Here is a 68,601-nt window from a genome sequence, read left to right as displayed (position 1 = left end):
CCCACCGAGCTTGAAAGGTGAAGTTGACCATTTAAATTAATTCATGATGTGGTTCAGCAAAGGAACCTAAAGTAATTCATTAAATCGTGACAAAATTATATCTAGTTAAAAAAAAAAATCAAGACATTTAATTGAGGAAAAAATGTAATTCTATATTCAATCAATTATTTGTTTATTTCAATTTTTAAGAAATTAATGGCACATTTAAATAATTATCTCATGAACTCCTTTATGAAAGAATTTAAATATTTGAGTTTACATTTTTGGAAAATACTTATAAACATAAACAATTACAGTCATAACTTTTTAATGATTGCAGCAAAATGCAAGAAGCTTGAAGCTGGAATTAAACCCAAGACCCAGACCCAATCGCAGCGCCGCCTGATCTCAGAGGGACGATGACAAGCAGCTAATTAAGATGCGTAGTAAACAGACGACCATGTGCCAAACAAGCTGTCAGCAGAGCCGTACTGACAAGCCCAGGACGGAGGCCCCTGGCACCAGGACCCATGCCTGGCAGAAAGTGGCGCCCCGCGGCGGACGGCGGGACCTCCGGCATCATCTCACTGATCCACAGCCAAAAGAAACATCAACAACAGACAGAAAGTGAGGCGCAGCGGCGCGCCGAGTCGACCCTCCGCTCTTCCTGTGCATCACTCACCAACACTAATGTGCTTCAGCTTCCTCCCTTTCCTAAACGCCGTCTCAAGGACACTTCCATCCACTTCCTCCTCTGCCCTTCCCCTCCCACTCACTCGTTTTCCTCTGCTCTAATCCTCCGGCTCACTGTCTGGAGTGGGAGGAAAGTGGAAACCAGCGACGGTGAAGTGTGTCACAAACAGAACAATGTGTGAGGGGCTCCTTTGTTGGGAAGCCTGGGTAGAAACTATTATCACTGGCCAACGCCATAGAAAGTGCCACTGCAGTGCTGCTGGACTGGATCGCTGGATTTGTCAGAAATCCACTTTGGCTTCAGTTTCAAAGGTCAATAAACACCGAGGTCCCAGATGAGGGATTTGTTCATGCATGAGGTGAAAACAAGGGCCTCCGCTGGGCAGATCGCTCAGCGTTCAGGTTCACTTTCACTTCCTCACAGATTTACACAATAAAGGCTCAGAAACAGCAGGTTAACATCATTTAGCTTAAGGTGACATTTCTAAACTATTATTATTACTTAAGATCAACAGTATAAAAGCTGTAGATAAATCAAAAGAGTGGCAGAGAAGACAACAGAAACCTCACATCATTCGCTCCAAATCGCCGACCCGGTTTAGAATCAGTGGGATTAAAATAATTAAATATAACATCAAGAATAATAACCATCAAATATATTTATCAATGTTCTAGTTGTTATTAATCAAAGGCAGCTCTAACCAGGTGGGGTGTTAGTCTAGATTTAAATGAACTCAGTGTTTCGGCTGTTTTGCAGTTTTCTGGAAGTTTGTTCCAGATTTGAGGTGCATAGAAGCTGAATGCCGCTTCCCTATGTTTGGTTCTGGTTCTGCTCTATATCCAGAACCAGAAGACCTGAGAGGTCTGGAATGTTGACAACATTGTTAAAGTAATTTGGTGCTAAGCCATTCAGTGAATTATAATGTAGATATTAAATAGGAGAGGCCCAAGCCTGAGCCTTGGGGTTCCCCACATGTGATTGATGTCTGCTCCAATGAGAGGTTACCTATTGACACAAAGAAGTCTGTCCTTTTGGTCAGACTGGAACCAGTCAAATACAATTTGTGATTTATAACATCAAAAGTTTCTTTGAAATCTCACCCTGGTCTCATGAACCAAACATTGTACTGTCTTTTTTGCTGAATTTATGGCTCTCACAAATTTACAAACTGCAAGATAACCAGAACCCATATGACAAACCTACCTGGGGATGAAACTAAAAGCACAGAAGCATAATCTGTTTAATTAGTTATTAGGGTTGTGAGCATGATTAAAACAGGCCATCTCTAGATTATAACCTGTGCAGGCATGAATGTCCACACCCACTGACTCAGCGGACACCAGAGGGAAAACCAGGAAGCTGCTCAATAAGGCAACACTGACCGGATTAAAGCTCTTTTGGTTTACAGTGATTCCCATCAGATTCCAGGTTGTATAAGTTCCAAAAAACAAGGTAAAAGTTGATTTTTCCAGCAGCAAGGTGCCGTGGCGCCTCCTGTAACAGGACCAGAACTTTTCCTCACTTATCTTTTCTCTCTAGTTAACATATGTGGGAAACATGATATGAATATTTCTGGTTTAGATGATTTATATGAAAGATGAAACTGACCAGAACAAGACAGACAACAGGAAAAAGTGAAGATTGAACGCTCGCTGCCCACTTCCTGCCTACAAACCTGAACACTTTCCCCTCCAAAGCTGGAGTCGACTGGCTTTACCCAAATGATCCTTCCAGAAATGAGCTGAAAATATGTGCAAAGGGAATATGGAGGAGCAGAAACTGAAATCTAGCTCATACTTCCTAATAAACTTTCATAACTACTATCTTATTCTCCAAAACACTCGCCGTAGCCGTGATGAAAGCAGAAGTAGATGAGAGTGGCCGGGCCGGCTTGTCTGGTTGCTGCTATGTGGCATTAAGCAAAACAAACATGTCCGCCTGCAGTTTCCTCTCATTTCTGTGACACAACGTCCTCAGAAAGTAAACACACTGGATCCAAATGTTCAGAATCCAGAAGCTGCTGTGAAACTGTTTGTTTGGAAAAGAACAGCAGGTTAACAAAATAAACCAGTCAGTTTTTAATCATTAGTTCAGCAGATCTATCAGTCCTGAATAAGGTCACCCTGTTACCATGTTCTTACAGCATCTAAAACATGATATCTGTCCAAATGTTGGATTTCCAGACCAAGATATAATAATACATATGGGGTAAAAGCAGAACTGTAATCATTACTAAAAAAATGCATTTCATATTTACCCAAAAGTATTTTAAAGCATTTAGAGCACCCGCAGCTCAACATCAAGAAGAACTATAGTGGATGAGATTTAACCAATGCTCAACATTTGTTACATGTTTCAAACAGAAATGCCTTATGTTGCACGAGAAACCACCAGCACCCGCTCCCAGTTCCCCATTTAGGTTTCTGCAGGGGTACACAAACTATTCTCCAAAGCACTAATCCGTCCAAATGTTTCCATTTGGATCAACAAAATGTCCGTCTCCAAGCTTCACCTTCTTCACATCACAGCTCAGCTTTCAGTCAGAGGTCCAGACCAGAATAAAGAACAAAGCATGACTGAGGATTTTATGGATTCAAAAACTGCCAAAATATTAATCCTGAGTCATAATGATTCATCCAAATGATTCCTAAAAATGTGGAATGTTTTATTTCTCATCTTTTTTTGCACTCGGAAAAAAGAGTTTTTTTTTTCATACTTCAAACTAGAGACAAAAAGTGATGTTTGAATTATTTTGCATTTAAGCAATAAAATGTTTTCTTATTAAAAAAACGAACTGAAATGTTTTTTTACTAGAATTTATTCAATTACAAAACTAAGTTTAAAATAGCCCTAATTAATGAAACTGAAACCATAGAAAAATGAAACATGCTGGACTTTAAGATTATTAGTAACACAAAGAATTTGCAGTTCAGAAATCACGTTGATTCAGGAAGTCTAATAGCCGAGTCCTTAATTAGCTTAGCATTTAACTCGGACGCAGAGATACCATTAGAGCGCCATAAAACCAACACAGTTTGGAACTCTGTTTTTTTCAGATGATCGGCTGAAAAAAACAGAGTTCCAAACTTTTCCAGAATCAAATTCCAGATATTTCTAGAAGTTTTTGAGACATTTTGTTCAAATGTCCAGAATGATTTGAGCACAGATGATCCGTTGGGGTGTCATTATATCTGTAACTCATGTAGCTGAGCATTGAGCTAAAACACTAATTCACTGCCTTAATGGGAACGCTCGGATCAACTGTTCTTAAAAATCTGTAACACCTTCATGGATTGGTTTATTTCTGTGTAACGTAGATCTAGGTTCTTGGAAAGTCACAGAACAGAGCTTATGATCTGTTTTAATTGACTTTTCCAAAACTTAATGGAAGAGTAAATGTTTTTAGCGTGTGAATCAGTCCACTTGCTAAAATGTGTAATGTGTGGATTACAAAGTAATCCACACATTACACATTAGAGTGCATTCATTTCTGAGCAGTGAGTTAAGACAAAATCTCGAGTTTTTATCAAAGATAAAGGAAGTAATCTCAGCGTCGATCCATGTAGGTAAAGAAATGAGGAATCTGGTTTTCCAGCCCTGGATAATCAGATTTTCTACATTTTTATACGTCTTTGGAGCCTAGTAGTTTTATATATGCCTCTCAGGTTGGGTAACACACTGCTTCACTTCACTTCCTTGAAAAAGCAAAGACTCACTTTTTGCAGATTTTTCCAGAGACAAATGATAGAGAGACAGCCACCATTTTCCCACCAAGAACTGTTTTAATGCAAAGCAGAAACATCCAAACTACATGCAGAGCAACAGAAGGACCTTCTTCATTTCTCTGTGGTCTCACCTACCAGTTCATACCAACTATTTCCATTATAGCCAAAGAACTACACCAAATAAAGCAGAAAATGTTGAGCATCAGAAACAGTTTGGAATCCAACTGGAAATGAAAGAATTACACAGTTATTCCCATTTAGTCTCTCTAGACCAGGGGTGGACAACTCCAGGTCATCCAGGCCGGTGTCTCCTGCAACTTTTAGATGTTTCTCTACTTCAACACACCCGAGTCAAATAATGAGGTCGTTAGCAGCACTCTGGAGAACCTGACTGCACTGAGGAGGAGATTCAGCTGTTGGATTCAGGTGTGTTGGACCAGGGAGACATTAAGAGTTGCAGGACACCGGCCCTCCAGAACCAGGATTACCCACCCCTGCTCTAAACTCCATTTTAAAAACTGTTGTGAGTTGATGTGTTAATAGACTAGAAGTCATGGGACTTAGGGGGAAAATATTGACATCAGACAGCTGTTCACTGTACAGTTGGTAATATAAATGCAACTGCTGGTAATTAAGCGGAGTACCAAAGAGTTATAACCTTGAACACCCCTGCATCTAATTAAGACGTCAAAGTGTGAGACTTCTGCATCAATCTCAATGTGTCCTTGCATCCAGCTGAGGGTGTAGCCACACGTGTGATTTGCTTAGTGATGCGGTTCCAGATGAATGGATTATTCATACTGGGCTGCAGCAGCAGAGCAGCACTGGCAAAATGAATGACTCAAATCATGCCTGACTTGCAAAACGAATCATAAAAGTACAAATCAAGGCGCTCAGGTGAATAAGAGATACAGCCCTTATGGACTAGTGCGGCTAATTATCTTTCATTTTGAATACAGTCAAATACCAGAAATGCTAGATGCTACCTGTACCCATCATACTAAATATGTGCTTTTACTGATAAACTCAGGAAATAATCTTAACTCCTGAGTTTGGTTTGCAATAAAAAAATAATTTAGGCTCATTTATAGAGAGTACATATTCTACTCATCATATGTTAATATAAACAACATGTTTAATTCTAAAAACTATTTCTAATTTTGAGTCTGAGGCTTTTCAGCAACACTGGGCAGCTAAGTAATGGAAATGAGTAATACTAGTATTGATAAGTAGGACTGGGACTTAAATGCATTCATTTTGATTAATTGACTACATAGATTTTAACAAGTTAAAAATCTTAATTAAATTTTTTTTTCCACAAATCCTGAGCCAGATCCTTTGTGTTGTGTTTCTGGTACGCCTGTTAATCTGACGCACAAGCAACATTCGCAAAAAACAGCAAGGAATAACAAGTAAGTGCATTTTAGAAGTTGTATATACTGTGCATATATTTTGACTGCACAAACTTGAATCAAATAATTACTTGAAACTACAACACAATGTATACATAATTACTTATTTATACAAGTACATACCCGAACACAACATTTTTTATTGTGATCCATCAGATAAAAGATTCTAGCAGAGTACAGTCAAAGGATCTTAATTGATTGAAAATATGTGTTGAAATTAAATTGGTAAAACTGATTTCACATTGTGATAAAGGGAACTAGCAGCACATGGGATACAGTGCTGTAAATACAGAGGAATAAATACAGAGTTGTACTTAGAGCACTGTGATGGTTGTTGGAAAACATTTCGACTAAATTTCAAAGTCCTTTTTGAACAATAAACAGCATCACTACAATAATCAACACATCTAGACTGAATGCCTGGTGGATCTAATTAGCATCATACCTAAAATGACACTAATGGTAGATGTAATGTCCACATTTATAATCTCTAATTAATTTAATTTGCAGTAAAAGTAATAATTTTTGTGCAATTTGATATAAATCCAGGTTTTAAGTGGATATACGGTGAGGTATCTGACCTAAAAACAAAGCCCCACGTGAAGGAGCAAAAGCAACAATAAGCACCCTCAACTTTCGTGTAAACTGGGCGCAACGCGATCCCCCATCTGGCTCACACTTCGTTTAACAACAAAGCCACTGCCTACGTGTTTTCCTGCTGAAGGGGGTGGGGGACGGCTGAGTGATGGAGGCTGCTGATGGCTGATGTTGACCCCACCAATTTATTTAAAAAGCAATCCATCCCGGCTGGACAGAGCAAACCATCTCCAATAACCAGAGCTTCCCTGTTCACACTGTACTGTTGGGGGTGGAAGATGGAGGGGGGGCATTACAGTGAGCAGGAGTGGGAGGGAGGAAGAGGAGAAGGAAGAGGGGGGGTGGACACCGATGAAGTTGTATTATGAGATGGTAACGTGGTAAATCAACTTTTTTTTTCCTCGACAAAGAAGCGGGAGCACGTGCAGGACGTTGCCTTGGCAACTGGTAGTAATCGACCTGCGGAGTTTTTTGTTTTTTTTTTTAACGTTAAAAGCCGCCGTTTCTGGCAACAACACGGGGCTGGAGCGAGCAAACAATGCCTGAAAACAGCATCTGCGTCCCTATGGCTACCCGAGCCAGATGGCTGGAAGACAATAAACTCCGAACCTCACGCCGTGAACTTAACTTTAGCTCCGGACACGGTGGACAACCGTGGAGCAACTCAACGATTAATGCGAATATTAATACAATGTTTCCACACAATGACGGTTTAAGTTAATAACGTTTCAGGAAACGAGGGTGTTGAGTAAATATTCATGTTTCTAGATAGTTTCCCCTCACTTCTCCGCGCAGGTTTTAACCAAAACGTTGCTCTTTTAACGTAACCTGGAGCAAATAACAACAAACATGACCTCTAATAGTTACTTCTTTTGGTAGGTGTCAGTAAATACAACAGACATGAAAACAATGCTAGGAGTAAATGAGGTAAACTTCTTTAAAACATTTTCCAACTTCAAGGAGCTGAGAGCAGCACCTGAAGCTGCCTCCTGTTAGCTAACAGGATTGCCGTTAACGGCTGAGAAGTTCAGAGAAGCCTCCATAAGCTGGTTAACCGAACCCGGCCGGGCTCAAACGCGACCGACCGATCACGTAAGCAGAAAGTGCTGACACAAACAGCTCCTCATTTCCGGATTAAAGGACATCCGTGTGGACGCAAGCCGCCGCGAACGAACCCTTACCTCTATTTCAAAGTCTGGAAGCCGGAACGCCGTCCTGAACAGCGAGCAGAAGTGGGCTATGGCGGGGACTTCCCACCAGGACTGGACCTCTTCCACAGAAACGGGACATCCCTGGGACATTTTGGGATCACTCAAAGTGTGTAACGATCCTTCCTCACATAGGAAAGTAGCTTCTTCACTGACTCAGAACTCCTCCGGAACATTACAAACAAGAAGAAAGTTGTCGCTCCCTTCCTGTTGGAGCGGTTGCCATTGCGACCAGCGGAGCGCTACGATCTGCTTCAATCAGTGTCTCAACGGAGCCGAACAGATGGAATGGACCGTACCATTCCGGCTACAACAGGGGGGGGGGATCAACGACTCAACACCGGTTAATAAACTACTTCTGAAGATATGAAGACACCAAACTGGCGGAAGAGTTTTTAGTTAAGCAGTAACAAACAGAATAAAACATATTTACATTTAGATTTGCTTTTTAAAATAATATTAACTGCGAAACTATGACCGGACCCCACCAATTAGATGGTGTGCTCCTCGTTTAAAGGGAAAGATAGTAAAACACAGAATGACGAAGAAACTGAAAAAGTTACGCAATGCCTGACTGGTGATTCATTCTAGTTTTTTTTTCGGATTTGGTTTCGTCTGAACTATTATTAAACTTGTTAACGTACAATTCAATAAACGTCACTCTTTTATGGTCTAACGCTGATTTTCTGTTAATTGTTGTTTACTAATTTCTAGTGAATTTCGTTTTGTACAGAATAAGACTCAATAACTTCGGGTACAGCGATATTTTGTGAACAGCAGTGTTGAGTGAAAGTTAAGCTACGCAGGGGCTCCCCCTACTGTTGTTATTAAGTATTGCACTATAGATAGATAGATAGATAGATAGATAGATAGATAGATAGATAGATAGATAGATAGATAGATAGATAGATAGATAGATAGATAGATAGATAGATAGATAGATAGATAGATAGATAGATAGATAGATAGATAGATAGATAGAGGAAGGGATCAGCATCACTGTGGCTCCAAGCATCCAAATAAATAGTACAGTAAAACTAACTGTTATTATGTTTTATTAAGAATATTAAATTGATTTAATTTTCATGTGCAATTACTAAAAAAAACAGAAGGTTAGTTTTACATTAAACGGTGTAAACAGTTCTTGAATGGCAACTCTTGTAAAGATGTGATTGTATTTACCACTCTAACTCTTTGGATGAAGTGTTTTAAACTACTCTAATCTATTCTGTTGTTTGTTTTTAATATTATTATGGATCTTTATAACAAATCGGTGGAAATCTGCAATAGGTTTTCTAACAATAGTATCTTTATATTCTACTTTGGGAAAATCTTGATGAGTGCAGACACACTGCTGAATCTTTTCACTATTATTTTTTAAATTTCCTATTACATTTTTTAAGCTATTTTTGTATTTATTTGAATTTTTTAAATAATGTTGCAGGTTTGCCTGTTGGCATTCAGGTTGGCCAGCAGGTGGCAGTAGCTAGCCATGTCCGTGTTGTTCGGCCATCTTTGTTGCTTCAGATTCTGCGGTGACAAGTTTAACGGACCTAAAAGGCAAAATTAATTAATTTCTGGGGAAACACCTTCGTTTTAGTTTTTGGCTGAAATTTTTTATAAAATATAGTTAAATTTGTACTTTGGTATGCTATTTATTTGCCACAAAGTTCTAATGTTTAGTATATTTTGATCCAAGTACAGAATAAGGTGAAGTCATTGACTCGTGTTTCCATTTAATATAGCAGGATAAAAATTACTCTTACTACATACATTTGCGTTGAGGTATTTCCTCTATTAAAAACTTTCATGAAACAGTAGAAGTCACAAAGGTAAGAGTGTACTGTAAATATAGTTCAATTAACTAAAATTAAATCATTTAATTTAGGTTTACGATTGTAAATAGATTGTAAATCGTAAACCAAACAAGACCTTTAAAAAGTATACTCTTATGAGATTGAAATGTTTTGATTTAGTCCAAAGAAGTATTAAACTAACATAATACTAGTTTATTATACTAATAATAAACTAGTATTATGTTTATTATAATACTAGTAATATAATAATGATAAATGATCATTTATGATAAATGAGGTAAATGATCTGTAGTGAATTTGCAATAAATGTCAGATATACTTATTAAAATGAACTTTGACAATGAACACATGTTCTTTATTAATTAAACTCCCTGCAACTGTCCAGGTTCCAATTAACCTATCAGAGGACTCCAAACCCATGACATCATCATCTAGACTTTCCCTGTTATTTAAAGTGACAGTAATAAAGAAATCCCTGACAAATTCTTTCTCACATTATTGTAAAATGTATCAAAAAGAAACAATTTTGGTAATTTTTAAAAATCTTTATTGATTCCCAGGGTTACAAAACACTCACAATACCATAATGCTAATTTCAATACTTAGGAAAAGAGAAGTAGACCTGTGCATTAAAATAAATAAAACAACTGTTACAACGGATTATAATGTTATAAAACACAAAACAGAAAATAATAATAATAATAATAATAATAATAATAATAATAATAATAATAATAATAATAATAATAATAAATACTAAGAGATACAAGGAAATAAATAAAATACACAAACTAAGAACATCAAAATAAAATTGGATCCTCTGAGTTTAATTTCCAACTTTGCCACCATAAACTAAATTGTTTGGCTGATATTTTTTCCATTTTATGTCAAATGTTGCATCCATCCAGTCATGTAGGGTTGATCTGTCCTGATAACCAATAACTTTCTGATTCTGACCAAAAACAAGAGAAGTTTGGTCCAATTTAACTTCAGACACAGAGAGAAAAATGAAGATGTATAAGCTTCTGGTTTCATCTGTGTATTTTTATATTTGGGTAAACTTTAGTACTTTGAACTTTTGTCCCCTAATAACAATAAAATAGGAGCGCACGTTTGGTCCCAATTGGAAGTCTGTGAACATTGTGGCATTCAGTGGGTCTGTGTGGATATTATGTAATGGCAGGAGATTTGCACAGTGAGATCATTAGTGATGGAAAACCTCCTTTGTTTGAGCTCAGCTTGTGTAGCTACATTTAAAGATGAAACACACAGAGATCCAATTATTGACATCAGACTCTGCATGTCTGTAGACCACAGGTTATGTTGGGATGTGTTAGTTTAGAGCCAGTAGCTGTGACACACACACACACACACACACACACACACGCGCACACACACACACACACACACACACACACACACACACACACACACGCACACACGCACACACACACACACGCGCACGCACACACACACACACAGAGAGAGAGAGAGAGAGAGAGAGGGAGAGAGAAAGAGAGAGGGAGAGAGAGAGAGAGAAAGAGGGAGAGAGTGAAGGGGAGAGAGAAATAGGTGGAGAGGGAGAGGGAGAGAGAGAGGGAGAGGAAGAGTGGGAGAGAGAGAGAGAGAGAGAGGGAGAGAGGAAGAGTGGGAGAGAGAGAGAGAGAGAGAGAGAGGGAGAGAGAGAGAGAGGGGGGGAGAGAGAGAGAGATAGAGAGAGGAAGAGTGGGAGAGAGAGAGAGAGAGAGAGGAAGAGAGAGAGAGAGAGTGAGAGAGAGAGGGAGAGAGGGAGAGGAGGAGAGAGAGGGAGAGAGAGGGAGAGAGGAAGAGGGGGAGAGAGTGAGAGAGGGAGAGAGAGAAGGGGGGAGAGAGAGAGAGGGAGGGACTTCGGCTGCAGGACAATGCTGGTGTTTGTGCAGTGGCCCCTGAGTGGCGGCTGCTTTCTCACATCGCTCTCGCTTGACTACCAGTTGCTGAGCTGAAAGCAAAGCGGACATCTTCATCCTGATGAAGTGACGGAGGAAAGGTAAGATTTTCCCCTGAACGTTGTCTCTCTGCTGTGCATTTAGGATTCTCTGTGCAGATTTTTGTGGGAGCTGGATGTTGGCTTGGGTTGAGGCACCCTGGTCTGTGTTTTGGCAGAGTCACTACTGTGTGTGTGAAAGGAAAGTTTCACTGAAAGAGGCTCAGCTAAAGGCTCCACTGGAAAAGACTGAGCTCAGCAGAGAACAATGATTATGATGGTAGTAAAGTTCCTGAAAGCGAAGGCGGCGGAGGGGAGGTGATGCAAAGTGCTTGTGTTACTAAAGGATAGAGTGAAGGTTTACGGCGGTAAAAATAGACAGAATGGAGGTGGAAGGATTAAGAGAGGGAGATTAATGAGAGTGAAGGGAAAATAGAAATCAGAGAAAAAGATGAAGCTAAGAAAGCAGCAGCAGATCTTTACTGTTCCTCAATCATTTCTCAAAAAAGTCTTAAAACTAACCAAACATGTCAGACTGTTTAAACCTTTATTTACATGTCCTGTTCGGTTATTTGTTTTAGAAAGTGCAGTTAAATGACAGTGGCTCACCTTCAGCTCTGCCCTGCTTGTTGGACGAAATCCTTCCTGACAGATTAGAGATACTAAAGTTTGACAGGATTTGTAACTGAAGTCGTATGAATGAGTTTCAGAAAGCATAAAAACCTGACAGTGCAAACCTGCAGGTAACTAACAGCAAAACAGAGCTTTGCAGAACAATAAGTGTTTCTTTAATCCATGTGACTGATTGTGTCTTGTGCGCCCAGACAGAGAGGGGGACGTCTGAAGTCGTGGCCAGCTTTTCTGCACCTCAAACCAAATTCAGCATCCAGCTGTGGAGCAGCACAGAGGAGGGCGTCCACCCAGACTGCATTTCTCAGCTGAAGAAATCAGCAGGTGAGACCTGCAGAAACACCTGGAGGGCGACAGGTGGAGCGTTGGAGCTGGGCAAAGAGCCCCGAAACCACCAACATGGGAGACAAGAAGGTCAGGTAAGAATCTGTCTGCTTCACTCACCTGAGGGTAAAGTCCCACAGTCTTTTCTGTAGCAATATAACAAAATATAGTTTATTTTTTCTCAGCAATTACAAACTCTACTTCAAAATAAAGCAAACACGTAGGAGTGTACCACCAGAGGTGTAAACATCACAGCAGCTGCTATAGTTCCAAAGAAATGAGGGTGGAATATTAAATAATTTGGATGTTTTGCATTGTACAGCATGTAAACCTTTCAGAAATACCGTAAGAAAAGTACAAACTTCTGGAAACCACAGCTGTGCACAGACTGAAACAAACCTACAGAAAGCTCAGGCCTTTTTTCCAACTGGGGGGTTTTCATTAATTCAAATTCAAAAATATTTTATTGATCCCAAAGGGAAGTTAAATTCTGTTGTGGCTCATATTAATTCAAATTATTCAAACAGTTATTGCAGATAGTGACGGCTGTTGGCAGGAAAGCTCTTGTGTGGTGATCTCTATTACAGCAAAAAAAAAAAAAAAACTTATTTTTACACGTTTACATTTGTTTTAATTTTCTTCTTAAATATCCACTTTTTTTTTAATCCAATTATAAATTAATACTAAAAACTGTTATATTTGACTCAAATTCAAGTATATATTTTTACGAATCCAAAGTAAAAAATAAAAGAAGAAAAATTACAACTAATTTAGGCAAATTTTACTGAAAAAAAAATTGCCTAAGGGGTACATGCTGGTGACCTGTCCAGGGTGACCCCGTCTCTCGCCCAGAACCTTAGCTGGAGGTAGGAAGCAGCACCCCTCCCCACTGGGACAAGGGTGTAAGAAAATGGATGGAAAAAATTAAAACCAACAAAATATGTACTTTTTTGGCACTACCAGAGCTCCACACGATGTCTGCCCGGCAACCCATTGAGTTGAGCTTCCTGCTCAACTCAAATGCTCCAAAGGTGTTTATCAGCTTCTAGCCAGTCGTTTCCATGGATACCAAATGTGTTTACGTTCAACTGAGGGAGATGAAACAATGAGTGAAGGAAAAAAGTTAAAATCTGCCCCTGGAACTGGCAGCGTGGCCAGTCTTAATGTTTATACATGGTCCAGTCCAAGTTTTCATTTCATTTCTGCATCTGTGTGTGTGTGTGTGTGGCTGATCCCTTTCAGTCTCCCTGCTAAGCTGATTAACGGGGGCGTGGCGGGCCTGGTTGGTGTCACATGTGTGTTTCCTATCGACCTGGCGAAGACCCGTCTACAGAACCAGCAGGGCGTCCAGGTCTACAAGGGAATGTGAGTGGGATTCCCTCCGTAATCTGCTTCTGTAACTGATCCGCCCAAACAGACCGAGATGGGCTGCCTGTTTTTACCCAACGGGATGATTTAGTCATTCAGCCAACACGACTCCTGATATTAAAACTGACCTCTCTTCCTCCAAGCATTAACAATATCTGAGCTACATCGACATTTATGTAAGTTTACAATCAAGTTTAGTTTAGTTATCGATATGGATGCCTTTCTGGTAATGAGGCAAACGTGCAAAACACTTTGTACATTTTGAAGTTACAGTTATGTATCCATTGTTTTAAATATTTTACGCTAAGCTTAGTTTTTAAATCTAGTTTATTGTGAAGCAGGACAAAAATCAGAGTATGACTTCAGTGTGTTTAGTTGAAAAAAGAAACATTTTTGGCCCTATTGTATGGAATGCTGTTTGTAAAGTCATAAGAGCAATAAAAATAGGGATGAGTCTGTCAAAGTCACCATGTGATTAATTCACTTATTTATAAACAATAAGATATAAAACTGAATATTCACTTATTAAGCTAAATATTTAGCTCAGTTTGAAGCTAAGGATTTCACTTTAGCTACTAAATCCAGGACAATCCTGGAGTAAAAGCTGAGACTCGGGTTTAGGTTCCCCTCCCAGCAGGACGACCAGCCTGAACAAACAGACAGAGACATTATGGGATGGTTTGAACCAAAGCATATGTATGGGTTAAAATGGCCTAGTTAAAGTCCAAGCGTGAATCCAAATGAGAATCTGTGGAAACACCTGAAAATTGATGCTCACAGACGCTCACCGTCCAATCTAACTGAGCTAGAGATGTTCCTCCTTCTGTAACAATCCTGTGTTCATAAACACATTTCTGTTTTTATTTCCCAACAAATGTATTTTTCAAACATCTGAACTGATTTGGCCCATAAAGCTGATTCTGAATCTGAAGAATGTGTGAAGTAATCCTCAGTCTGCAGCGGTTAAAGCTGGTGGAGGCCAGTTTATTCTGCAGGTTCTGCTACGAATACAAGATAATGTTCAGGAATTTGCTTTGGCAGGAAACCAGAAGTAAAGCAGGACAAAACTATGACTTTTAAACAAAAACGTGATCATTTTTCCCCAAACTTCCTGGTTTTGTTTTGTTGTCATGGTAACTGGAACCACATCTACTTAGTGACTTATACTCTAAAGTATGAACTCAAATCTGCTTATATTTGCTGTACTGAAACTTGGCTAAATACAGGAAGTGTTTTCAAATGAAGAATGATCCAAATCCTAAAGAACAGATAAAATACATTTATTCAGTTTCCTTCAGTTAAATAATAGGCTGGATGTCTTTCATTTAAAACAATCCAAAAACCATTTGAACCTACAATCCTGTTTCTAAAAAAAATCTCATTATTTGCTTAGTCAAACTGTTCATGCTTGTTTAAAAAAAAAATCACAATATTTTTGATGATTGTACTTTTTAAAAGTGATATTTCGAGTTGACAAAAGGTTTGGAAATCTCTGAGGTTTGTGTTGAAGTCACAAAGGGAAGCTGCTCTGAACTCAGTCCAATCTGTGTTTTTATGATGATGTTAACGCTCACAGCTCAGATTGTTTCACATTCGCTCATATTGTCAGAGGTAAAGATGAGTAGAGAACAGAACAGCAGCGGCGGTGTCCTTAAGCGACCCAGAGGGGTGATCAGCACACATCTGCTGGCCGGGCGTGGCCGTCCTGTTGCGCTCTGCAGCCTGTGGGTTTCCTGTGACTCATGCATGGAAAATATCTGGGATAACTTCACCGCAACACAGTCAGACACCATTTTCTCAACTTCTTCACTTTAAAACAGCCAGGATTGCCTGAAAGCTACACAAAAACCCAAATGTATCAGTATAAATGAAGGAATAAGACTGCTAATTCAACCCGATTATGTTGTAAACATGAAGCGATGAGAAATGTAATGGCTGTTTTTTGTTGTTCTAAAGGTTTGACTGTCTGACAAAGACGGTGCGAGCCGAGGGCTATTTCGGATGCTACCGAGGTACCTAATCCACAAAACTACGATGTTGTTGTCCTGCAGAGCTTAACTCTTTTCACGGTGGTAACCGGTGAACCATCTGTGCTCAGTGGTGACCCTCTAAGCTGCTGCTCTTTAGGCCCGTTTCTATTTGTGGAGACAAACGTCAGCCTGTTTGTTGTTTCCAGGAGCTGCCGTGAACCTCACGCTAGTTACGCCAGAAAAAGCCATCAAACTGGCCGCCAACGACGTCTTCAGACAAAAGCTCTCAAAGGACGGGTAATTTACCTTCTCCTCGTCATTTGATGCATCGACACTGAAACGTCTGAAGGGAGTTAATCAGACCAGTTTTACTTGTGGAAAATTTCTAAATGTTGCTTGCAAATTTTTAAATTATGTAAATCCATTTCTGTGGAAGCCCATTTCCACCAGGAAAGACAAACAAAAGGAAGTCATAAGTACTGGAATAAAACTCATAAGTAGGACTTTTATTCTACTAATTAGAAGTTTAAAACTCTGAATTTTGACTTTTATTCTCATATATAAAGTTTATTCTTGGAATTATGACTTAAAACTATGACTTCCTGACGGTCTTTTGTTTTTTCTTTCATGGCAGAAATGGGCTTCCATACTCACTGCATGTAGTTTTAGTGTAATTACCAGTCCAACTGACTTACTGGGAATGTGGTAACACGCTGCTTTGCCCCAGGCATTTGCCCCTGTGGGGGGAGGTCCTGGCGGGGTGCGGGGCAGGGACCTGCCAGGTGGTCGTCACCACTCCCATGGAGATGCTCAAGATCCAGCTGCAGGACGCAGGGCGGCTGGGTGAGGCCTTCAGGATTTTCCCAGAATCGGAGCCCAGGAGTCTCTGCTTCCTGACCTCGGGTGTTTTCTGGGTGTTTTCCGTTTCCAGCCGCACAGCGACCCGTGGCGGCTCCGACCCAGGCGGCGGCGGCGGCGGCGGCGGCGGCTCCCGGTCCGGCGTCGTCGCTCGCGGCCCCGGCGGCGCGGCGAACCTCGGCGACCGGCATCACGGCGCACCTGCTGAAGACCCGAGGCCTGGCCGGCCTCTACCGGGGCGCCGGCGCGACCTTGATGAGGTCAGAGCAAAGAGCCGCATCGAAACGCTGAGGAAAAGTTTTCACACCCTCACAGATCGTTCACGCACAAAAAAACAGTAAAAATCTCTAAATCTGTTCTTTCAAAGCAAAGTTTACATTTACAGCTGGGTGCATCCATGTACCAGAAGATTTGGGTTTACAATAATCTTCTAAATTAGAGGTCTTCAACATGAGGGTGGCAACACATCAGGGGTCGCAGAGGGACTGGAGAGGGGTCATGAGATTTCTGATTATTTAGAAATAGTTATGCATGTAAATTCAAAGAATTGTCTTTAAATGTATATTAACATGAACCCAACATGTAACACATCTAAAATGACATGAAATGATGCATTTCAGTCAGAAATTAAGCTGTTTATGTCACAGTCATTATTAGCCTTTTGAATTCAAACATGTTAAAAAAAACACAAAATAATGAAGCTGTAAATTACCTGCAAATAATGTAATAAATAACTATAAGCAAATTATATTTATTATTATATATAAACTATTTTTCTCTGAGCATCTCTGCTGTTACTGATCCAGTTTCTGACTATCCAACTCTGCCTGGAATATTCTCTGATCAACCAATCAGCACAGATCAATAGAGTCCTACAGCTACGTCTGGTTGTTACGCTGCTGAACTGGTTCATCTCTCATCACTCCATCGGGTTTTTCCCCCAACGTTTCTAATGCTTCTCTGCAGGGATGTGCCCTTCTCTATGATCTACTTCCCCCTGTTCGCCAACCTCAACGCTCTGGGCCGGGAGAGCGCAGGGGGCCAGGATGTTCAGGCCCAGGCGCCGTTCTGGCAGTCCTTCGTGGCCGGCTGCTCCGCCGGCTCGGTGGCAGCAGTGGCCGTCACGCCGCTGGACGGTGAGCAACTTTACGCTTCAGTATGCGACATGGACACACACAGCGCATTACAAACTTTAATGTGTTTTAATAGGATTTTATCACAAATCATGTGTGAAAATGCACATGATGGAAAGTGAAAGGAAAATGATGTTATAAATGAAAATCTGAACAGTGTGTATCCGTCCCTCGAGTCAAACTTGTTAATATCAATTGTAATCTATGTAATAATTGCATAGATTTTATTAATGGCATTTCTTTACATGGGAACTATTCTATTTGAGAGTTTCTGGTACAGCCGTAAATCTGACGCACAAGCTACATCCGTCCACAGCGATGGACAACGAAGCTGCTTCTGCGGGACCACCGGGGTTAATGTCTGGTTCTAAACTGACCCGATGGGACCGTGGGAAACACTATTGTTGTGTTCAAGGAGTTAACATCAGCAGAGCTCCTCAAGCCTAAAATAGCATCTCAATGCTAAACATGCAGCAGTTAACGCTAAAGTCCATGAGCGGTCAGGATTCCTGAGACTCTGGAAAACTCCAATCTGATGGTTGAAACCAGATTAAAAACTATAAATATATTTGTTGTTGAGCTCATTTAGCCATTTATTCAATAATTTAGCAGCAAAAACGGGTTTTCAGTTAAAAATGCTGCTTATTTCGTCTATAATTGCGATTAATTACAAACCCTTCAAAAGCAAAAATACTTTGTTGATCCCAAAGGGAAATTAATTAACTTGATTCAAAATTGTAATCAAGTTTCAGCATTAATTTTGTGTATCTCTTTACAGACTTTGCATTTTTAGAGACATTTTGTCCATTGATCTTTCAGTCAGATCGGATGGAGAGCGTCAATGAAGACCAATTTATATATCTGTACATTTTTATACTGCAAACAACATAAAACTGAGTATTTCTGCTTTAAATGTTTGCAGTGATAAAGACGCGTCTGCAGACCCTGCAGAAAGGCGAAGGGGAAGATTCGTACAGAGGAATTGTTGATTGCACAAGGTAAGACTGCGGAGCAAAGAGCTTCACGGCTCCTTCCTGCATCTCTCAACACTGAAGTGACAGTTTCAACAAACACGTAATAAAAATCTATGTTCTCATAAAAGTTACACACTGCAGCTTCAAGTCGTCCTTTCTCTGAATTTTCCAGACGCATCATGAGGCGGGAAGGGCCGTCGGCGTTCCTGAAGGGCGCGGCATGCCGGGCTCTAGTCATCGCTCCCCTCTTCGGCATCGCGCAGGGCGTCTACTTCCTCGGGGTCGGGGAGGCGGTTCTGGGTTTACTGGGATAACAGCGACTGGCGGCGGTGAGGGAGAACACACAGAAGGAGGGTCCCAGCCTCATTCTCCAGAAAAATGGAGTTTCTCTGGTTTCACCGCCTGGCAGCGAGGCTCTGATGGGTAAACAAGGTCCGGAGTAACTAACCCGAGTCCAGGTGTTCCCTTCACCTGAGGGAGGGAGGGAGGTTTCTCCCGCTGGCTGTAAAGAAAGAACTGCTGGATATTTTTACAGCTGCTAAACTAAAATGCCTGACAGTGAGAGCGTTTGAATTTCAGGAAGTGACCCATTTACTTCATATCTGAAACGACCCGATGCTTAAAGCAGCAGCTCCGTTACGCATTCCTCCCACTCCTTCCTGTAGGTCACAGTAGTAATCTGGTCTTCTGCTGGACTGGGAGCCAATCTCTATAAGGTCATCTGTTAATCTGATGGTAATCCCTTTAATCCCTGTAATGGCGTACGCTTCAATTTGCAACACAGCTCACTTCCTGTTAAAAGGCCACAGGTTAGACTGCAGGACAACACGCCGCCTTCCCGGGTTTAAATAAGAACAATCATGATAAAGTTCCTCCTTATTTATGGTTTGCTTCAAATAATGTGCGCACAACAACGAAGGACAATGCAATCAACGCCTTATCAATGCTGGTAGTTTTAAACTTTATAACATGTTAAAGGATTTTGTTTTTAAAGTGGGATTCTGTAAAGAAGTCAGTATCTAACCTTAGGACTTTGAAGCTAAAAGCTAATCTGTGGAGTTACAGGTAATTTATGCCATGATTCTCTAAACCTTCACTTAGCTCGACAACTGGTGCCAAAAATTAATAAAACAATTCAAACTTTTTTTTTTCTCACCAACATTAAATCAGAACCTTTTTTTTGTTTTAGGTCAGTTAGGATTACCAACATTATTTCTTTTTGCTAAATGTCAGAATAAGGAGATAAAATCAATTAATTTAACAAATAAAGCTGTTTAATTTGGAGTGGAAACAGAACTCTTCAAAATAAGAGCATGAGCATAAACATTATTCAACTGAAAGTTCACAAAACAACAACCAAATAAATTAACATTTTAGAATTTATTCAGAAAAATTGAGGAGAAGCTAAGTGCGCTAAATGTTTTCAAAGCTGGCAAAAGTCCTACATGAAAAAGTAGTTCTGCTATTAGCACAATATGGGATTAGCAGAAGTCTGGCCACCATGAGCGCAGCAGTCAACAACCAAACTTTATATGACTGAAAGTTTACAACCAACCGAGTATTTTATCAAGAAAAGTTAATTTAAGAGGCGCCAAGTACATAAAATCTTGTCAAAGTTAGCAAAAGCACTAAACAAAAAAAACTATCTGTGTCCAGTTCTCAAAGGTGAATTTACAACATTTCAGTTTAAATGAAGGAAAACCAGAAGCAGCAGCCAGAAGTTGCTGCCTCAATCAGAAGGTGAGGCAGCAAAGAAACTGGACGGTAAATATTAAAAATATGCCTTGTTTTTCTGTCATTTAATGTCATTTAGTTAATCCTACAGACAGAAAAGAGGAAAAGTTTACACAAATTTAGTGTCTTTTTACATAAATACCTGGTTTTTACCGCAACACAAACATGACTTAACCTGAATTAACTCCATTCCATCAAAGTGAAGATACTGACTGCTTGTAACATCTCAACAAAACCCCACTTTTAAACTACTCCATTAGCTGGAAATGGTAATATTTTGCTAGAATTCAAATTTAGACAGGAGAGTTTTAAATCTTAGACAGAAGCAGGGTAGTAAGGCCAACCGCCAACTTAAAGCCACCAGGTGGCGCTAAGAGGTCGTTTGTTTTTACATTTTAATACCAGACAGATGTGTTTCTATAGCAATACCACCTTTCTTCTGTTGTGTAGAGAGAAAATAGCTGAAGAAAACTGTTTACGCACTGTAAATAAAGAGATATCCAACATGTTAAACTGTCTCCTATTTATTTCTTTTGGCTGTTAAACATCAAATAAACATAAAAATGTTTTCCAACAATATCAGCAGCAGATTTCACAGTTTAAGATCTCTCTGGGTGAAGTAAGGAGGAAATAAGAGCTGTGTTACATTTAAGTCCAGACGTTTTCTGAAAACACCGATCAGAGTTTAGTTTGACCTGAAAACTTGCTCTCCTGTGAGGGAGGTCAGGGGTCACCTGGACGTTTCCAGCGATGTTCTCCTCAAATTAATCCAAGAATCTGCGGTTGGGGTTGGAACCGAATAAGGTCTCTCTGATTTCAGGCATCATCTGGAAGGAGAAGGTGTCGCGTTTCCCACGGCAGAGAGTCAGAAACGGGAGAAAACTGCATCTAACCAGCATCACGTGTAAAAGAGTCATACCAAACTATGAATCAGGCTCAGACTAAGAAAACGAACTTCTTGTTTAATTATGATTATTCCAGTAATATTACGCCTTTTTCATTTAAATGCTGCTTTATTCTACTATGAGTTTTTTCTTATTGTGAGGGTATTCTTATAATTGAAAAATAAATTTCTTAGCCTGGTTAATATTCCGTCATAGAGACTCATTGAAGTGAACATTTCCAAAACTGTTCGACTTCACAACATCCATCCATCCATTTTCTTGCACCCTTGTCCCTCAGTGGGGTCAGGAGCTGCTGGTGCCTCTCCAGCTGGCATGCCGGGCGAGAGGCGGGGTCACCTGGACAGGTCACCAGTCTGTCGCAGGGCAACACAGAGACACACAGGACAAACCACCATGCACACACACACTCATACCTAGGGGCAATTTGGAGAGGCCAATTAACCTGACAGTCATGTTTTTGGACTGTGTGAGGAAACCGGAGTACCTGGAGAAAACCCACCATGCACAGGGAGAACATGGAGACTCCATGCAGAAAGACCGGGAATCGAACCCAGAACCTTCTTGCTGCAAGGCAACAGCTCTACCAACTGCGCCACTGTGCAGGCCCAACTTCACAATATTTTCAACATATTTTAGAAACATTTTGCAGCTTTTGGGTCGAACAGGAACCAGGTTTGAACCCAAAATGAACAAACACTTCAAAACGCAACAGGCTGAAAATGTTGTGAAGTTTTCAGGTTTTTTTCCTATGCTGCCCCCTGCAGACACATAACAGAAACTGCATGCAATGATTTTACACCGTAATCCACGTTTCTGCACTTTGTGTAATGTATTATACCTGCTGTGCTACGAGATCCAGTCTGCTCTCCAGGGTGTTGGAAACCTTAATCTTTCCATTACTGTTGTAGACTTCAACGCCGCCGCAGCTGTGGAAACGCAGGACAGATTTACTTTAACCAAACTCACCTGCAGCAGCCGCTGGTCCGATGTGCTGCAGGTTTTAAACCTGGTTCCGAACAGCTGAATTACACGAGGAGATAATTAAATTCAAACTAAGATGGATTTCACCGTCTCACATGTCTGATGGAAGGAAGTGATCCTGGTCAATCCGGACAGTTATGTTGCTCCTCACCGTCTCCTTGTAGACGGCGATGTTCTTATTAACTGCAGCCTGCAGAGTCACAGCACAGCTTTATTTCACCAGAAACCCAAACCGGTACCATGGTACCATGGAACGGTTTGGGTTTCTGGTGAAGCAGAATTACCTGAACCATGTCCACATCCTGCAGTCGGCAGCGGATGGTGACTTTAGGCTCCAGCAGCTGGTAAAACCCCTAAAATGTAGAAATAAATAAAAAGAAACAGCTGTCAAAGAAACTAGAAAACGTTTTGGCACACTTACGCTATTATATTAGTGGCATTATTATTACATATGGTATTATTTTAAATCTATTTTTGTAATTTAATAAGAAACGATGTACTTTCTCCATATCAATTTAGCAAAAATATTCAACATCCATTTCAGAAAATATCTTGTTTTTCTTTATTTCAAAATCTAAAAACAGAAATAAAATGCGGTTCTTTAAAAATAACTAAATTTCTGCTATCAAAAAATTAAGTTCCCTTTTTTTAAAGGCCTTGAAACATTTGCGGCTCTAAACACGTCTTTAGCTGGACTGAAGGTAGATTAGCGCAGCTAACTTCTCCTCTAGGGTCGCCCACCACTGTTCCCACTGACCGTTCCTTATTATTCTGAGCTTACCTGAAGCACCAGACCCTCCAGCAGCTTGGCGTACCTGTCCGGGTCTTTGACGATGTCGGCCATTCTTTGGCGAGCCTCATTCAGCAGATCCTGAACATAAACACAAGATGAATGTTTTCAGACCCGCTCATCGGTAAATACTGTAGCTCAAACACTTCTGCACAGGGTTTTGGTGTTAAAACAGCTTCTGCATCCGTGTGGTACAGTTTTCCTCAAGCTGCGAGCGCCCCCTAGTGGTTCACCAGGTACTGCATGTAAGAGACCGTTGATGTGACGTGAGGGGAGCTCAAACAGTTAATAATGGATGAAACCGGGTCACTCAAAAGAAAAACTAAAGATGGAAAGAAAACATTGGCAGCCAAGTCAGACCTGCTGAGAGTTTTGATGTGTCGTTCACCAGCAATTCGATTCTTTTGAACGGCTTATATTATTGCTCTGCTCGCACGTAATTAAAAGTGATTTAATTGGCAAATAAATACAATTGTTAAAAATGGGTGTCTAACTTTTATATTTAATAGTGCAGAAGATTTCTGTTTCTGCCAAAGTAAATCAAGTCTATTTTTATTTTACTATGCTTCTACATTACAAAAAGCCCTAAAATGTTATTAAAACGAGGTTTTTCTTTAGATTTTCGTGTGTTTGACATAAATGAATCGACACCTTCAGAATCTGTAAATACCTGAAAACACTGGCTGTGTTACAAACCTTCTGAACAAAGAAAACAACAATAAGTGAGCTAAGAGAACAATAATTTAATTTCAGGTTGCATTTATTAAGATGTTTTTGTTAAATGGTCCTCAGCCTGAGAAGGTTTTAGGGTCTGACCGTCACCATGTCGTCTCGGGCCTTCAGCACCTTCAGCCTGGCCTGGTTCTTCAGTTGGGACATCTGGCTGAGGAGAGACGATTCCTGATGAGAACATCGCTCTGACTTCTCAGATTAAGGAACGTAAACCTTAAAAACTCACATTTTCTTATGCTGTTCAATCTGCTTCTCCTTCTTCTCGTAATAATCCATGATTTTCACCCGGTGGGTTTGCACCAGGCGGCCTTTCTCGATGTTAAACTCTTCGTCTCCCTGAAAGCAAACATCCCGGTCCGTTATGGGTCGCTGTGACGCCAGTGGTCGGCCTGAGCTGAACGTCCGTTACCTTCGCCAAGATCTCCTCGACTCGCTCGTTGGCCTCCTGCTCGATGAAGGCCATCATGTGTTTGATCTGCCGCCACAAAACAGCTGAAACTCACACACATGTTTAACCTCAAGTCTGAATCTTTCATTTTATTCCAGTCGAGTTGAAAACTACCAACGAAATAAGCAACATTTTCAAATCAAAAACCCAATTTTTTCTGCTAAATTATTGAATAAATAGACAAAAGAGCTCAACAACAGAAATACTTATAATTTTTAATCTGTTGTTCAGGTTTTTCAACCATCAGATTGGAGCAAAGTGTTTTTTAATCCATGATAATTCATGGAGTTTCTTTGGAAATGTGAACATTAGCGTTAGCTTCTACATGTTTAGCATTGATATGCTATTTTAGCCTAGCATAGTTTCGCTGATAGGCTAACTCCTTTTAGCACAACTTGAACCCAACCACAGTGTTTTCTAGTTTCAGATCGGTTTAGAAGCAGAAATTAGCCGACAGAAGCAGCTTCCATCGCTGCCGTTAGCGGATGTAGCCGTGCGTCAGATTTACGGATGTACCAGAAACACATGGAGCTAATATTTTTTAATGACTTAAAAATCTGTGTAATTAATTTACCTAAATTAATGCATTAAGTCCTGGCCCAAGTTAAGTTTATTTTATTCGCTCAAGATGGAAACAGTGCGAATAAAAATGTCCTGATCTGTTCTCATCCTGCAGAAAGTGAGAAAAAAAGATTTGAAAAACAGCAGAGTCTGAATTTTTCTTTCCAAACTCAAACATTTACTGAATGAGCTGGAAAATGCAGCTTTCCCAACAGTCACTGGACTAATATTTAGTCTTATCAGCAGCACTGTTTCATATCTGTGCTGCATGGAGTCAAGCCGCTTCTGGCTCCGGTGGACCAGCTGTCCCAGAACAGGATGACTGGTTCCCCTGGACTTCCCTCAGAAACAGCAGGTCCAACATCGTCAGACAGGAATAAAGTCAAAGAATCAGACTGGAGGCTCCATGAAGTTAATCTTACTGGTCTGGAACCAGGAAGCTGCTCCTCTCTGCGGTTGTTATCATTTAAAACACATTTCAGAGAACTTCCTTTTCTGCATTCTTTCAGTATCTTTGTGTTCAAACTGATCCCTGACCCGTCCGAGGATTTATCCTGGAGACACGACCCTGGTTTATACAGTACGTCTGAGGTGTTGAGCTTGAAAAGTAATGGTCAGAGTACAGTGCCCTGCGGTGCTCCTACGGTGAAGAAACCCCAGTTAAAGTGATGTAGTTGTTTCACTCTTAATGACCTTCTCGCCTTCTAAAACCTTTCATGTTGCTTTGATCAAATGGCACCAAATATGAGAGCCTGATTCATCGTCTGGAAACGATTAGTCAGTATTTATTGGGCTTTTTTGGGATTGTCATATTGGATATTGTGATAACAATAAATCTGCAGTACATAGTCCTCATGGGATGTCACACTTCTGGGAACTTTGAAGCTGACAGCCATCTTGGTAGGCAGCCGTAACCAACTGTAATGACAGTTGATATGGAGTTGCTATGACAACAATAAACTAGACACAAACGTAGAACAGGTTCTCGCCTCGTTGCTAATTTATAAACAATACGAGAACATTACAACTATTACACTTTACAATTTTTCAGTACTCTACCAACTCCTGCATAATACGAAAATAAATATCAGTGATATTTACTGTAGTACTTACTGTCGAACAAGTAAAATTAGCTAAGCTAATGTAGCTTTTATCTGCAAGCTAAGGCAGACATGCAGCCTACAAAGATGGCGGTTCTTAGGGAACTAGTAGCTCTTCTATTATCTTTGGTCATACTGAAGTTGATTATGATTTTTAAAAAAGTATTTTAAGTATTTCTTCCCCATTTTGCCCCATTTCAGTCTGACTTTCTGCATTCACTTTTATCTTCTCTCTCCAATAAACCTCTAACTTGTCAACAGGTTGATTTATGTGACTCTAAACCTACCAGTGACTTTACTCTCACTCAGAAATATAAATACAAACAAAACGCGGATTCGTTTTGATTATTAATATTTTATAATTATTATTTAACATAACTGTACATACTGTTTATGGATGAAAATATAACTTATAGCATTCAAGTGTCCACATCCATGTAAACAAACCCTGATAAATAAAAACTTTCAGACAACCTGGATACGGTGCAGACAGCTGTCAGATTCTTACTGCGGTCTGTTATGTTACAGGATGTTTGTGGAGTTTGTCCGCTGGAATAAAAACATTTAAAATGGGCGGTTTCATCCTCACCTGTTTCTGGACGTCGGCGTCGGTGAGCGCCATGTTTCTTCTTCTGTTTTTTTTTTTTTTTTTTGGTAATTTTGAGCCTTAAAAAATATTCACGACCAACTTTTATACAGCAGCGAAGGAGGCACCGTCGCGAGCCCAACCAGCTTTTCTCCTCGAGTTTACGACACTAACTTCCGGTCAAACTTTTTAACTTTGGCAACATAAGCAGAACGTGTTTATGCCCTTGTTTCAATTCATAATTATTTATTAGATTTTTTTTTCCTTAGTGTTTTACATGCTTTCATTTTAGAGCAACACAAACATCTTTTTTCAGCAAACTCTCCTAAAAACTAGCTGGAAGGGCGTGGCCTTCATAGAAAAAAGACACAGAGCGTTAACCTGACGGCCATATTGGGAGTGGCATCTTTGCTGCGTTCCATTTACCTGGGAAGTCGGAATTTGGTACCTTTCCAGTTAAAAAGTCGAAGTTTCAACATGGTAGCGCCCATAGATCTTTTCCGAGAATAATTTTAAGCTTTTCTTCCCTTTTATAGGCACCACTTTTACTTTGTTTAGTTTAGAGGTGCAGGAACTTTCTTGTTAGATTTATTTTAATAAATCTTACATATGTCTGGTAAAGTAAACACCTATTCACCACATCTTACTACTGTTGATGCGAGGAGCAGCCATTTTGAAAAGCGAAAAGCCTTACATGTCATAATTGGGGGTGGTCGCACTAGGAAATCCGACTTTGGAAGGTGTTCCACTTCATTTTTCAGAGGCCTATTAGGCTATGTACAACTGAAATGCAGCAATTATATGGAGCTAAATTGGGGACATAAAGGTTGCAAAATAAAAATGAAAATAAAAAAATTGAAAACAATCTTTGAAATTGAAAATAACCTTAAAACTCAATACATTTTGAGATATTTAAAACCAAAATAAAATAAATGAAAGATGTTCAACAAAATTTTCACTTAAATTTTTTTTAGTAAAAAAAGAAAAAGAAAATTAACAAACTTTATACCCCCAATTTAGCTCTACATAGTTATACTTAAAAGGTAAGGCATTAAAGGTTCTTCTGTTTCACATCACATCAGTGACATGATTTAAAAAATCCAATATCCAATGATATAACTGATTATGGTTGGATTCTTTATAATGGCTTGAAAGAAATATTCTTGCAACTTCTAGTATTTTTTCCTCACTTCTATAATAACAACAATGACAATAATAAGAAGAATATTTGGATTTTATTGTCATACAAATACATATTAATATCTAAACATTTAGATTTTAAAGGACCTTGTTGTCGCCCCAACCAGACTTGTCCAGGTTGCCACTCACACAATGGTGGACGCCCTGATGCATCTTCTAAAAAGGCGCTTCTACACAGCGATTTAGGGTCGGGTTTTCACGCCATGGTGCATTCACTCAGGTCGGAAATATGTGGTAATATCGTTTTCAGAAAAAAACACTGACTAACCAAAGAGCTTTGTGACACCTGATGATGAAAATATCACGCATTTCTTTTACACTCAGTAATTTAATCAGTGTTATTTATGTGGTCATCTATGTGGTCAAGCTGGCATCAAAATGCAACAACAAAGATAAAATGGTGTAAATTTATTTACAAAATTAAACAATTCAACTGATAAGAGCAACAAGTCCATGTCTGTTTGAGCTGTACAAAGTTCGGGGTTTTAAAATGAAGAGGGTTGAATAGATATGATCATCACTGTTTTCAGATCTTTATTTGTACTCGTTTGGATTCCATATAAAATCCCAATGAAATACATTGAAACTTGTAATTTGACAAAATGTGAAAGGTTTAAAAGTTTCAATCGTTAATCTACTTTAAAATAGTTAATAACATTATTTATGGAGCACTAAGTAGGGCCATGGTGAAATTGGATGTGAGAAAAAGTTGATTCACGCGTTTTAAAAGCATTTAAATGTGGATAGTCTAGTGTACGAGATGTACCTGAATGCATCGTAAAGCCGTAAAACACCCTATAGAAGGGCAATGACATCAAACGGACAGAACAGGTGGAAAACGGTGGGCCATGTACACAACTGACTTTCACCGGGACCAAACGGTTCGAAGGATCCGCTTTATTTCCACTTACTTCCACATATAACCACAGCCATTTTTGTGGCAAACGGAAGTTTTATCTTGAAGGATTTCACAGGAAGCCCGGCGTTTCATTTTCGCGCGCTTGTGATCCATTCGGAGCGCATTGTGTCCGGGAGTTTGTTGCTGCTGCCAACCAGCGGTGGTCCGCTCACTCCAGATACCGCTGCTGCAAAGGGGTCGTGGCGTAAAACAGCGTCCAGCCTGGCGGTTGTTAGCATTTGGTTTCCTTCAGGACAAGGACGGTGAGAAAATGGCTCCCGCGGGACCGTTAGAAAGTTGCATAGAAGTTTTGTAATTTCTTGGCAGTTTAAAGGTGTAACGTTAAGCTAGCTAATGTAGCTTGAAAACAGACTCGGGGCTTCCAGCAACGTTTGTATACTAAAAACGTTTTTTTTTTCCTTTAAATATCAGCTTGTTGTTCACCAGATAATATTGATCTCTTATTGGTTATTGAAAATATTTTACACCACCGTGATGCTGCTATTTTATGACAACGTAACCTGGTTTGATGCTGCTATAAAAGCTGTGTGTAATCTGAATAAATCATGTGTTTTTTTTAAGTCTAACTGAATTTGGGCAACATAAAGTAGCATGAGGTTTATTTTGACAGTTACACCGGAAGTGTTTTCATAGTTTAGTTAACTTGACATATTTTACCAGTCCGCGTTTTGAAACTATCTAAAAAAAACAAAAAAACAATGAATATGTAGTTAAATAAGCAATTAACTACATGACTTTTGAAATAAAAGTATAAATGTATGCATTAAATGAAGTAGCTAAATAATTTATAGTTATTTAAATGTTTTAGTGATTTTCAAAAAAAAAAATTATAATTGTGAATAAAAATCATGATTTAATATTTAAACTCATTAAATGTTATTTTAAAAAAGGACTTAGTTCATAGCTCAGTCTTGTGTTTTTGGATCTGGTGATAATTTAGCTGAAATGATAAACTATCACCAGGGGCAAAATGATAGGATCGGATAAATATATTGGAATTTGGACGTTTAACAACGTAAATTAATTTGGAAAAACAAAAATAAAATAAGCACCATATGTGTATTTAAAAAATGTTTTTATTAGTAGTATTATTACTTTTATTAAAATTTTTTAAACTAACTAATTATTAAGCAAAATAAAGTGTTTCAGCGTGTTTTATTATTATTATTATTATTATTATTATTATTATTATTATTATTATTATTATAGGTTCCTTTGGTGAACTGCATCAATCTTCAGGGAGTTTTGTGATATTCATGCAATAATTTAAATAAAATTGTGAAAAATGTGTGAAATTGAGCAACAATTAGAGTAAAATGTAAATAGTTTCTTTAATACAAAATGTCAATAATATTCATACTTTTTAAAAAAACAACCTGTGAACAAAAATGACTGAAAATGTAACTTAATATAAGAAATTAATTGAATAATTTAATTGGTTTTAATTTAATTACTCTGATTGAACATCATTGAATTTAATGGCTAGTTCTTTAATAATGTTAAATGATTTTATCATATAAAGAACGCAATTTTGAATGAATCATTAGGTTTTTATGCACGTCTCTAATAAAACATTCAAATAATGTAATAATGACATGGAACTTAAGTAAACACACGTTTAAAAACAAACACCCACTGTGGATTCTTTTTAATTTTTAGCCCTTTTTGTTATTGCTATTTAAAAGAAAACATGATTATTCAGAAGGCTGTATAACTTGGTCTCCATGACAACTTAAAAACGGTTTAATCTTCCCCAGGCCAGTCGTCCAGAGTCGACGGTAAAACTTGATGTGCCTGTGAATCTGAAGCGTTGCGGTCATGACGTCCTGCGGTGCCTCGGCCGCCGTGCCTCCATGTTTCCACTACGAAACCAAATACATCGTGCTGAACTTCCTCAGAAAGCTGCCGGCCCACAGATCAAGGATCCCAACTACAGAGCTAGGTGAGAGGAAAACTCGCTTGTCTTGGTGAACCACTAATTTATTGACGAAGCCAATGAAAAATGGTCGTGTCTGTCCTGTAGTGACGACTAAAAGCTAGCAGAGGAAATATGTAAAACATGAAATGCTGTCAGGAAGCAAATCAGCTCCTCGTTGTTTTGTTTTTAAATAAAAAATAATTCTGTTGTGTAAAAGGCAAAATGATTAAAATGTCACTTTAAGTCTCAAGTTTGAAATAGGAAAAACTTTTTAAAGTTTACAAACTGATGACACACTAAACTTTTACATTAACTTTTAAAAAATTCAAACTTGAATTGCATTTCACTTTCAGTCTTTGGAGTGTGAAAAGGTGTTTTTATTAAATAGATATTTCTAATCCATTTTTCATCATTACTCTTATTGATCAGGACGTACATGCAATGCTAGCCAAAGTGCATTTCCTTGTATAACATGCCAGATGAACGTAATGCATGTAGTGGACATTTTTCCCAGACTTTAGGCCTGTAGACATGTTGCACGTTGTTGTTGACGTCAGGAAATGTCAACGCTGGCGGACAGAAAGAGCGTTTCTGCTGCTGTAGGACAGATGAGCTAAACCTGGACATGACCGTCATTCAGCGAGCAGCAAAGGGAAAACGACACAGACTAACCGCTGGGGAATAACTCAGAACCACTCCTACTCCTCTCTCTCTCTCTGTCTGTGTTGGCTACGCTACACACAGTCCCGTTGCCGTAGCAACTGACAACAACACCGCTAATGTTTCAAAAAAACACTCAAACATTTCCCACACAATGAACCGAACATTCAGTTTGTCACAGTTTTGTTTTTAGACTTGATGTTTATTCTGCAGTCATTAAGATTTACTGTGGAAGATTAGCTACTAGCTATTAGCTAAGCTAACACAGCGGTGGTTGATTGGCTAATTTAAGCACCTGACGACCTGTCAGAGTCGGTGTCCAGGTTGCCTTATTATTCTTTTTTTTTACTGAACCGAAACACTAAATTCGGTTCAGTAAAACCGAATTTAGTTTTTACTGAAACTAAATTCGTAGTCTTTTTTACTTCATAGTCTTCTTGACTATGAAGACTAAGGTTTTCATAGTCAAGTCATTATAACTGACCTACTTTCCTCTCTCACTGTTTTTTTTTCTGTCCTGACCTTGTCCTGACCTTGTCCTGACCTTGTCGTCTAGTTTTTGTAGCGTTGGCTATCAGTAGCAAAGCATTGCGTCCCCTTAGACATCATGCACACATTTTAGATTTAGCTCGCTATGTTGGCAACTTCACTGCTAAAACCAATGCTAGCCATCATCGTAGCAGGGCAGTCTTTTTGCCCCCCCAGCAGGACGCATTGGGGGGCAGGAGCTTGTGTGTGTGACGTCACACTGCAACATGTCTGTAGGCCGACCCGAACCGATACCTGGGCCAGGTCGGGCTAATAGCGCTTAGCATTCGTCAGCAGCAAGGAATTGTAATTGCAGAATGATTTGCTGAGTCGTTGCAGCCTGGTGCTTGCTCATGTAGCAGCAGCTCAAAGTATTTTGAGTTGTTGGGCGTGTAGCCACCTGTTCTCCAGTTTAGCTTCTCTGGCTTTGGCATGAAACTGCATTCGGCAGACATCTGAAGAATCCACCTTCATCTGAGACACTCTCAGCTCATCTGTATTCTCATTCAATGTCCAGACTGACAGAAATGTCTGCTTTATTTATTGAAATCTTACTTTGGGATTGCATGAGTTATTTCCCCCCATTCCTGCATATTTGAACCCAAATCCTTAATTTCCCGCTGGCGTTCTGGTTGCGGTGCTTCTCCGCGTTAAACTGCAGTGGAAGAAGCACAAACAGCTGCTTTCATTTAGCTTTAGGTTCATAAATCGAGTAGAAGAGAGGAGGTTTTGAGTTGCAGCACGTTTGAAAAGCTCCAAATGACCGACTGATCCCTGCTTTCCGCTCGACCCGGTCCCGTTTCTGACAGCCTGTCATGAGTAATCATGGTAGGATTACTCTCACACCAGCAGACGGGCGGACAGAGCGGCCGGACCGGCTGCCTGCTGAGGCAGCAGAGCAGCCCGGCGCTGGGCCTCCAGGCTAAACGGGACAAAGGGGAAATAACGGGGGCCGCCTCTCAAAAACTAAACAAAAAAAAGGCGGATTTTATTTTATCTTTAGTTTTTATTTAAATCAGTTGCCCTTTTGTGTTGGTGGGTCTGATTTTAAAGTTTTGTTCATTTTCTGCTTTGCTGTTTGGACAATTATTATTGGGAAGGATATTTTTCTCTTTGCTTTTTACTTTTGGATAGTGTTACTATGGCGACAAAGTGTTATTTCTGCAACTAGAAACAGCTGATTAGCATCTCAGAAGCTCAGGTAATATCTGAACTTTGACCCCAAATCCCAGAGGACTTGCAAAGGTGACCATAGAAAGAGAGAACGAGGAAGTTCAAACCATCTCTGCAAGTCTCTGTAACAACATAAACAGGATATTTAAAGGAGTGGCTAAAGCAAAGGAGGTGGATCAGCAGAGCCAGCCTGTAACGATCACAGTGTTGTCCAGGACGTGTCACCGGCTGCATTCCATTACAGATGAGCGGAAAACTTTGTCAGTATTCTGCTGATGTTGAAAAAACACAATTTCGCAATTAAAATCCCACGTAAATAAGTCATTAAGCTACTTCCTGTTGTCTTCTTCTTCATGGTTTGCCCCAGTAGCAACAGCCGGTTGTTGATCATGTGACTCGTGTAACGTGGTGGAAACGTCTGTGTGAAATGAAAAGATGGGCTTAAAAAGTTGGTTCCACTAATCTAGAGCGCTAATCATAAACATTAGCTACGCTAAAGTGCTAAACGTTAGCTACGCTAAAGTGCTAATCCAACATGGTATTTTAGTGGAAGCTAATGCTAAAGCTCCAACCAGCCTCTTGCTTAATAAAGTTTCTGTAAAAAAAAAAAAAAAAAAAGAGGAAACAGAACCGCTGTGTAAACAAATGTCAAAATAAGAGCATAAACATAAACCTCTAACTACTCGAAGGATTCTTAAGTCGATGAGCAAAACTTCCACACAGACGTCAAACTTTATTCAAAAGAAATAATTTAGGCAGAAGTAAGTGCGCTAGACGTTTTAAAGCTCATTAGCGCGTTAGCGGGAGTTTGCCCAGCTGGTGTGAAACCTCCTCGCCTCTCACGGCTGGTTACATCTCGGCTATTCGCCTAGAATGATTTGCTCCCACATGAGCTTCACTCTGAAGTCCTTCTGATGGGTTTTCCTCTCTGTTGTATTGGGAGTCAGCAGCCGCCTGTCCAGGGTCTCCTGCCTACAGGAAAACTCAATATTTGTTCATCAAACTGAGTGTAAAGCGTAAAATAAGGGTGCAGATCAGGGGCTTTGCCTGTTTGAACTGTAAACAGGCACCAATATCAGTAAAATTATTGATTATAATATGAGGAAATGTGAAGATAAACCAGTTTATTTATCAGATCAGACAATGGAGCAGAAACGAGGAATAAGAGGATTATCAGCACTGACCTAACCTGACCTAACATTCAGATAAATGTAGGATAGCATGTTAGTTGGTAGATGCAGATTTAAAGCTGGTCCAGGTCTGATGTGTTAAGGAGACGCCCAGGATGAGTGGGAGAGGAGCAGACGGATGAAGCAGCAGATCGACGAGGAGCTGAAGCAGCTGGAGCAGGAAGTCAATGACTGTAAGTTTCCACTGCCTGAGTGAATGAGGCCCCACTGCCCCCAACCTGCCCCCCCCCACTGCCCAAAACCTGCCTCCAACCTGCCCCCCCCAACTACCCCCAACCTGCCCCTCACTGCCCAAAACCTGCCCCACTGCCCCCCAACTACCCCCACCTGCCCCCCACCTGCCCCTCACTGCCCAAAACCTGCCCCACTGCCCCCCAACTACCCCCAACTACCCCCAACCTGCCCCTCACTGCCCAAAACCTGCCCCACTGCCCCCCAACTACCCCACCCTGCCCCCCACCACCCCCCACTATCCCCAACCCGCCCCCAACTACCCCCAACCTGCCCCCACCTGCCCAAAACCTGCCCCTCACTGCCCCCAACTACCCCCAACCTGCCCCCCACTACCCCCAACTATCCCCAACCCGCCCCCAACTACCCCCAACCTGCCCCTCACTGCCCAAAACCTGCCCCTCACTGCCCAAAACCTGCCCCACTGCCCCCCACTACCCCCACCTGCCCCCCACCTGCCCCTCACTGCCCAAAACCTGCCCCACTACCCCCAACCTGCCCCTCACTGCCCAAAACCTGCCCCACTACCCCCAACCTGCCCCTCACTGCCCAAAACCTGCCCCACTACCCCCAACCTGCCCCTCACTGCCCAAAACCTGCCCCACTGCCCCCAACCTTTTTGCGCCAGTGTAGTGGTTAGGAAGCTTCTCTCAGGTGTTTTCAATCTGAAAACATGTCTGAGGTGTTGAGCAACTCATTTCAAGTTTTTATTTTTCCTCCTGATTTCTGATCAGAGTTTCCAGTCCTGCAGCTTTTTCTTGTCGTTTTCACGGCGTCTTCCTCCCGTCTCCAGCGTTTTCCGAGTCGGACTTCGACCTGCGCCAGTCGGTGGTGTTCTGCCCGCCGAACCCGGACAACTCCGTGGAGGAGTGCCTCGCCGCCTTGGGGCACGGCGTGTCCCAGGAGCTCGGCCCTCACCTCTCCGCCGGCGTGGAGGAACTGCTGTCCGGGTGAGCGGAGCTGTGGAAATATTTACCCAAGAGTTTCACACAGAGGGCTTTCGTTATCAGGCGCGATCAGAACAAAGGCTGTCGCTCGGCTTGTTGACCTTTTTCAGTATTCTTTATGTAAGCATTTATGAGGTCAGACGCTGATGTTGGACACGAATACAGCAGCAGCTAACAGTTGTTTTAGTAATCGAGTATCTATTGATTATTCTGACAATTAATTGGATAAAAAATATTGTACATATTTTTCATTTTGATTTGCATTAATGGTCCAAATAATCAGTTTCTTTTTTTAATTAAGACAATAAACACTTTGTTGCCTAAAAAGTGATAATGTAGCATTCATGTAGTGAATTTGAACCAAGAGAAGCTAAAACTGACAATTAAGGAGTTCTGGGTAAAACATATTGTTTTTATTTTAATTTTATTTTATTTCAAACAGGTTTTTAAAAACAAGAAAACACGAAATCAGTAGGACAAGAGGAGCCATGTGCATAAATGACCAAGAACAAAATAATCAGATTCCCACTACTTTTCTGTCTCAAATGGAGGAGGAAGCAGTCAGCACTTATTTAATCCACTTCCTGTTGACAAAGAGGCTTTTAGCTTAAATTTCTATGTTTTGTACAGTTTTGGCTGCACTCAACATGCTGTGTTTTTTCAGCAAATTGCCATTTTATGAGTGTGTGCTCTCCAGTTAATGATTAATCGATTACAAAATGAGTTGCTGATTATTTCAGCAATCGATTAATCAGATTAATCATTTCCTTTGCAGCCAGATCTAAGTGTTGTTTGGTGTTTCAGTGACCTGGACTACCAGAGGTTTCAGCGCACGGCTCTGGATCTCATCAGCCACACCGAGTCGGCCTGGAACACGGTGAGCCTCTGGTCGGCTGCTGCGTCACCTTCCCTGACGTCAGGTGACGCAGCTTCCTCACCTGGTTGGTCGTCTCTGACAGGCTTTGGTGCCGCTGCTGCTGCTGCGGGCGCTGCTGTTCGAGGGGAAGCCTGTGAAGACGCTGCTGCAGCTGGGGCTGCGCTGCCTGCAGGAGGACATTATCGTCCAGCAGGGAGGATGGGTGAGTGTTCGACCGCACGCAGAGGGGGAAAAGGTCGTCTGCAAACTGACCCAAAGGGATTCCCGTAGCTCTGGTTTGTGTTGCATTATGGGAAATGAACTAAGGAGAGATGGCGGCGAGTCGTTTCCGTAAAGCGTAAAACTTTGAGGACGTCTCCTCTGATGATATCACCGGAAATAAAATCCAGAGAAATGGTTGATTCCCGATGTCTGACTGATTTTAAAGTCAGAAGACGTGAATGCGTTCTCCAAAAACAACTTCAGTCCAGGGTAAGAAGGGCTGTGACCTTTAACCTCTGTCCTCTGAGACGGAAAACATGACAACAGGACCTTCTGCGTGTTTACGTTCAGACCGACATGCAGCTGCTACATTAGCCACAAGAGGGCAGCAGTGAGTCACGCGCTGCAGGTGGAGGCTGCAGAGGAAGAGCTGCATGTTCTCTTAAATTATAGAAAGGTCCAACCTTTAATTTGTGATTTAAAAATGATTGAGAACCTCAACAAACCATTGGCTCCATCAAAACGGATGAATGAAATGAGCTGCAGTGACTGAAACGTTAAGTTGCTGCAGCTCAGATTATTATAATGTCCAGGTTCAGTTTATTAACTCGGTCGGTAACAGGGGCTCTGCAGCTGATGCTGCTATCAGCCAGTCAGTCAGGAGATGTTGAACAGTTTAACTTAATGTTCTTATCACTAAAGGAAGTTACATAAATGCTTGTATGTTTTTTTTAATCACACATTGGATTCAAATGATTAGATTCCCCAAAGTAATTATTTCACTTTTTAATGGCGTTAATTACAAAGTCTGTAATCAATCAGTCACATTTTAATTGAACACTAAATGAGCAACAGTTTCAATTCAAAGTTATAGAACAAATATCGACATAGGATCCGTTTCTCCCGACATTCATCCAAATAGGATCCGTTTCTCCCGACATTCATCCAAATAGGATCCGTTTCTCCCGACATTCCCTGATCAGCGCTGGGCGAGACGAAGATATGAACCCGAAGATTTATCACAATATTTTGTGGGATTATTGTGAGAACAAGAAAAGTGGTGGCAGAAACTATTAATCTCTACGTTTTCAGGTAGCTGAATCCTGAAAAACCTTCCTGTTGGCAATAACCAACAGGAAGGAAGTGATTTTTTTCACTGCATTTAATCCATATCGGATGTGACAGCGAGGGATTAAAACAGTCAAATTAACAGTCCCAGCAATATGGACAGTTTTTTTTCAACATCATTAATCTTGATAACAATCAATCAAACTTCTTATGATGAGAAACTGATGAATTGTAATCGATACGATGGAGAAGACGGTTCAGATTGGGAAGATGTTTAATTTGTTTTAGAGGCTGCAGTTATTTAAAAACCGGACTGACTGACTGACTGGCTGGTCGGTCACCGATGGCGAACGCTGCAGGTCGACGCCGTCGTTTCAGCTTTTACTGTAGAGCAGTGAGGGGAGCGCTGCTGGCTGCAAACGAGGTCACCGATGAGGAGTCACGTGACGTTAACGCCACAGAGCTGCGTCACAGCTGAGCAGATGACGGGACGGCTGATGAAGGCATGAAGAGGAGGGAGAGGAAGGGAGGGGAGGGCCCAGCGGCCGACAGCAGCCAGTGGGAGCAAAGTTGCATCTCTTCCACTTTGACGGCTGCATGCTCGCGCCCGGCTCCCTCGCTGCGACCTGCGCTCCGTCCTGTGGTTCCTGTCCTGCTGGATCTCTGGAGATTTGTGCGCTGAGGTGCGATCCGGCGCCGCAGGACTTTACGCCGAGGTGAGACGTTTTCCTGCGGAGCGACAAAAAACCCAAACTGATTTCCAGATGCTGAGAAGATCTCCTCTTCCTGGCAACATGGCCGCCGCCTCCTGTGGTTGTTTTGGCTTCTTTTTAGGGCTGAAACTAACGATTGTTTCTGTAATCGATTAATCGGATGAAAATGGCTGCATTCTACAGATTTATCATTGAACTATTTAATCCTTTTTAGTACAATGTTAGCTTTTTTTTTATATACATTTCTAATAAGCGAATAATAATTTGGGAGTTTTGGCTAAAACATATTTCAGACAAAGGTTTTATCTTAAATGCCAAAAGTGTCTTTTGTTGTAGTTTTGGCTCTGAATGTGTTTTTTCCAGCAAATGGCCTTTTTCTTTAGTCTGAATACTTTTGGTTTTAAGCAGTTACTAAATTAGTTGACAATTATTTCAATAATCGATTAATCAGGATTAATCGTTTCAGCCCGACTTTGTTTCTCTGCATGGCATTTATTTTTTTGAACTCCAGATCTCGTATTTTCTCTGCCAGGCCGCGGTTAACGTCTCAGAGATGAAACCGGAGCAGGATGTTGGGTTTTGGAGCGGAAAACAATGAGCTTCATTATGAGCCTAATGTGGCTCACAGTCGGTTTGGCAGGAACAAAGCCCGGGTCGGGTTCTGCAGGCCCGGCAGCGCGAAGAATCAGCCAACCGTCCTTCTCCCTCTGGAAACTGCTGAGCTCAAAGTTGACGTCAGACATTTTCTCTGCGGTTTGAGTCGTTTGAATCCTGGAGGACGAAGATGAAACGCTGTAAACCGACAGCTGATAGTCAAAGCAGGATATCTAGGAAGATGTAAAACATTTCTGAAGCTCCGTTTGTTCGCCACAGGCGCCTACCTGGCAGTGCAGCTGCCTGCCTCGCTTTGCAGCTGCCTGCTTCACTCTGCAGTCGCCCGCCTGGCGCTGCAGCCGCCCGCCTGGCGCTGCAGCCGCCCGCCTGGCACTGCAGCTGCCTGCCTCGCTTTGCAGCCGCCTGCTTCACTCTGCAGTCGCCTGCCTGGTGCTGCAGCCGCCTGCTTCACTCTGCAGCTGCCTGCCTCGCGTTGCAGCTGCCTGCTTCACTCTGCAGTCGCCTGCCTGGTGCTGCAGCTGCCTGCTTCACTCTGCAGCTGCCTGCTTCACTCTGCAGCAGCCTGCCTGGCGCTGCAGCAGCCTGCTTCACTCTGCAGCAGCCTGCCTGGCGCTGCAGCAGCCTGCCTGGCGCTGCAGCAGCCTGCTTCACTCTGCAGCTGCCTGCTTCACTCTGCAGCTGCCTGCTTCACTCTGCAGCAGCCTGCCTGGCGCTGCAGCCGCCTGCCTCGCGCTGCAGCGGCTTCGCTGACTTACGTAAGCGATTCGCTCAGTGGCTCCAGGGTGGAATACGTTCATCATGACCCGTCGCTGCGGTTCTGGATCAGCAGCAGAACCGAGGCGGCGCAGGGCGGGAACAACACTTTTAATGAAACCCTCAGCAGGCGTCACTGGGCCTTCACAGCGGCGCTTTAACGGTCTGATTAATGAACCGGAACCAGAACCCGGCTGATGCCTCCAGTGTGGACAGACCTGAAATCATTTTAATCCGGTTATTAAAAATTTTAGCATCTACCCAGAAAAATGAGCTGAGCACTCAGAGAATCTCAGTCTGGAAAAACATCAGATCTGTTCATGAGCATCACGTTAATGATTAATTTACTAATCAATTATTGACGATTAATCAGATTTAAAAAATTCAGTACTTTTATGTGATTTAAAAATACATTAAAAAATCCAAATAAATACATAAATTACTTTTTTAAATAAGAAAATTGTGACTGCAACTAACGATTATTTTAGTAATAATAATCATTTAATAATAATTTAGTATACCGGTGATTAATCGATTAATCAAACAAAAGACTGCCTTTTATGTACAATATTATAAAACCATTTTAAAATGCAAATAAATAAATGATCTAATAAAATAAGAAAATAAGCTGAACATCAATACAGTGTAGGGATGATCTGGTGATTATTTATTGATTAATAATCAGACAGCAAAAGGTGATTTTTTTTCCAGAATCTGAACCAGGCGAAGCCAAAACTGCCACTGCAGGAGATCTGGATCTGGGTAGAGAAGATTTAAGAAGATCTTTAAATCTTATTTCTTTTGTACAGTTTTGGCTAAATTACTGCGCTGGACATGTTGTTCTCTCAGAAAATGACCTTTTTTAGAGTCTATACTCCAGTTAATAATTAATCAATTACTAAATTAGTTGCCAATTATTTCAATAATCAATCGTTGGAGCTCTAGTCTGCACATATGCAGTCTGTTGCCAACTTTTCTAACAGGTCAGGTTTTCTAACTATCGGCCAGACGTCTGCAGGCGCTGAACCTCTGGAAGCTCCGGCCGCAACATTCCCGACTCCTGAAGTTTATTTAGCTCTACAAGACTAAACCAGATTCCCTTTAAGGATCCGGTGGTTTGGCTCTGAAGTAACTCAGGATTGTTATTCTGATTTATATTTTTTTAAGATAATTTCTGACTTTTACTTTCCAGTTGAATTTTCAGAACTTATTTGCTCTCGGTGCCAAGATGGTGAACTTATTGATGCGACCCGATCGATCGCCTGGAGCCGGATGAGTCCGCTAAATGTTTAGTTGGTCTCTGAGAACTGCAGCTACCAAAACGATGCTAACATGATGAGTTTTGATGAGTTTAGGGATTTAATTTGGTAATTTCACCGTCATGAGCCTGATGGGAGCTGTGGGGGGTTTGGTCGCCCTGCCTGTGCTGATCTCCGGTCAGATTTGAATTTTTAAATGGCTGTTCAGTGAGAGTGAAAACGGGCGGGTCTGGCTCTGACCCAGGAATCTGCCGTCTGGGTTTTGTCTTCAGGGGAGGGCTGAGATCTGAACCTGGCAACAAAACCCAACGTAGGTTAATGTTTGGCAGCTGCAGCACAGTTCAAGGACGGCAAAACGCAAATCTGCACGACCGACCTGAAGGTCAGCTGGGATAAAACGGTAAAGCTTCGCGTTTGAAATGTCTCATCTGTGGCTCGTAGTGACTTTCTGTTGTTAAACTGCCTTTAAAAGTTGGTTAATGTGGGTGGAAAGCAGCTGATTGGCGTTGGGAAGGCCGTTCTGGAGGATTTTGGGAAGTGCTCCTGCTGTTCCACATGTAAAGCAGCTTAGGGAGAATACGGATGTTGGATAACGCTGGAGCGCTCCCAGATTTAATCTCTCTGCTCTCATCCAGCTGACATGCACAGAGAATAACCTTCAGTTATTTTCTTTTTGCTCTGGATCTTCTTTGGTTGAAAATGAGAGAGTCGCTCTGCTGTCAGACGCTTTCTGTCTGCTGTGTCATCAAACCGTTCGCCCTTCCTGTCAGTCAAACGACGGACACCGCCGCTTAAATCCTGCTCACCATCCACACCATGTTCCAGGTTTTATCACCTGAATTATGGAGCTGAAAATTATGAAAATATTCACATCCCCACAGCTAACCAAAGACTATATGATATGAGTTATGACAACGTTGTATTTAACTTTGAGATAAATAAAGTATTTTTGAATTGAACTACCATTTATATGAACATCAAGGTGGAAACAACCGGCATCTGAAATGAACATGTTAACCAGACTGAACTCCTCTGGATCCTTCACAGGCTCAATGATTTCTGTCCTGAACCTTCATCTGGGCAAAGCTGACTAAAAGGTTAGCTGTGCTAAAGCTAAACCACTAATCATGTCCTAAAGCTAAAGCACTAATCCTAAACATTATCTGTGCTAAAGCACTGACCCTAAACATTAGCTGTGCTAAAGCTTAAATGCTAATCCTAAACATTAGCTGTGCTAAAGCTTAAACGCTAATCCTAAACATTAGCTGTGCTAAAGCTAAAGCAATAATCCTAAACATTAACTGTGCTAAAGCTAAAGCACTGATCCTAAACATTAGCTGTGCTAAATCTAAAGCACTTATCCTAAACATTAGCTGTGCTAAAGCTAAAGCACTAATAATAAACATTAGCTGTGCTAAAGCTAAATCACTAATCCTAAACATCACCTGTGCTAAAGCTAAAGCACTGATCCTAAACATTAGCTGTGCTAAAGCTAAAGCACTAATCCTAAACATCACCTGTGCTAAAGCTAAAGCACTAATAATAAACATTAGCTGTGTTAATGCTAAAACACTGATCCTAAACATTAGCTGTGCTAATGCTAAAGCACTGATCCTAAACATTAGCTGTGCTAAAGCTAAAGCACTAATATTAAACATTAGCTGTGCTAATGCTAAAGCACTGATCCTAAACATTATCTGTGCTAAAGCTAAAGCACTAATATTAAACATTAGCTGTGCTAATGCTAAAGCGCTGATCCTAAACATTAGCTGTGCTAAAGCTAAAGCACTAATATTAAACATTAGCTGTGCTAATGCTAAAGCACTGATCCTAAACATTATCTGTGCTAAAGCTAAAGCACTAATAATAAACATTAGCTGTGTTAATGCTAAAACACTGATCCTAAACATTAGCTGTGCTAATGCTAAAGCACTGATCCTAAACATTAGCTGTGCTAAAGCTAAAGCACTAATATTAAACATTAGCTGTGCTAATGCTAAAGCACTGATCCTAAACATTATCTGTGCTAAAGCTAAAGCACTAATATTAAACATTAGCTGTGCTAATGCTAAAGCACTGATCCTAAACATTAGCTGTGCTAAAGCTAAAGCACTAATATTAAACATTAGCTGTGCTAATGCTAAAGCACTGATCCTAAACATTATCTGTGCTAAAGCTAAAGCACTAATAATAAACATTAGCTGTGTTAATGCTAAAACACTGATCCTAAACATTAGCTGTGCTAATGCTAAAGCACTGATCCTAAACATTAGCTGTGCTAAAGCTAAAGCACTAATATTAAACATTAGCTGTGCTAATGCTAAAGCACTGATCCTAAACATTATCTGTGCTAAAGCTAAAGCACTAATATTAAACATTAGCTGTGCTAATGCTAAAGCACTAATTAATTAGTGACAGAAACAATGAAGTACAAAATATTTGTATTTCACACCGAATCAAACTGGAATTGGGAATCAGAACCTACTGCGTGAATGCAGCCATGATTTTACTGGTTCTGATGCGTGTCCGCCATCTTGTCTGCCTGGTTCTGTCCGCAGGGTAAAGTTCTGAGCCTGGACCAGAACGAGGAGGCTGCGGCGGCCGTCGCTGACGACAGCAACGACATCTACATCCTGTCGGAGGAGCAGCAGCCCGACACGCTCTGCACCGGAGACAGAGGCAAGCCGAGCGCCTGGCAGACGGACAGCCTGCCGGCGTCCCTGGGCGGCCACGATTCGTGGGCGCAGGTCGATCCGATGGACCCCGAAGACGTGAAGGACCTTCACGGCGGCGAGAGCGTGGCTCTGGCCGAGGAGCGCAGCGAGAACAACTCCTCCAACTCCGACATCGTCCATGTGGAGCGGGAGGAGGCGGAGCTCCTGGAGGAGGGCGGCGACGCCGACGGCGACGCCATCGAGGAGAGCATGATGAGCCTTCTGATGACCGAGAGCGACCTGGCGGCGCTGCGGGCCGAGTTCGGAGACCCGGTTCTGCACACTCTGCCGCCATCGACCCTGGTGCTGCCGGAGGAGCCCGTCGTCATGGAGACTCCTAAGAGTTTGTCCCCAGGGGCAGAAGCCCCGCCTCCGGTTCCTGCAGTAGAACCCGACCCGGAGCCAGAACCCGCCCCAGTGCCTGTCCAGGTGGAAACCACGACTCGGGCCGAGGAAGTCCCGCCAGAACCAGCAGAACCCGAAACCCCGCCGGAACCAGCGTGCACCCCAAAGCAGAACACTGAGCCTGAACTGGAACCAGAACCAGAACCAGAACCGGATTCCAATGTGACCCTTGTGCCAGAGGTCCTGGCTGAAGAGGCCCCGGTTCTGAAGGTCCCCAAAGCGTCGCCCCAGGACCCGGCGAAACCAAAACCAGAACCGGAGGAGGAGTTCCCGGTTCTGCTGTATGGCGGAGCGGTTCTGGTTCTGGTCGCCGCGGTGACCTTCGGCGTGATTCTGTTCAGGAGGAGGTAGAAATATGTCCAGGTCAAATAAATGTTCTATTCTTGATGTAAAAGCTCCGTAGTGCCGGGTTTCTCTAGTCGGCCCGGTCCAGAAGAACCGGGCCCTGCAGCAGGATCGTCTCCTCCTCGCTCTCTTCTGTCCGTTTCTGTCTCTCCTTTGATGATTTTTCTAACTTTTTCAGCAGCAAAATGGGATTTAAATTTTTTTGAAAAATGAATATTGATGAAATATTTTGTTTTCTGAGAATCCGGGCCGGAAGTTCTGGCATGAAAATGATCCGTCATGTTTCACTGCACATGCAACATGGGTTTTGTTTTTTGTGAATAAAATCTTAGTTTTTCCCCCCAGAGACGAGTGGAAATATCTGAATATGAAAGTTTGATGCGCCTCTTCATGATGCTGCTGTAAAACAGGAGCTGAAATATGGAAGACAATTCCTGCCGTGAAAGGAAAAAATAAAAGAAGTCATAGTTTTCTTGATAAAACGTACAAATTTAAAGTAATATTTACAAAAATAAGGTACAACTTTGAGTTTTAGAGGATAAGTCACATTTACAAGAATTTGCCATATTTGAGTTTGTCGTAATTTTTAGTTTTATTGATAAAACTTGTGATTACAAATAATTAAAAGACTAAGTTGTAATTCTTAAAAAGGAAGTTGTATTTATGCGTTTTAATTTATAAGTTCAGACTGATGAGGAAACGCTGGGGTCTAAATTATGGGATATGTTGTTACCATGGTGATTAAAGCAGTCCTGCTGGCCAATGAAATCAACCTTCATTGTGGACCTCAACCAAATTCTTGAATAGGATTTGCTTCACAATCCTCTGCACGCTGCACTTTCCATCTATTTTTCCTCCCTCTTTTCCTTCCACTAAACTTTCCATGAATGTACTTGCACATAGTGAACTTTTTAAATCACTGAAATAAGTTTATTTTAAAATCTTAATTTCCTAAATTTTGGGTATTCAAGTTTAGTTGATCATAAGTCATAATTTTACTTTGCTCGGCTAGTTTTCTTTTGTTTCTTTTTAAGATGTGATTAATCGGTAAAAATCCCAGAGTTGCAACGTTTTGTTGCATAACAACCATGTTCCATGCAGAGGCTTCAAAGTAAAACCAAAAGTCTGAGCTGCAAACACTAAAGCTGAAAATCTGAAACCGGAACAAAAACGATGAAACCGTCAAGACAGAAGTTGATCTCTGGCTGTTTATTATTTACATGAATTATAAAATGTGAGCTCAATGCAGACAAGAGCTGAAATTACAGTGCAGTTCTGGGTAGACCAGCCCTAATGCACAGACAAAAACAGTTTAATTCAAGTGATTTGCATGCATATTTAATGCAGGCTTGAGTAAACAGAAACATGTAAACTATGAAACAAATTCAAGTGTTAACTTTCAGTTCCCTCTTTATGAATAAGTCTTCAGTTTCCTTCCATCAGTAACGTTTCTGCGAGCACAGCTGGGCTGAGGGGGCGGGGCCAAAGCCTTCAGTCACTTCCTGTGCTGCAGGAAACTCATCTGGTCCACCGATGGCAGATGAACTGGACGGCCGTGTCGAAGAGGCCCTTCAGCAGCCGCGGAGCCTGGATGCAGACGCCCTTCACCAGGGTCAAGGTCAGGGCCACGACGACCTGCTCCTGGGGCAAGTCCTTCACAGAAACCTCCCGGAGCAGCCGCTCCACCTCGTTCACAAGATGGTTCCCCAACTGATGGGCAGCAGAAGAACCGGTCAGAGCAGCAAAAGCCAGCGACAATCAGGATTAATCAATTAGTGAAATAATCGGCAGCTAATTTGGTAATCAATCATTAACTGGAGACGCACCGACTGGAAAAAAGGAAATTTGCTGCAAGAACAACACACTGAGCAGATCTTAAGACAAAACTGCAAAAATATAGACAGTAACGCGTTTTCCAGGCACATAGTGCCATTTTATTTATTATTTTAAAAAGGAATTGTTTGCATCTTTTTATATATTTCTAAAATTGTATAAAAAGGCTCAAGTGATTCAATGAACAATCTGCAGAAGGTGCCAGTTCTTAAATCTGATTAATCATCAGAATCATTGATTAATCCATAACAAAAATAATCATCAGCTGCAGCCCAGTGCTAGCTGTGACCTTTGCTGTTATTTTCCGCAGCGGTGCGGAGCAGAGCTCACCTCAGAAGGCGACTCGGAGACGTTCCTGGCCAGGTTCTGCGCCGCCCGCGCCACCACCTGCAGCTCAAACTGGGCTGCGATCTCTCTCAGCTCCTGAGCAACGGCCTGGATGTGGATGACTTCCTGCTGGCCTCCTGCAGAAACAGATAAGAGCCCGAGCATCAGCACCATCACTTCCCTCCACAAACTGCTGAACGGTCTGGACTCTGATGGAGCTCCGACACCCATCAGGGCCGACACAACGGCCGTCTGCAGCGCGTTTTCCTGCAGGATCTCCACTAAACTCTCAGGTTTCCTGCAGGATTTTTGACACCATGTTGATAAAAGCAAGGCTGAGAGGCTTTCATCACGTCTCCCAGACGCTGGATTTCACTGACATGGGGAATTTGGAGGCTAGTAGATGAAGTCAAACTGATCATTCTGCTCCTCAAACTACCTGGAATTTTTATTTCCTTACTTGTTGGCACTTGAGCAATCTGTTCAACCAATATAAGACCGTGGAGCAACTATGAGAGAAAAGAAAGAAACAGCACAGCATATGTTTTACTCCTCTGGTTTCTATAATTCAGAGTGATGTCATCGCCCAGGGCGGCCATCTTGTTTGCCAGGACTTTGAATGTAGGTCAACTCTACGACAAAGTATTAGGGCCAGACTGATTTTTCTTTAACTAGTCGTAACATTAGAGGAATGATGTAGTAATTTTATGAGAACTCCAACATGAAAAACAAAAAACTAAAATGTGGAATGTTGAGAATCTTATGAAGTTATATTTCAGATTAATCTTTACAGATAATAATCTATTTTGACGAAAGAACCACAAAAGATGACCAGGCTGGTCATCTTTTCTTAAGAAAAGATTTTTTCTTAAGAAAAGATTTTTTCTTAAGAAAAAACTTTGGTCTCATAATATTATGATAGTTTTTGGAAGAAAAATGCATCTCTGTCCGGCTATTATTACTTTATTCTCCAATATAAATATAAATATATAAACTAGCTTTGCTCTAATACTTCAAAGTCAGATTCTGGTAGATTTTTCTCTTTAAATGACCTCTTTGAAAATATTTTCTGCAATTCCTTCCACACGCCCATTATGTTAACATAATTGTTAGTGGTCATAATGTTCTGCCTGATCAGTGGACGTTCTTATATCACATGCAATGCAACAAAACAGGTTTGGATGTAGAACTGAAGGGGAAGTATAAAACTCCCAGCAGTATCGGTGTCGTCTGATTTTACTTTCAGTTTCCTGGTTTGTTGTTGTAGAAAGAAAAAACAGATCAGCTGTGACTCGGTGGCCATGGGCGGTTCTACGTGGGGGCCAGTGCCCTTTTCTCACCACATAATACTAGATAGGTTTATTAGGATGATATTAATGGCACAGAAACAGCCAATTCCTCCTTTTTACTCATTTATTTTCCCCTTCACAGATTTATGTTAACTGAATAAAAACGGAGGTTCTGCAGTTTTAGTTTCTTCTTTGTTGAGACGAGATCACTTTCCATTTCCTAGATCAGTGATCTGCAGCTCCAGAGGAAACATTACCATCTCAAGGATAATATATCCTCTGGTGGAAATGGTATCCTGTTATTTTATTTTTCTATTTTCCCCTCCCCATGAAAAAAGCAGCAGGCCCCAACCTGACATCCCTGGTCTAGATCCGCCTCTGCTCTACTGCATCTTGATCATGAGTACCAGCTTTGGCTGTGAAAATTAAGCTCATCCTCCAGTTTTTTGTCGCTACTGTGTGTAAAATTTGACGTCCAGGCTTCTCAACGGGACACAGAGCTACTGACCCGGCTGAGGGAGCTCCACAAGCGGCAGGACATCATCCAAACACCCGGTGATGTTTCCAGGCAGATGTCCGTCTGCCTGCAGCTCTCCGTGTTCCTCAGCCTCCAGCTGATTTCCATTATCGTTGATCTCCCGGGATGCAATCAGCTCGTTTCCTTTGGAGCAAAGCTCCTCGTTGTAATTCAGGTCTTTGGAGTCAGGTTGGAGAAAGAAAAACACCACCAGAGCGGCGCTTTGCTGGTCCGCTAGAAACACCAAGTCGCCCATTGATGATCTGTGAACATCCAGGCTGTTTAACAGGAAAAAAAAAACTTTGTTTTGAATTGATTGAATAAACTAACAAATTCTGAACACAAGTCAGATTAAATCGATGACAGGCGTTTAGGAAAATCCAGTTAAAACCGTGAAAACTGTGATGTTAAACGAGGAAAAACAAGTGGCTTCATGCTAACTTTGATTAGCATCGAAAGCTTAACTTTAACCTAAGCTGCTAACTGCTAACAAGAAATCAACACAAAGTTTCATGAGAAATAAACAGACTCACTCGCGGCTCCCCGTTGTCTTGAAAGCATTTAAGTTAAAAGTTGATGGTGATACTAGACGTGAAGCTGTTAACCCGCAACCTTGTTACCGCATCAGCCTCCAGGGTTGAACTGTGAGCGACTTGTTCCAAGTCAACAATCTCTTAATGGTGCACAAGGACCAAGTATTACGGTAGTCAGGTTTCAGGCGTTAAAGCACCTTTGCAAATATTTCACCCACCCAAAGAAAAAAAGAAGTTCACACTTTTTCCATTTTGACTTGTTCATTTTAATAAAAAATAATAAAAAAAGAAAATACAAGCGGAAATGTCACCTCTAAAGATTTTGTTTTGATCTGGATACCGTAATGATCAGTATACTGCGCCATTAAAAAAAGAAAAAAAAACAGGGATGCGTTCACTGGACATAGGAATTCTTCCAACCAAAGAGAGAGGCTTGTTTATTTACTGTAGTTCTAAACAACTACAAACGCCAGTTAGGTAATTACTTGTAGTTAGATAGTTGAGATAAACGATGTTGTAATCTGGGGAAAATAGTCTAAATATCCAAACAGAGCTGGGGTGGTTTAAGCAAAATTTAAAAAAAAAAAATTAAAAATGGACCAATATGAAAATGTTGTAGGGAAACAAAAATCAAAAAGAAAAAACAAATTAAGCCAGAAAACAAAAAACGTCAAAATATATTTTTGCATGCGTTGTTACTATTTAAAATGAAGTCTGTCAGGAAGAGATGTAGAAATAACGGATGTCAGTGAACTGCCCATCTCGTGACTTTACAGCTGGACGGTTCATACTTCATCAGAACTTCAGATAAGACCGGGAAAAATCCCTCCCACTGGAAAGTCCCTTTAAAATAAAATAAAAAAACAACTTGGCAAACAAAAAGTGAAATTAGAATAAAAATTCCATGAATTAGAAAGAAATTAAAATTTTTATTTACAATAAAAAAAAATATAAAAAAAAAAAAAGGATAAAAGTCAAAGTCCAGCCAAGTATATTGCATTAATGCAGTTACAGGAAGTGCAGGAAACAAAGGAACCTCTGTAGAGTTTCAGTTCCACAAGACTGAACACGTAGCCATTTCTGTTCACATTCCTGTTCGATTGCTTCACTTTGAATTTAGAGCCACAACTTTTAATGGAGACATTTCTCCAGATCATCACGAACGTCAGACTCCGTACCCTGGACAATCGAAGCTGACAGATCGAGCAGTTTTCCTGCCAACGAGTTTTCTCCCGGTTCTTGGTACAGAGCCCATCTTGCTGGGAGGTTTCAATGCAGCCGAGAGGTTCTGCTTCGGGGACAACGCCGCCTGCCGTGCCTCCTGGAGCTCCCTGCGTAAAAATAAATACAATTCATGAGAAGCATAAAATAAAAGCTCCTTTCATCCTAAATTCATGCATAAAAATATATTCATATTTATGGCTGTCGACCTCTGGCGCCCCCTTGTGACGGCTACAGTCTGCATCCCGTCTGCCTGACAAACTATGGAAGCCCATTTGCACCATGAAAAAAAAAAAAAAGTCAAACAGGAAGACATAATTATGAGTTTTGAAGCCATAATTTTAAGTTATGTGGAACTTGCACAGTTTGTAATAACTGTTAAAACATGTAATGAATGTTTACAACTTAATTTTGTAAAACTTTAAAACTAGAAATTACACCTTATTCTCATAATTATGACCAATCCTCGTAATTATAACGTTCATTAGTAGCACCTGTTCAGTTTGAAATGACAACTTTTAAAACTCATACCTACAACTTTTCTTGTAATTATGACACTTATGAGTTATTCCTTGACTAACACTCAATTTATCCTCACAATTACGACTTTAAAACAATAGTCAACTGATGCCAGTTATTGATAACAGTAATATCACCGCCATCAATAATATTGACATTAGCTGTCAATGCCCACATGATTTATTCTTATAATTACTTTAAAGTTTGAAATTGACTTGTAGTTATGACATTAAATCTTAGTACATCCATTACTGATGTCAATAATATTGACATGTTACTGCCAATATTTGACATTTTAAAATTATGATTTTTTTAAAATGAGCAGAAATGGGCTTCCGTAGAACCACATTTCTCCTCTGTAGTAATGCCATGTCTGACCAGAAGGTGGCAGCCATCCTGCCTATTGTGTGGTAATGCCATGTCTGACCAGAAGGTGGCAGCCATCCTGCCTATTGTGTGGTAATGCCATGTCTGACCAGAAGGTGGCAGCCATCCTGCCTATTGTGTGGTAATGCCATGTCTGACCAGAAGGTGGCAGCCATCCTGCCTATTGTGTGGTAATGCCATGTCTGACCAGAAGGTGGCAGCCATCCTGCCTATTGTGTGGTAATGCCATGTCTGACCAGAAGGTGGCAGCCATCCTGCCTCCTTACTTCTCCAGCATGGCGGTCCTGAACTTCTCCACGTTGAGTTCCCGCTGCAGCTGTGCGTTCAGCCGCTCGGTCTGCTTCTCCCTCAGCACCGGGTGCCTGCAGAGCTCTCTGGCAGACGGACGATTCACCGGGTCCGGGTCCAGCAGCGACTGAGGGGACGAGATAGAGAGACGGACCGGGGCATTTAGACGTGTGGAGGCTCAAAATTCAGCCAGAGCTGAAACGGTTAAATAATCTTCAGCTGATTTAATCAATGAATCGTTAACTGAAGTACACAGTTTTAAAAAAACAAGATTTTGTTAAAAAGCTTGACTGGATGAGGACAAGCGACTGTCGCCTCGTCACTCAAGTTCCACAGGAAATGAACGGACAGAGAGATTTCTAAATGAGCTTTTAATATAATATGAATTCCTTTAAAACCAAAGATAAAAACCTTAAAAACTGAGAATCTTAAAACATGTTTGGCTTGAGAAAATACGCATAAAGTGCCGGTTTTTGATACGGACAGTTGCCCAGGGCAGCATCACAGAGGGGAGGGACATCCAAGAACTAGAAAATAAATGCATCTAATCTGTCAGTTGGTTCCTGAATAAGTTTGCTTTACTTGTAAAGATTACCAATACCTGAAGTAAGCCTCTGAAAGCGGGAGAAAGCTGCTGCGGCAGCAGGGGGAGCTGCCCCTCTCGGAGCCGGTGCCACTCCTCTCCATTAGGGGGCAGCGGAGCGGCGCCAGCCGCCAGCAGCACCGTCAGACCCAGAGCAAACATGTCCGCCTTCGGCAGGTGGGCGTAGTTCTGAGGACGAAACGAAACAGGAGGTTAATGGGAGAAAGCACTTCTGGTTTATTGGCTCCACAGCAGCCAGGTTTCCGTTACAAATGTCCACATAACCGGTGATCGTCTGCAAAAAAATTTATTTTGCAATTGCAGTGTTTTTATTAAATAAGATGGCCGATTAAAATCATACGTGAATAAGTTTATTCAGATAGGTCGTTTAAAAAAACCAAACTGATCATCCTTCTACTACTTCCTGTCGTCTGTCATTTCAGAAAGTAGCAACATCCTGTTGATCGCATGACTACGATGATGTGAAAAAAGTTTTTCACAATAAACCATTTTCTATGCAGCTGACAAAAGATTAAAACATTTTTTATTGTCATACCATTTCACAATTTTTTGCTTGTGGTACAAAAAAACCCACCAGCCTGAGGCTTTTGTTTTAATAAACTTGTTTCTGTGAAGCAAATTTATTTAATAATTCAAATTCATGCAGCTCAAGAAGTTCTTCACCTCGTGCAGAACCTCTTTGGCCAGAAAGCGGCTGTCCCCCTCCTCGACCCGAGGCCGGCTCACTGAGGTTACATGACCCAGGTCACCTGCAGGAACCAGGACGAAACAGAAAACAAAATCATTACATCAGAGCTTCTAGTCAAAAAAATAAATGATAGTCCTTGCCTTAATGTCAAAGATATGGGACGAAAACATGGATGATATTTTTATATAGATTGAGAGCTCCACAGTAGTCTTTTTTTTATATTGTCCTACTTAAAGCACCACATTAAATACCAATTTTATAGAGGACTCTGGCTGTAGAGTACTCCTCATCTTCCCCCTCGCTCTCTCTCCCTGTAGCGGCGCTGGGCTGCTGGCAGATGAATATGTTACCTAGAGGAGAGAGCAGCAGCTTTAGTGAACAGGAAGGCTGCTTGTAAAGAGAGAGCTGCAGGTATGGGGAACAGGAAGGCTGCAGATCCCAGTATGAAGACAGAAGTAGACAGAACGAACTTGGTTTGATGTCCAGGTGGACCAGACCGTAGCTATGGATGAACTTCAGACCCATCACCACCTGCAGCAGCAGATCCTTTAGCTCCGCCTCCGTCAGCAGCTCACCCTGCGCCGACTTCTTCACGACGGCATCACTCAGACTTCCACCTCAAATTAGAAAAATCAATTAAACGCCAATGAAAGCAAATCTTATTTCCTGTAGATTCTCCCTACACAAAGTGGTTTATTTCCGTTTATTTTGAGGATTAAGGCAATAAAAACCCAAAATTCTGTTTCTGTATCACATCAGACCAATAACAGGATAGGCAGTACAGACCGAACTGAACTTTATCTGGGCTTCTTTTGCACAAAGCCCTACAGTTAAATTTATACAAACACCAATTTTGTTTTTCACAATAATGAGTAACTGATTATTGTACAAGTTCTTCAAAAATTAAAAACATGGTGTGATACTAACACCAACCTGCAGGTGGCAGTATTTGCTCTGCTACTACACTGCTGCCTCAGCCTGCCGTGATGTCCAGTTAGTTTGTGATCAATGTGGCGAGTGACAAATCGAGCCAATTAAGTTCTTTAAATGATAAAAATGTTTATCTGACCCGTCTGCTTGTCATTTTTCAATCTGTATATGGATTTTGGACAGGGGTTTAACCAGGAAGAAAAAAAATAAAAAAATTCCTTGAAAATATTTCTAAAATGGCACCACAAAAATCTGACTGAGTCAAAAATAAATAAATAAATAAAAACTACCAAGTAAGTTTCCTGGAGGAACTAAAAGCATCACCGAGTTTGGAAACTTCACTCTGAAATGCAAACTTTAGATAATCTGACCTCCTCCACTCTCACAAGGACTGATGGAGACGGTGGATGGATGGACGGACAGACAGACTGCTGGATTAATGTCAAACTGTAGTTATCTAAGGAACTGAGTGTTGTCACCAACGAGACATTCATCATCCCCAGCTCCACATCTCTGACCTCCATGTCATTTCCTTCAGGCTGTGATGCGGCCCTCACCGTCACAGTATTCGTTCTGGATCAGCATGTGGTCGTCTTCTGCCCAGGCAGAATAATATCGGACAACATGAGGGTGGTGGCCCAGCACGGCGTGAGCGTACACTTCCTTCAAGGCCAGCTGCCTGGGAAGAAAACCAAACATTTTAACGCACCAAACTGACCCGGCGGCGAGCCAAACTCAGACTCACTCATTGGCGGAGCCGGCCAGGGGTCGTCTGGAGCGCTTCACGGCGTACAGACAGCCGTCCAGCCGGTTCACGCATTTATAGACGGCGCCGAACTCGCCGACGCCGACACACTCCAGCTGCAGGAACTCGCTCTCGTAGCGCGACAGCATGAAGGCCTGGACCGCTCGGCGCTGGTGGGACCAGAAAGAGCAAACACTTCGAAAAGCAGCAGAGTATGGAGAGAAACTGGGGCCGAAAAGTTTGTTCCACACAAAAAAATACAAACAAATTAGTTTGAAACTGAAAAAAAAATATATATATATGTATATAAATGAAAAAAAAAACTGATTTCAATCTAAAGATAAAATTTAAATCTCAAAATAAAATTTGAAACTGAATGTAAAATTTTGTTCTCATCTTTATTTTAATACTTTTTCCAGTATCAAATTTGAGACTGAAAAAAGGAAACTACTTTTCACATTAAAGTTTTTTTTTCTTCAATTTTTGCCCCACTTTCAAATTTTCTTCAAATTAATTTAAGTTTCAAATCTTTTTCTCCTTTTGAACAAACTTTATGGTCCCAATTTAGCTCCATACACAGCATCACGCAGAGGAAGTCCCGGATTCTCTTTGATCTCACCAAATATGGTGCCACTTCCTCCCTAAATCAACAACAAAAAAAACAAAAAGTGTCTGACAGCATTCAGCTTTCATTTCCCTCAGACTCCTCAGAGGAATCCCGGAAACAGAAGTGGCAGAGAGTCATTTTGGGCCAAACGAGGCGCCAACTGAAGATGACAAAGCCGATGATGAAGGCTCAGCGGAGGAATCTGATTGGCTGGATTATTTTCAGCCGTGGGCATCGATAAAAATAGTCGTACCTTTGGTGGGAGGAAGGCTTCATCATCCTCTTCAGATGACGCCAGGCTGTGCTTCAACCTGGAAGATTTTTAACAGAAATCCCCAAAAAGGAAAAGAAAAAAGAAAAAGATCACATTTCTGCCGTTTCATCCGTCCCGTAAAATCCAGGATATAATTTCAGGTTCTCCTTGTCACACATAAAAGCCATAATCAGCTCCATCATCCAGCAGAGATCTAATGGGCCAGATATTCTTAACTAAATACTCATTTTCATTATATGATAATAAAAATCTGAAAATAAGATTAAAAGAAAAACATTTTTCCCATCTTACATGTTACAAACAATTCAAATTTTGTTCTGCGTTTTGTCTTAAATGTGTTCCTTTTAAAGTGCATCTCTTTTGTGCTCATTTTTTAATTCTTCATTCTGTCAAACTGGTTATTATTTTGTACATCAATACGCGTTTGTTAGTCTGGAATATGTGTTTTACATATTCTAACTGGTGAATTAATAATAAACATGAATCAGGAGAATGATTTCCAATTCTTCATGGTTACTTTCATTTTTTCAGAATGTGAAGCTTGAAAACTTTTCCAGCTTTGATAGTAAAAATCTTTAAGAAAAATAATAATCTTGTCCCACATAAAGATCATGAATGTTTTAAAACTGTTAAAAATAATAGTTATCGGTAAATAATATTTGACATCTTTTCAAACTGATCAGTTCCTCCAGGACTTCATGATTGCTTTTGTGATTTTCTTTTTTGCAGTAAAAATAATTTACTTTGTAGTACTAAATTAGAAATATATGCGAAAAGTTTTTGCGATATTTGACTTTATGTTAATCCCCATATGAATCACAGAACATAACTCTTATGCTGTTATTGCACATCGGTTTTTATTTAATTAATGTGCTGTCTTTTAGTGCACATAAAAGAAAATAGTTGCACATCCCTTGAATTATCTGGTGTTTCTGATAACGGCACATAATCCTGTTTTTACATTTTTTATGAGCTTACACCTCGACGCTGCTGTTGCGCCTGAATTTTCCAGACTGTGGAAATATGTCTGCACTTTAAAGTGTCTAATCGATGAGGGATGTCCTGGTAAAACACCTGTTGCTGTAATCGTGGGCCTCCTCTTCGCCGCTCCTCCACAGCACCTCGCTCTTCCTGCGCACTGTTTCCGGAGTGAAGGGATTGACGTTGACTGAAGGAGCCTGGACCAGGCAGGCGGCAGCGGAGGCGAAACGCAGCCTCCTCTGGTGGTGACTGACCTTAATGTTGGAAAACAGCTGGGAGGATTTGGAGAGCAAACTCTGCAAGAAGAGTGAAATAAAAAGATTCAGGTTCATCAGAAGGAGCCTTGGAGGAGGAAATTCACTTCAATCAATTAATCAAGTTCACATTTCAGCAACAAGGCAGATCAACGTGCTTTAAATCATAAAATCACAAAACTGGTAAACATGACATCAAAATCATCAAGACATCAAACATGTTGCTCAATGTTTCATTTATTATGGTCCAAATTCAACTGTAAACAGCTGAGGTTTTAGTTTTGCTTTAAAGGAACTCAGTGTTTCAGCTGTTTTTCAGTTTTCTGCATGTTTGTTCCAGATTTGTGGTGCATAGAACATGAAGGCTTCTATGGATGCAGAGCAGAACCAGAAGGTCTGGGAGGTTGATCCAACCACAGTAGATCTTTAATGTACTGTGGTGCCAGGCCGGTCAGTGATTTAATGTGTCTGAGCTCCAGGGAGCCAGTGAAGGACTGCAGAACTGGGTGATGTGCTCCAGCTTCCTGGTTTTAGTGAGAACAGCAGCTGCAGCAGCGATCTGTTTCAGTGAGGACACTGATGCACTAATCAATGCGACTACAGAGAATTCATGGATGAGTTTCTCTAGATCAGTGGAGCCCAAAGTGGGTCCTGGAGGCCCGGCATCCTGCATGTTCTAGTTCTGTCCCTGGTGGAGGCAACAACCTTTCCAGCAGGTCAATGTTCTTCTTAGGCCTCTAATGAGCCGTCATTGGATCCAGGTGCGTTAAACCAGGGAGAGAACTAAACCATGCAGGATGCCGGGCCTCCAGGACCCACTTTGGGCTCCACTGCTCAGATCCTCCTTTAATCCTCGAGATGTTTTGCAGGTGGTTCTTACCTTGGGAGTGTTGGGCGTGTCGCAGAGTCTCAGTTTCCTCCAGGAGGCGTAAGGTATGGGGCTGGCGGTCTGCAGGGGGGATGAGGAGGAGTTGTTCCTGCTGCGGTGGCGCTGCACCCGGGGCGTCCTGCAGGCCAGGCCGGGGCTGCACCCCGGGAGGCCAGCACAGTCATCTGAGGTGTTGTCGCTGCTGTTTCCCTCCTCGCCGCAGCTGGAGAAGTCCAGCTGCTGGCTGATCTCACCAAACAGAGCCGCCATGCCTGAAGAATGAGGCTTTGGGAAGGTTTCCTTCATGTTCCTCAACTCTGACCTGAAAACCAAACACACAGGTTTAAATATAGGCCTTCTCCTATTCCCCATTAAAGTGATGCTCAATATCGTTGAATAATACAAAAGTTTCGGTTTTATCCATATAAAATGTGACGTTTTTGAGAAATAAGAATAAAAAGCACATATTTATGTATAAGGCCCCCTAGAAAAAGTAATGTTTACTTACAAGCAACACGCCCTGCACTCCACCACAAACACGCTCACATTTAGCGCCAGGTATGTAAAATACTTCCTGTTTAAATCAATTAGCGCACCGGGTGAAGGCAGCGAGCGATCTGATTGGCTGATCGTTTAACCGTTTCTTTTCCTTTTTATTTATTGAAGATTAAAATAACAATATAACAAGGCATACATAGAAACACAGAATTCAATTTGATACGAGAAACTGAGCAAAAGAGAGAAATAAATCCATTTAGGAAAAGAATATACTATGAGAATATTACATAAAAAATAAACCTTGATAAAAAAAACAGAAAATATTACCAATATTTTGAATCTTGGATTAAGTTCTTAACATATTGATACAGAGATGATTTCACATAGTCAATAGAATAAATCTTTATCTTTAGAGCAGTCAAACCTTTATTTTGAAAATTACACGTAAATCTCAAAAGTGCTGCAGAATGACAATAAAAGTATTAACCAGTGTAAAATTAAATAAAATTAAATAAAAATATGAATCATAATATCTTCAGAACAAATAAGATCAATTACAATATGCTAATAAGGAAACTTAAATATGGGACCAAAAATAATGAATAGTATTCGTAATAATTTAAAGGTTATTTATCTTTAATCTGACAAACGAGTCAAATTGGAAACGCACATTAAAAAGATTTACAAGATAAAACATCAAAACTGTAATAAAACCCTGGTGTATGTTCAGAACATGCTAAATAAACAAAAATTAGGTCATGCCATGAAATAGTAATGCAGACACGTGGGCGGAAGTCAGCTACGTCATCACAACAGTAAAAGCAGCCAGTCCGTGGATGTGACACGCTTACAAATCCGTGGAAAACAACCGACAGCAGCAGGGAACCATGATCCGGCCCCAGCAGCGTGTCTAACCCGCTCCCCGCTCCAACACCGCCGGATCCTTCGCCGTTCCTCTCCCCGCACCGAGTCCGCAGAGGCTGCGGCGCCATGGTGGAGCAGTCGGACCGAGCCCCGCTGCTGGACTGGGAGGAGATCCCACCGCCCGACCCGAACCAAGCGGCCCAGCCGCCGCCTGAGCCGCAGCGGGAGGACGACACCGCCGCGGCGGACAAACGGACACCGATGTCCGGTACGGGGTGGAGCGGCGCCGTCCCCGCCGTCCCCGCCGTCCCCACCGCGGTTACCTACAGCCCCACACGGAACATCACAGCTGTGGTTGTGAGCAGGGACAAGCCGCCCGGGTGCGGCTTCGCTCGCCAGCAGCCTCCCGGTTCGACCCTCCCGTTCCCCGGGGTCACGGCGCGGGGTCAGTGGGAGGAGAAGGACCAGATCGTGGCTGTTTTTGTGGTGACTTTTGATACGAGATCAGGTGAGCGAGTGAACCATGAAACGATCATCATGTGATCTCTGCGCTTCCAGCCATAATTTACCGGATTTTATGTGTTAAAACAAAAACATATTGATTCATATTTATTCAGGAGAAGGTCAGGGATCAGCGACCTTTCAACCCAAAAGTCAGTTTCACGTGGACACATTTTTTAGAGCCACAGAAACAACATGACTAAAACAAAACGGCTTGTTTTTTATCATTCCTATAGGAAATGAGAATGATGGAAATTAATTTTAATACAATTTTCTCCGGTGGGGCATGAATTGTTAATTTTAATACAAAACGAGGTAAAATTTACAGAATCAACCAATCTTCAAAAGAAGATTACACAACAAGAAGGATGTCAACTGTTGTATTCAGTCTTTCTGGAAATGTTCTGCATATATGCAGGGCCGGATCTAGAAGGATGTGGATCCCAGGGCCAGTGGTGCCACCAGAAAGCTGTGGAGTTAAATGGGGCCCATAAAATTTGTTATAGAAATAATAATAATAATAATTAATAAATAGAAACTTTAAAAACTGTTCAAAACTACTTTTCAGATTCAAGTTTGTTTTTTCAGTTACAGATATTTTTCGGTTTAAAACTTCTTGCCATGTTTGGCGTGGGGGCGGGGCCTGAAGCAGTAGGGGCGTGGCCTCAGATGACAGGAGGTGTGAAATCATCACAGCTCAACACAGCAGCTGGAAAAATATTCCCAGCTATTACATTCAGGAACTGTGGGAACTGGAAATGTTTTTAAAACATCATAAATATTTGATTGGTTTTGAAAAATAACATGCTTCACCGATTTAATCTGCTTATGTCAACAGACAAAAAATATATTCAAAATTCCGCATAGCTGTTATTTTTTAAAACTAATCACACAGACATGGGATATCACTTTTTTTCCTTTAGTTTCAAAAAATGCTCTTGAGTATCAAAATTTTGTGTTTTGAGATCAATTTATGGCCCCAATTTAGCTCCATAGCTCTACACTTTGCAGCTTTGGATCCTCAAGTGGCTCTTTGGCTCATTTAATATGTTACATAATGAAATATTGGCCTGTTTTTTTTGTTGTTGTTTATGAGCTGTGGCCCCCCCCAAGCCCCCTGGTTAACCGCCCCTGTGTCTGTGCTATTTTTCAAAACGGTTTTGTGAAATCCTGCAACAGAAATCTGAACCTTGTTACTCATTTGTGCTTTTTGTGTCGGTTGACACTTTTGTTCAAATCACCTCTGGTCAGTAGTTTAAAAAAAAAAAACAAGCCATTTCTCTAAAATTTCTTATAATGTAATTTAAAATCCAACAGAGATAAAGTTTGAAAACGAAGCAGCTATAAAATCATTAAGGAGGAAAAACTGAGACTTTGCTTCTGGTTAATGTTTACAAAGTCTCAATCTGACTCAGCCTTTTTGTCAGAGGTCATGAACTCTTGAATTTATAAGGAACGTCCAGATTTAGAGGAAGTGGCCCAGAGGAAAGTGGAGGCAGGAAGGGAAGTGACATCACTGTCTGTGTGTGCGAATGGCAGGGAATCTGGTGGAGTGGTGTCTCCCTCATGACGTCAACCTGGACGGAGTGGAGTTCAAGTCCATGGCCAGCGGCTCCCACCGGATCACCAGTGACTTCATGTAGGTCCAGATCCGATCCCGTCCGTCAGAACCCCCCCCCCGTTTCCACCCTGGCTGATTGTTTCTCTTCTGCTCAGATATTTTCGTAAAGGGAAATACTTTGGGCTGGCCTGCTTCGCCAACATGCCAGTGGAGAGTGAGCTGGAGCGCGGAGCGAGGATGAAGTCCGTGGGAATCCTGTCTCCGTCCTACACTCTGCTGTACCGATACATGCACTTCCTGGAGAACCAAGTCAGGTGTGTGTGTGTGTGTGTGTGTGTGTGTGTGTGTGTGTGTGTGTGTGTGTGTGTGTGTGTGTGTGTGCCTGGGCCCCAGCCTGTCTGCCTTCTTTCTTTATTTCTCACCAAACTTCTTCTTCTCTTTGTGTAAAATGTTCTCATCCATTAAACATGAAGTCAGTTAGTGTCTGTTTCTCCAGAGTCTCAACTCAAAGCATCTAGAAACCCTGACAGCATCTTTTCTCCTCTCTTCTGTAACTCTATAGCTCTTCTTCTACAATCACTCGACTCTCGCTGTGTAGAAATAAAAGCAGCTGCAGGGATCCAGCTTCCTGCCCCTCACTGGTTATTCAGCTTGAGTTTTCTGCTGCTCATGTCTGCTGTTGTGTTTTAGGCATCAAGCAGACGCCTAAATAAGCCGCACAGTCAGTAATAAATCAATTAATGGCTTGATAAATTAAAATGGGAGCAATCATTTCCATTTGCATTATGTAGTTCGCCTAATCTTTAGAGATGCTGCCATTTAATATTGAAAATCAGCCATTTTGAGAAATGCTGCAAACATTTGACACAATGTGCAAAGGAGTTTGCACTTTTTTTGTTTTTAAAAGTCCTGACTGTGAGTTTTGCCTGTTTTTCTTGTCTGAGGCTGGAGACATGTTTTGTTTTATTGAGACTTCATAATTCAGCTTATGTATTATTTCAGTTGTTTTGTTCGTTTATTTTGCCTATATAAAGTATCTTCCAGTTCCAGTGTTAAATTTATTTAGGAATTTAAAGTTTATTGATCTTTGATGATGACAATATTATCGTTTATCGCAATAAACAATAGTGCATTAGCTTAGTTTTTTAGTTGTGTAATGTTTTATCATTTTAACCAAAACAGATCAACACACCTTTAATTCTGTTGTGCAGCATTATTCTCAGGTCAGAGTGAAATAAATTCAGCCATAAACGCAGTGAACTCTGGACTTTATGAGCTAAAGGTTAACAGGCCTGTTAACCAAGATAAATGATGAAACTGGCATAAACATCTACAGATGCAAACAAGGCGGAAAATAATAAATGAGACTCTGATAAAAGAGTGAAAACCAAATATTCAGAAATGGATGCAGAAAAAGTATTCATAGTCTGAACCTTTTCAGTTTACAACTGGATTTTCTTATAATTTTATACAGCAGACAAAGTCAAAGTAAAGTCTGGCAGAAGTGGAACAAAAAAAAGTTTTCAAGCTTTTTTCCAAATAATATTGATGATATTCATTAGTATTCAGCTGCACTGAGTCAATACTTGGTGGAATCAGCTTTTTCCTTGGCTGATTTTCAGATCAGATCGGTGGATAAGATCGGTTTCTCATGTAAGCATCAGTCAGTTGTCGATCAACCAAAATGTAAAAAATCGTTGCAGATTTATCAGTGCATCTTTGATGATGACAATATTATCGTTTATCGCAATAAACAATAGTGCATTTGCACTATTTGCCTAATAGTGCTAAAGCACTAGATTCTGTTTTTATTTGCATCACCTGCTTCAGCATCACTTTGTGCTGGTTCTTAACAACAAACCGTCCAATAAATGCGCAGACATTTGTTAAAAGATGAGAAACATTTCAGTAGTTTTACAGGCAGAGTGTTGCACCATCAGAGTGGGACATAAAGTTATGATGCATGGATGTAAATGAGCTTTGAAAAGAAAAATAATGAAACATTTGAGATAAAAACAATTCAAAACTGATGCAAATTTTTAAGTGTGAACAACTAAACCTCAGGAGATTTTGTTAGATGTCTGCACATTTTTATTTTTATTTTTGTTCGATGTCTGAAAATTTTTATTTTATTTTTGTGAGGTGTCTGCACATTTTTATTTTATTTTTATTTTTGTTAGATGTCAGAACATTTTTATTTTATTTTTATTTTTGTTAGATGTCAGAACATTTTTATTTTATTTTTATTTTTGTTAGATGTCTGCACATTTTTATTTTATTTTTATTTTTGTTAGATGTCTGCACATTTTTATTTTATTTTTATTTTTGTTAGATGTCTGAACATTTTTATTTTATTTTTGTTAGATGTCTGCACATTTTTATTTTATTTTTATTTTTGTTAGATGTCAGAACATTTTTATTTTATTTTTATTTTTGTTAGATGTCTGAACATTTTTATTTTATTTTTGTTAGATGTCTACACATTTTGATTTTATTTTTGTTAGATGTCTGCACATTTTTATTTTATTTTTATTTTTGTTAGATGTCAGAACATTTCTATTTTATTTTTATTTTTGTTAGATGTCTGAACATTTTTATTTTATTTTTATTTTTGTTAGATGTCTGCACATTTTTATTTTATTTTTGTTAGATGTCTGAACATTTTTATTTTATTTTTATTTTTGTTAGATGTCTGAACATTTTTTATTTTATTTTAATTTTTGTTAGATGTCTGAACATTTTTTATTTTATTTTTATTTTTGTTAGATGTCTGCACATTTTTATTTTATTTTTGTTAGATGTCTGAACATTTTTTATTTTATTTTTATTTTTGTTAGATGTCTGAACATTTTTATTTTATTTTTATTTTTGTTAGATGTCTGCACATTTTTATTTTATTTTTGTTAGATGTCTGAACATTTTTTATTTTATTTTTATTTTTGTTAGATGTCTGCACATTTTTATTTTATTTTTGTTAGATGTCTGAACATTTTTATTTTATTTTTATTTTTGTTAGATGTCTGCACATTTTTATTTTATTTTTGTTAGATGTCTGAACATTTTTTATTTTATTTTTATTTTTGTTAGATGTCTGAACATTTTTATTTTATTTTTATTTTTGTTAGATGTCTGCACATTTTTATTTTATTTTTGTTAGATGTCTGAACATTTTTTATTTTATTTTTATTTTTGTTAGATGTCTGCACATTTTTATTTTATTTTTGTTAGATGTCTGCACATTTTTATTTTCTCTTCCAGCACAAACTTGTTGAATAAAATAACACAACAAACACAACTTCAGTGAATCATTTTCACACCTGTGACTCGATGCTCCACCTGTGAAAAGATGTAATGGAAACATTTAACAGCTGTTGTATCAAACTTGTTGCGGTTCTTGATTTAAATCTGGATGAACTTTGACCTGATTACATCATTTGTTTCCTGCTGTTTGCCTTGTAGACACCAGCTGCACTGTCCAGGCCAGTACTCGCCGCTGGAGGCCTTTTACGAGGATAAGAAGGCGGTTCTGCCGCCGACAGGAAACGGTTTGGTTTCGTTGTGCCCAACCTGGACCGTCTCCGCCATAAACCGCTGCATGCACCCAGAGATGAAGGTCTGAAAACACCAAACTCTCATTTTACCAGAGAAGCTGCTGCTAGACGCGTGGTAAGAGAACCTTGTCCCCTGCAGATCACCCACCCGGCTGGCTGCATGTCCCAGTTCATCCAGTTTTTCGGCGAGCAGATCATGGTGCTGTGGAAGTTTGTGCTGCTCCGGAAGCGGCTCCTCATCTTCTCTCCTCCGCCCATAGGCGTGGTCTGCTACCGGGGTGAGCAGCTGGAGGCCTTTCAGAGCCGTTTGTGGTCACAATCTAAACCCATTTCCTGGTTTTAATCTCTGTTCATCACTGAAGAAATGGTTCATGAATGTAAAATTATAGATGTTCTGTACGGGGTGACATTTGTAAAGTTACACATCAAAAGTTGACGGCAGTAATTTGGAGTATTTTGCATAAAGTAAGAGGAAGAGAGTGGGGGTTATTTGTCACAGTTTCAAATTAAATATTTAAATTAGCAAACGCATTATTAAGACTCAAAACAAATATTTAATCCGCAAGCTAAATGTTTACTTGGCGAGCTAAATAATAATTTGTAAACTAAATATTTATTGTGCTAAATATTTTGTTCAAAATTTAAATAATTGGCTCCAAACTAAGTATTTAGCTTGAAAGCTGAACTAAATATTTCGCTCCAAGCAAAATATTTTATTAGCAAGCTAATTGTTTAGCTTCAAACTAAATACTTAGTTAGCAAACAAAATATTTATTTTGAAGCCATTTAGCTTGCTAATAAAATATTAAGTTGGCAAACTAAATATTTAGTTTAGAACTAAATATTATTCAGTTTGCTAGCTAAATACTGACAAACTCTTTAGTTTGGAGCAGAATATTTAGTTATATAAAAGTCATTTAATGAATGAATAACGTGAAATATGACTTTTAGAAACGAACCCCCTCTTCTCCTCTCATACGACGGGCTAAATCAGCTGTAACTTTCCAGTGCTCCTGCTCTTGGTGTCCTTGGATTTGACTGTTCCCTTCTGCTCCTCCAGTGTACTGCTGTTGCTGCCTGGCTAATGTTTCCATCCCTGGAATCGGTGGTTCTGTGCCTGAATTACGGCCGTTTTTCTACGTCAACATTGCCGACATCACCACCCTGGAAACAGAGTTTTCATACGTTGCTTGTGAGTTTCGGCGCAATACATTAAAAAATCCTCTGTGGTTCTTATGTTGTGTAGGAATTGGCAGGTTTTTCTGTTTTTCAAGGCACCACAGAGAAGATTTTTGAGGACAAGAAGGAGCTGTATGACGTCTACATTGATAACCAGAATGTGAAGACGCACAGAAGCCATCTGCAGCCGCTGCTCAGGCTGAACGCAGCGGATAAGGAGAAGTACAGGAAACTAAGTGAACAAAGGTACTAAAGTACTTGGTACACAGCTGGCATGTGAAAAAAATACATTTATTTTTCACCAGAAACGGCTTTCTTTTCATTTAACAGAACATTTCAATTTTGTCTAGTTTTTACAGTACTTGAGTTTTTATGTTTGGAAAACATTGAATGGATGGAGGATTTTGGTGAATTTTTCCTCTGAGTTGCCATTTTTATTCATTTAATTTCCTGTTTCTCAGACTTTTTATGTGTTTTTGACATTTTCCAGACAGATGCTGCTGTACTCTCAGGAGGTGGATGAAAACTGCACAGCGAACGAAGAGGATCTGTTCATTTTGTGAGTCCAAGGAATGTTTTACTGTTCTCGCGTAATTTAAGTTTAGAAATGGCTCATTTCAAAATAACTTCATTTAAAAAAATAAGTTTTAATGCTCACCTGTGTTGGTTTTTTGGTTTTTCTGAAACAGAGTTGATGCGTTAATGGGGAGATGGAAACATAACTCCATTCTCCATATTTCTCAGATGTCTGGTTTGCAACCTCTGCTTCCTCTTAAAGGGGCAGTTTAATCTAAAACCCTCTTTTTTTATCTTACCATCATGTTATAAAGTTTTTCCCTCATCTAAAACAAACCTGGAGTGTTGCTTTGTTTGTTCATGTTTGAGAAGTCCTTTAATCTCCATGGCAACCATTCAGCTTCCTGTTGGACCTAGCCCCGCCTTTGAGACACAGCTCCTCCCCCACTCAGCTCCTTCAGACTAGCCATCAGCAATTAGCAAACACTTGGTATTTGCTAATTATAGGAGCTGCTGCTCGGTGAAACTCTGGTAAAAACATCCATCCATTTTCTTTCACCCTTGTCCCTCAGTGGGTCAGGAGGTGCTGGTGCCTCTCCAGCTAACGTTTCGGGCGAGAGGCGTGGTCACCTGGACAGGTCACCCTGGACAGGTCGCCAGTCTGTCGCAGGGCAACACAGGACACACAACCATGCACACACACACTCACACCTAGGGGCAATTTAGACAGACCAATTAACCTGACAGTCATGTTTTTGGACTGTGGGAGGAAACCGGAGTACCTGGAGAAAACCCACCATGCACAGGGAGAACATGGAGACTCCATGCAGAAAGACCGGGAATCGAACCCAGAACCTTTTTGCTGCAAGGCAACAGCTCTACCAACTGTGCCACTGTGCAGCCCTGGTAAAAACATCTTAGAGGTTAATAGAGGAGCCATGTTTTGTTGACTTCCTGAAGGCGGAGCTTCACAAAGAGGAAGAGTTCTTAAAGGGAAAGAGACCCAATTTAAGGCATTAAATTACAAAGTCAAATTTATTTTAAGTCAGTTTTTAACGACAGAAGTTCTTATAGTTATTTAATTGTGCTGTGAAAAGGCGCTGTGTTCCTGGAAAAGAACAAATCTTAGATATTTTAATACTGATGTTGTCTAAAAATGTCTGCCAGGTTCTTCATGGAGCTGAACAACCGGATCTTCCAGACCCTGTGTGAGGTGGCGGGCAGCTCTGACCCCACCATCACCGCTGACCACATGAGGGCCATGGGGCTGGACCCCCAGGGGGACCGCTCCTTCCTGGAGGACCTGCTGGAGGTTTACGGCCTCGACGTCACGCTGCTCATAGACAACCTGTGCTGCTCCTAAACCCCCCACCTCCAGGACAGCAGCCCCCACAGAGCAACACCCGGGAAACACTGCCCCCATGTGGGGGTTTTAATGTTCACCTCTGGGTTTATGGAGCCGGCCCACTGTGGGTGATCTGGACTCTCAGTTGGGGAGATGATTGTTGGATCCTGGTTTGACGGTTCAGAAAGTCTCAAAGTCGTATTTGGGAAAAAAAAAGTTTCTCCCCCACCGGAGTTAATTTATCTACTTGGATTCATTTCATGGGAAATTAAACGGACTGAAACCGCCTCAACCTGCTGTGAACTTCTGGTTCTGGTGAATCTACTTTATTCTGCGTTTCAGAAAAGAAGCAATATGAGAGTTAAAAACTTCTTTTGTAAGCGAGAGGGAAACGAATGAGACTGATTCTGTTTTATTACTGTAAGACGCAGTGGCGCAACTACACATTATTCAGGTGGATGCGAAAACATAGATCGGCGCCCCCACCACCCAACCTCCCGAGGGAAGGATCGTCAGGGTGAAGGAGCGACGCACTCTCTCTTCCCCCCCCCCCCCCCCCCCCCCCCCCCCAGGCGACGATACGTGAAGGGTAAAACTCGCTACATTTACCTCCTTACGTGCGCGAGGTGAAGGAGCGTTACACGCGCCGAAGTGTATGGAAAAAAATCATCGGCACGCCGCCCCCTCCAGACGGGGTTTTGGCGCCCCCTCTGGTGCTGCGCCCCTATGCGTTGCATGCGTTGCATATCCACTTTTTGCGCCACTGTAAGACGTGAATATCATGAAGCTGAACATTCAGTCATGAGGAGGATGAATATTATTGTTTCTGGGCTTTTAATGATGTTTTGACCTGATTGAAAATGCAAAATGTAATTTCTATTATCTTTAAATATAAAGTTTTATTGAGTTTTCCAGCATAACACGTCGATGTGTTAGAGATGAACTCATCTTCATCTTCCTGTCAAATTTAAAGTCGTGGCTTTTGGAGCAGAACTAAGACTAAAAGTAAAATCGCCTTTTTATGGAAAATAGATTTTCCAAAAATTACTTTGTCATAAACAGAAAATTTGATAAATTGATTGATCGATGATGGAGTTCCAGATCAATGGCTGAAATTTTGTGAACTACTTAAAACCTGGTAATCAATCAACCTAAATGATTTCCCCCACATTGGGAAGGAGTCATTTAAATTCAGTAATATTTCAAAACATTCATTAAGGAAAGCTAAACGTTGTTGTCTCTGATATATCAATCTCATGCTAACAGTTCAAAACCCATTCAGCAGCTCTGCTAATCCTCCTCCTTTGCTTTTGCCGCTCCTTTTTAAATATCTTGCGTTGGATTTGGGGATCATGATGAATGAAATATTTGGTTTGAACTTCCTCCTCTTCAGCTCCTCTTGTTGCCACAGTTGGCTTAATAAAGGCTCTAAAATGAACAACTTGTAAAAGGATTTCAACCGAAATATCATTAAAACTGAGAAATTCACAATAAATTAAATTATATTATTATTAAA

General features: G+C 40.9%; 7 protein-coding genes across 15 annotated transcripts in view; 3 read left to right on the top strand and 4 right to left on the bottom strand.

The window, feature by feature from the left end:
• The window catches only part of cecr2 (CECR2 histone acetyl-lysine reader), a 43,741-nt gene extending 35,860 nt beyond the window's left edge, over positions 1-7,881 (bottom strand). For both annotated transcript variants that reach the window (XM_008436487.3, XM_008436488.3), the window contains exon 1: positions 7,589-7,881. In XM_008436487.3, coding sequence (XP_008434709.2) covers positions 7,589-7,708 — 120 coding nt within the window. In that variant the 5' untranslated portion in view covers positions 7,709-7,881. The remainder of the gene's footprint in view (positions 1-7,588) is intronic.
• Positions 7,882-11,305: 3,424 nt separating this feature from the next.
• Positions 11,306-20,899, top strand: slc25a18 (solute carrier family 25 member 18). 2 transcript variants are annotated; one of them, XM_081608407.1, is made up of 10 exons: positions 11,306-11,458; positions 12,224-12,444; positions 13,592-13,714; positions 15,674-15,729; positions 15,894-15,984; positions 16,415-16,530; positions 16,619-16,805; positions 17,512-17,681; positions 18,601-18,676; positions 18,825-20,899. In XM_081608407.1, exons 2-10 carry the CDS (start codon positions 12,425-12,427, stop codon positions 18,964-18,966), a joined length of 981 nt encoding a protein of 326 aa, XP_081464533.1. In that variant the 5' UTR covers positions 11,306-11,458; positions 12,224-12,424; the 3' UTR covers positions 18,967-20,899. The 2 variants fall into 2 exon arrangements, with proteins under 2 accessions (XP_081464533.1, XP_081464532.1); XM_081608406.1 differs by having other exon boundaries at positions 12,220-12,444.
• atp6v1e1a (ATPase H+ transporting V1 subunit E1a) lies at positions 20,895-26,813 on the bottom strand. 2 transcript variants are annotated; one of them, XM_081608408.1, is made up of 9 exons: positions 26,493-26,813; positions 24,204-24,286; positions 24,021-24,130; positions 23,879-23,945; positions 23,054-23,143; positions 22,557-22,625; positions 22,368-22,462; positions 22,130-22,217; positions 20,895-21,213 (listed from the first exon to the last, which is right to left on the bottom strand). In XM_081608408.1, the coding sequence occupies exons 2-9, from the start codon at positions 24,258-24,260 to the stop codon at positions 21,151-21,153; spliced, it is 639 nt and encodes a 212-aa protein (XP_081464534.1). In that variant the 5' UTR covers positions 24,261-24,286; positions 26,493-26,813; the 3' UTR covers positions 20,895-21,150. The 2 variants fall into 2 exon arrangements, with proteins under 2 accessions (XP_081464534.1, XP_008434712.2); XM_008436490.3 differs by having other exon boundaries at positions 24,204-24,269; positions 26,493-26,812.
• A 1,682-nt stretch (positions 26,814-28,495) lies between these two features.
• On the top strand, positions 28,496-44,549 carry bcl2l13 (BCL2 like 13). Of its 3 annotated transcripts, none has more exons than XM_017301710.2 (7): positions 28,496-28,850; positions 30,366-30,550; positions 34,164-34,250; positions 35,102-35,258; positions 36,060-36,132; positions 36,215-36,334; positions 43,300-44,549. In XM_017301710.2, exons 2-7 carry the CDS (start codon positions 30,427-30,429, stop codon positions 44,209-44,211), a joined length of 1,473 nt encoding a protein of 490 aa, XP_017157199.2. In that variant the 5' UTR covers positions 28,496-28,850; positions 30,366-30,426; the 3' UTR covers positions 44,212-44,549. The 3 variants fall into 3 exon arrangements, with proteins under 3 accessions (XP_017157199.2, XP_008434714.2, XP_008434715.2); XM_008436492.3 differs by having other exon boundaries at positions 34,161-34,250; XM_008436493.2 differs by lacking the exon at positions 28,496-28,850 and having other exon boundaries at positions 30,417-30,550; positions 34,146-34,250.
• An 850-nt stretch (positions 44,550-45,399) lies between these two features.
• Positions 45,400-48,853, bottom strand: bida (BH3 interacting domain death agonist). Of its 2 annotated transcripts, none has more exons than XM_081608404.1 (4): positions 48,705-48,853; positions 48,163-48,449; positions 46,369-46,502; positions 45,400-45,915 (listed from the first exon to the last, which is right to left on the bottom strand). In XM_081608404.1, exons 2-4 carry the CDS (start codon positions 48,425-48,427, stop codon positions 45,724-45,726), a joined length of 591 nt encoding a protein of 196 aa, XP_081464530.1. In that variant the 5' UTR covers positions 48,428-48,449; positions 48,705-48,853; the 3' UTR covers positions 45,400-45,723. The 2 variants fall into 2 exon arrangements, with proteins under 2 accessions (XP_081464530.1, XP_081464531.1); XM_081608405.1 differs by having other exon boundaries at positions 48,163-48,434; positions 48,705-48,843.
• A 93-nt stretch (positions 48,854-48,946) lies between these two features.
• Positions 48,947-58,507, bottom strand: wee2 (WEE2 oocyte meiosis inhibiting kinase). Of its 3 annotated transcripts, none has more exons than XM_081608403.1 (12): positions 58,420-58,507; positions 57,083-57,392; positions 56,042-56,244; positions 54,947-55,004; positions 54,087-54,256; positions 53,899-54,020; positions 52,882-53,028; positions 52,663-52,761; positions 52,387-52,472; positions 51,721-51,891; positions 51,098-51,246; positions 48,947-50,035 (listed from the first exon to the last, which is right to left on the bottom strand). In XM_081608403.1, the coding sequence occupies exons 1-12, from the start codon at positions 58,455-58,457 to the stop codon at positions 49,870-49,872; spliced, it is 1,719 nt and encodes a 572-aa protein (XP_081464529.1). In that variant the 5' UTR covers positions 58,458-58,507; the 3' UTR covers positions 48,947-49,869. The 3 variants fall into 3 exon arrangements, with proteins under 3 accessions (XP_081464529.1, XP_008434719.2, XP_008434716.2); XM_008436497.3 differs by lacking the exon at positions 58,420-58,507 and adding an exon at positions 57,579-58,373; XM_008436494.3 differs by lacking the exon at positions 58,420-58,507 and having other exon boundaries at positions 57,083-58,373.
• Positions 58,508-58,558: 51 nt separating this feature from the next.
• Positions 58,559-67,388, top strand: dennd11 (DENN domain containing 11). Its single transcript, XM_008436498.3, has 9 exons — positions 58,559-58,940; positions 60,473-60,572; positions 60,650-60,808; positions 63,954-64,107; positions 64,185-64,323; positions 65,106-65,237; positions 65,320-65,470; positions 65,715-65,783; positions 66,908-67,388. The coding sequence occupies exons 1-9, from the start codon at positions 58,559-58,561 to the stop codon at positions 67,101-67,103; spliced, it is 1,482 nt and encodes a 493-aa protein (XP_008434720.2). The 3' UTR covers positions 67,104-67,388.
• The last annotated feature ends 1,213 nt before the right edge of the window (positions 67,389-68,601 follow it).

This window comes from Poecilia reticulata, chromosome 6 (assembly GCF_904066995.2).
Source record: "Poecilia reticulata chromosome 6, P_reticulata-male-v2, whole genome shotgun sequence".
Classification (NCBI taxonomy): Eukaryota; Metazoa; Chordata; class Actinopteri; order Cyprinodontiformes; family Poeciliidae; genus Poecilia; species Poecilia reticulata.
This window is presented reverse-complemented; position numbering and strand designations above follow the sequence as displayed.

Bases quoted from the DNA above. Each gene is read 5' to 3' on its own strand.
- slc25a18 (XM_081608407.1), top strand. From the start codon at position 12,425: ATGGGAGACAAGAAGGTCAG. The intron at 15,730-15,893 runs GTACCTAATCCA...TGTTGTTTCCAG, and splicing joins CTATTTCGGATGCTACCGAG to GAGCTGCCGTGAACCTCACG. The intron at 17,682-18,600 runs GTGAGCAACTTT...AAATGTTTGCAG, and splicing joins GGCCGTCACGCCGCTGGACG to TGATAAAGACGCGTCTGCAG.
- atp6v1e1a (XM_008436490.3), bottom strand. From the start codon at position 26,525: ATGGCGCTCACCGACGCCGACGTCCAGAAACAG. The intron at 22,463-22,556 runs GTAATTCTGCTT...GTGACTCTGCAG, and splicing joins AGGATGTGGACATGGTTCAG to GCTGCAGTTAATAAGAACAT. The intron at 21,214-22,129 runs GTATAATACATT...TTCTCCTTCCAG, and splicing joins TGGATCTCGTAGCACAGCAG to ATGATGCCTGAAATCAGAGA.
- bcl2l13 (XM_008436492.3), top strand. From the start codon at position 30,427: ATGACGTCCTGCGGTGCCTCGGCCGCCGTGCCTCCATGTTTCCACTAC. The intron at 35,259-36,059 runs GTGAGCGGAGCT...TTGGTGTTTCAG, and splicing joins GTGGAGGAACTGCTGTCCGG to TGACCTGGACTACCAGAGGT. The intron at 36,335-43,299 runs GTGAGTGTTCGA...TTCTGTCCGCAG, and splicing joins TCGTCCAGCAGGGAGGATGG to GGTAAAGTTCTGAGCCTGGA.
- bida (XM_081608404.1), bottom strand. From the start codon at position 48,427: ATGGGCGACTTGGTGTTTCTAGCGGACCAGCAAAGCGCCGCTCTGGTG. The intron at 46,503-48,162 runs GTCAGTAGCTCT...CTGTTTCTGCAG, and splicing joins TGTGGAGCTCCCTCAGCCGG to GAGGCCAGCAGGAAGTCATC. The intron at 45,916-46,368 runs GTGAGCTCTGCT...GCTGCCCATCAG, and splicing joins TCTCCGAGTCGCCTTCTGAG to TTGGGGAACCATCTTGTGAA.
- wee2 (XM_008436494.3), bottom strand. From the start codon at position 57,442: ATGGGGAATAGGAGAAGGCCTATATTTAAACCTGTGTGTTTGGTTTTC. The intron at 54,257-54,946 runs GTACGACTATTT...TGGTCCCACCAG, and splicing joins AAGCCTTCCTCCCACCAAAG to CGCCGAGCGGTCCAGGCCTT. The intron at 51,892-52,386 runs GTGAAGAACTTC...TTTCGTCCTCAG, and splicing joins CCAAAGAGGTTCTGCACGAG to AACTACGCCCACCTGCCGAA.
- dennd11 (XM_008436498.3), top strand. From the start codon at position 58,559: ATGGTGGAGCAGTCGGACCGAGCCCCGCTGCTGGACTGGGAGGAGATC. The intron at 60,573-60,649 runs GTAGGTCCAGAT...TCTTCTGCTCAG, and splicing joins CGGATCACCAGTGACTTCAT to ATATTTTCGTAAAGGGAAAT. The intron at 64,108-64,184 runs GTCTGAAAACAC...TGTCCCCTGCAG, and splicing joins GCATGCACCCAGAGATGAAG to ATCACCCACCCGGCTGGCTG.